At 39.4% G+C, this 72,089-nt stretch overlaps 5 protein-coding genes across 5 annotated transcripts; 4 read left to right on the top strand and 1 right to left on the bottom strand.

The window, feature by feature from the left end:
* The first annotated feature begins 30,456 nt into the window (after positions 1–30,456).
* Positions 30,457–32,229, top strand: LOC128197899 (uncharacterized). Its single transcript, XM_052880749.1, has one exon. It carries the CDS (start codon positions 30,457–30,459, stop codon positions 32,227–32,229), a length of 1,773 nt encoding a protein of 590 aa, XP_052736709.1.
* A 96-nt stretch (positions 32,230–32,325) lies between these two features.
* Positions 32,326–35,364, top strand: LOC128197898 (uncharacterized). The gene has a single exon (XM_052880748.1). It carries the CDS (start codon positions 32,326–32,328, stop codon positions 35,362–35,364), a length of 3,039 nt encoding a protein of 1,012 aa, XP_052736708.1.
* A 5,022-nt stretch (positions 35,365–40,386) lies between these two features.
* On the top strand, positions 40,387–42,576 carry LOC108322826 (E3 ubiquitin-protein ligase WAV3). Its single transcript, XM_017555087.2, has 2 exons — positions 40,387–40,642; positions 40,749–42,576. The coding sequence occupies exons 1-2, from the start codon at positions 40,451–40,453 to the stop codon at positions 42,489–42,491; spliced, it is 1,935 nt and encodes a 644-aa protein (XP_017410576.1). The 5' UTR covers positions 40,387–40,450; the 3' UTR covers positions 42,492–42,576.
* A 5,529-nt stretch (positions 42,577–48,105) lies between these two features.
* Positions 48,106–51,220, bottom strand: LOC108322822 (glutamyl-tRNA reductase 1, chloroplastic). Its single transcript, XM_017555083.2, has 3 exons — positions 50,736–51,220; positions 49,748–49,989; positions 48,106–49,569 (listed from the first exon to the last, which is right to left on the bottom strand). Exons 1-3 carry the CDS (start codon positions 50,980–50,982, stop codon positions 48,442–48,444), a joined length of 1,617 nt encoding a protein of 538 aa, XP_017410572.1. The 5' UTR covers positions 50,983–51,220; the 3' UTR covers positions 48,106–48,441.
* A 4,197-nt stretch (positions 51,221–55,417) lies between these two features.
* On the top strand, positions 55,418–57,417 carry LOC108322825 (uncharacterized). The gene is made up of 4 exons (XM_017555086.1): positions 55,418–56,068; positions 56,174–56,289; positions 56,470–56,727; positions 56,844–57,417. Exons 1-4 carry the CDS (start codon positions 55,418–55,420, stop codon positions 57,415–57,417), a joined length of 1,599 nt encoding a protein of 532 aa, XP_017410575.1.
* Positions 57,418–72,089: the final 14,672 nt, after the last annotated feature.

Raw genomic sequence — 72,089 nt, 5'->3', positions numbered from 1 at the left:
TCAGTTCACACGTCCTCAGAAGCAGCCGATTCATGATACAGTCATACATGAAGATGATGACATGGCTGAAGCGGAGGATGATCCTCTATCAAAGCTAATGACAAGATTACCCAGGTTGAAGAAAGCACCATTAGAACTATACTGGGATTTGAGAGTATTTGATCTTCCCCCCCTTGTGCCAGTATATATCACATTGCCTGATGCATTGGAGGTGATTGGGGGAGACAGGATGTTGAATATTTCCATCATTCAACTGTGGTGCATGTAAGATAGTTAATTTTGTCTTTCATATTACTTTTATTTAGATTCTTATAGTTTCTAACAACTTCACTTTGTTGTTTTAGGTACATGGACACAATCGTTGTAGACCAAGGTCGGTCTTCCATGTACGGATTTGTTGAACCTCAGACCATTCAACCTTCTGGTAACACACTTGAAAACAAACAACATTATTTGTAAACATGGATGGATGAGTCAAAAAGAGACGTATACCTTGTGCCATACATTGATGAGTAGGTGTTGTTATATGTAAAAATTCATTATTAAAGTTTCCTTAATTAGTTAAATAACTATTTGTCCTTCGTGATAGGTCGCACTGGCAGCTGATGGTCATCATTTCCAAACAATGTAAAATTATATGGTTTTGTTCATTGCATAGGAAGATGAAAATGACTTGAGAAAAATGCTTCAAGGGTAAGTGTTTCTCCAAAAATGACTTTGAATTTGATGTTCACCTTAAACTTTTATGATAAATATAGTTATATTAATTTTACTTTGTGTTTTCAATCTGTACAGAGTTATTGGTAAATCTCGAGGTCAACTCGTTCAAATTTTGTATCCAAAGGTTGTAAGTCATTTATAGTTCTAATTCATTTCCTATGTTATTGAATGATCTAAAATCTTAACTATTTAGTTTGTCATTTTAGTGTAACCAGCAGCTAGATTCATAGGAATGTGGCTTCTATGTCATGTATTGGATTAAGACCATCATTCAAGCTGTCATTACAGATGACTGGAATGAGGTAATGATGTATACCTTGAATACATTACAAATCAAATTCATCTTCAAACATATATGAAACCATAATGAATCTTTCTTCAATTTTGCAGCGCTTCAAGAGTACATCTCCTATACCAGAGGACACAATTAGGCAGATAAGGCAGGAGTGGACAACTTATCTTCTGCAAAGATGGAGTTAGGAATAATTTTATTTGTTGTTGAACATTGCTTAGTTTTAGTTTTAGTTTATATCTTGATAGTTTTAGTAGTGGATTTTTTTTACATTAAGTAGAACTTTTTTTACATTGAAACGGATATATATATATATATTATACTATATTGTTCTGGGACAATTTTCTGCTTTTCAGGTGTGGTTTTATTGCAAAAATAAATTAATTTTTAAAAAACAAATACCCAGTAGACGTCGGTTAGTGCACTAACGAACGTCTATAAACGTCTGGCAGTGCACAAACCGACGTCCAACCCCTAATCCCTAGTACAAAATCGTTCAGGCATATGGTTGTTTGTATTGCGATACGATAGTGTGTTGAGTCTCTGCGGAGACTGAGGTTCGAGTGTGATGGTTGTGATGGTAAAATTGTGAGAGCAAGCGTTTTGTCATTTCCTTAGAATTTTTGTCAAATCGATGGTGTTTGTATTGCGATACGATAATGTGTTGAGTCTCTGCGGAGACTGAGATTCGAGTGTCACCCTTTCCTCGTGCGCGGGGACTAGAGAGGGTTGGATGTCTCGCCCAATGACTTCGGCTCGTGTGAGTATAGTGCTCGGTGGGTGTGCCTAACCGGAGTTTTTACTCGTAATTCCTTGAGGAGTGGGGGAGATAGGTCTGAAGTTGCGATGGAAGACGACTCGAATCGCCTTGTTTTGCGAAACAGGTTTGGTACAACAAAATTCAAGGAAACAACAGAAGCTTGAGTAAACGATTGAGTCGTGAGTTTAATACTGTGATGTATTGTAATATTGTGACTTGATAGTCTGAGTAGTGATGATCTGAGTTATTAATATTGTGACTTTGATAGTCTAAGTGGTGATGATCTTAGTTATGAGTTGAATATTGCGTTGTAATGTAAGGTTGTGACTAGGAAAATCTAAGTTGTGATATTTTGATAATGAAATTATATGCTATGTTAGGTTCTTCGTTACTCACCCTGAAATGTTGTGGTTGTGGTTTCCACCTACGATGATCGTACTTGTACGAGAGTAAATGGCGTTGCAGATGAGCCAGAGATGAAGTAGCATGACGAGGGTTATGGGAAATACTATGGGGAATTTATCATATTTTAAAGTAATTTTATGTTTTTGAATAATGAATTTGATATTTGTAAGGTTTTAACCTTATGTTGTAAGACGCCTAGACTTTTGATGTATAGTTTCGCGATGTTAATCCAAAAAAAAAAAAACTGGCGTAAAATTTTGGATTTTGGGGTGTTACATGAAGAAGTTTGTTGAAATGGCAAACCCATGGTATCTTGAGCTAGTAATGGTCTTCTATTCAAATCTCAAGATAAGTGATGGAACACTTTGTTCCAGAGTGAAAGGTGTGGACATTAAGCTGACAAATGAGGTATGGACTCACATTGCTAATTTTTGGTTGGGAGGAGAAAAATGTCATCTAGGCATTGAAGGTTTCCACAAATTCACTGTCTATCAAGACAACTTAAGAAATCCTGATGAAGTGAGGGATTACTCTCACTACACGACTGGTGGTATGAAGAAGGATGACAGGTTGTGTGTTTTTGTCATCTCTTGGATACTTATGTCGAGAGGAAGCAACCACGCACAGACCACAACAAAGGACTTGTACCTTATGAAGGCAATCAAAGAAAACATTCAAGTTGATTGGCCTGTTGCCATATCCGAGAACATGCTCAAGGTAACCAGACTTGAGTCGGCAATGCTTCCATACTGTGTCTTCATCTCAAAAATATTGATTCACTTTGGAGTGGATTGTGTGAATGAATCTAGTGAGTCTTATGGCAGATCAAATATGATTGATAAATCTTCCTTACATCGCATGGGACCACAACATGGTTCTGATGGCTGGCTATTCAAGGATGAGTGATGAGTGCATATTTATGCCCACATTTATGTTTGAAAATTAAAATTTTGATGGGATAATTGTGTTTAAATGGTTGATTTTAAGTGAATTTGTGATGATTGGAATTATTGGGTTTGGGAAATAAAGAGACGTAAAAAGTAAATTTTAGCGCATAAATTATTCTTGGATGTTCTAATGTTTATTTGTGCAGCTGAGAATATAAGTTTTATTGGTCCAAATGGCAATTCAAGGCCCAAAATCAAGTTTTATTTGGAAAATAATGTACATATGGGCCAAACAGACAAGCTTTACCCTTGTACCCCCTAAAATCCCTACATACACTCCTATTTCTGAAACAGGCCAAAGACCAAGCCCAAACACTAAGCCATTTCTACTACACCTCCCTAAGTTTCCTATACACACCCCTCCTAAGCTAGACTCCACCAGATCATGCCACGTGTCCAAATCCTCTCCACACAGATCTAGCCAACCACATCTAGCCACCTTAGCCCTAACACATGTGCATCATCTTCTCCAAAGAGAAACCCTAATCCAAACCCTAGTCGCCACTGCCGTTCCGCCGTCAACGTCCGCCGCTGCCGCAACCTCCACGACCACCGTCAACGTCCGCCGCGCCGCTCCGTCACCGGACAGCTACCACCAAGGCGCGACTTTCTAGCACCATCCGCAACCTTGCCGCGCCGCTCCGCCTCCGTCGCGCATCATCACCCTCACCGCCAGCCAACTTCTTTTTCTTCCTCGCCGCGCCGCTCCGCCGCCAACCTCAGCGCCATCGCTCCGTCATCGGACGACCCAAAGCCGCCATCACTTCGCGATCCTCGCCGCTACCATGATCGTAACCAGTCTCGCCGCCGCCGCGCATTCCTCCTGCGAAATCATCCACGCTTCTCGCGCACCACCATCGCTGGAGTCCCGATTCATCTCCTTCGAAATTGTCACGCACAGCAACCACGCCAGCCGCCGAGAACCACCACCTGCACTCAGAAAAATCACACAGCAAAAACCCAGAAAACCCAATCGCGCCATTGTTTACCTCTTCCGTCGCGCCATCAACAAACTGTGAGATCAAGCTTCTCCATCTTTGTTTCCTTCACCGCGACAGAGAGCGTCTCTTCTTCCTCGCCATTGCCAAACCTCCATGGCAGCCATCACACGCCACCGCACCTTCCCACTCTGCAATCGGACCTCCACCTACAAATCCAAAAACAGAACAGCATCAAAGACGCAAGAGCAGGGGAGGCGGCGCGGGCAGAGGCGGAGGGGGAAGCCCTTTCCCCAATTCTGAACCCTAATTTTGGGAAGGAAGGAGCCTGACACGTGTCGAGCTCCCAATGGACGCGTCCTCCTCTGGTCAAAGTTGGTCAATAAGCCTTCTCTGTTCAAAGTCTGGTCAACTGAGGGGCTTTCTTGCAATTTCAGAAATTCAGAAAGGGGTTAAAGTGCAGATAAGAGAAGTTTCAGGGCATTTGGACAATTTTAGAAAGTTAGAAAAGTTAAAAGATAAAATTCAGTTGTTAAATTAATTTAATTAAAGAATAACAACAGAAAATATCTTCCAAATAATGTTATAATTATTCAAATCTTTTAGTTATTTGGAAGATATAATATATCAACAGAAAATATCTTATTAACAAACTATTCAAAGTCCAAGCCCAATCAAGCCTATATAAAGAGACCCAGGGACTTCACTTAGAAAATTCATTCTCTCATACTCCTCTCACTTTTCTTTCATCTTGTATTCAACTCCATTCATGGAGAGCTAAGCATCTAGGGCTATTCTGCTGTAATTCCCTGATGGATTCTGAGGTTACGTTAAGTTAATGCAATTGTTTATTTTGATTATTTATTTAAGTTGTTCTCTCTCTATGTCTTTCATCTCTCTATCTTGTTAAAAGCAAAGATTCTAGGTTTAAATTGAGAATCTACTTTGATTTAATTTAGGAACTTTCATATGATTAAATGATTTTTACTATCAATTGAGAATGTACTTTGATTGATTAGTAATAATTTCAACTATAATCAATTGAGAATTTACTTTGATTGATTAGCTTTTAATTTGGTTAGGAGATTTAAGAATAGACATGATTAAACACAATAGAATTTGATTGAGAATGTACTTTGGTTGAATTTATTGTGAATAATCTAGAAAGGTTTTGCATTTGATTGAGAATTTACTTTGGTTAAATGCATGATCGCCCTCAAATTAATTAAGAATGTACTTTAATTAATTTGAAACTTAAACAATAATCAATTGAACAATTATTCGTGAATAACCGATGATGAATCTATCTTGGAAAAGCAGTGGAATAAGCCTAATTCATCGTAACTATTTTTAAGTTTCTTATTTATTCTTTAAACACTCTTCAACCATTACTTTTATTCATAAGCATTGCATAGCATTCGTAAGAGTCACAGATATTCAAAAGCAATTTCGTGTTCGTTGGGAGACGACTCAGGGTTACTTCAACCTTGTCTACTTTCTTGAATACTACTTGGCAATACTGAAGTTGCCTTGAAAAGTAGTATTAATTTTATGGCTGGATATTCAAGGATGAGCTTGTTGATGAAGATGAAGACGTTGCAGGATCATCATCTGCTCCTTATCGACCACGTTCGAAATTTGAGAAATTCATAGTAAGAGAGATCAGATCTCTGAAGATCCTATGCCAAGAAACTAGGCAGGATATTTTGGAAATAAAGGAACATCTGAACCTAAATGATCATAGTGAAAAGGTTGAGGCTGAAGAACAATCGGGTGAGTAAGGAAGAAAGTGAGGCAGAAGAAATGAGTGAAGATGATAATGTTGTTGAGGGAAGTGCCAGTGACATGCTTCTCTGCAATTTTATGAAAAGAAAAAATAAGAAAAGGGTTTAAAAACATTTAGTTTCTTATTGTTTTGCTGATGGCATTGATTGCCATATCTTCTGTTTTGATCCCATTTGATTGTAACCAGTTTTTATATGAATGAAATTAGATTTCGGTTTAAATCAATCTGTGGGAATTATATCTGTGATTGATGACTTAATCTAATTGCTAAAATCGACTAACTTGTATGTATATATGCAATTGACCAATGTCACTGTTACATTCATATCATTGCATATTCATACCTTAACTGTGTTGATCACTATACCGCATTGATACTAAAATACTTGATCTAGTTAAGCTTGAAAGGTTATGCAGGAACAGTGCTTGCTGATTGAGCTAAGATGGAAATTCAACATTACTCTGCAGCACGAAATCGATTAAAATGAAGTTCTAATCGATTGGTTTTCGTAACTTGGTTTGAAGATTCCAAACTTCTGATATCTTATATCTTTAAACCTTGCCTGATTATTTGTTAACTGATTATTCAGCTTATATCTTTGTGTTGATCCGTTGTGAATATGTTTTGAGATTATAAGTGATAAATTTGTTTTGTTGATTCAACATGTATCAAATTAATCTGATGTGAAGTGATTCAAATTGATCTGATACATTGCTTGAATAGCATCTGTGATTTAATGTTTAAACACGCATACTGACAAGGGGAGCGTTGTATATGATTGATTAGTTCACATGTTTCCAAAGGGGGAAGAAAATAAATAAACTCATGTGAATATCATTAATAGGGGGAGCATCACATTAATTTTGTTATTCTGAATCATGCATCTCTATATGTTTGATTATTTGTGTTTCAATTACAGTATAATCTCAATACCTTTTTTGCTAATGCCCAAAGGGGAGAATAATTTGATGTAATTGGAGAGAATTGTAATTGTAGATAATTTGTGTTTAATCTGTGATTGTGACTGTACAACATGGTTTTATTAATCATGGTTGTGCATGATAACTCTCCAAATTTGCAATATTTTCTGTGTTTAGAAGCTTTTGTTAGTGCATTTTTCATTTTAATTGTTTAAAATTAGGTTAGTTTTAGAAATTAATTTCTTTAAATCTTTAGATTTGTAAAATTGTAGTTAAAAATAGGTTTTTAGGAGTATATTTTTAGTCTTTGTTAATAAAAAGGAAATTAGTATTTTTGGAAAATATTTTAATAAAAATTCTTTTCTTTATTTTTTTGATTAAATAGGTTTTTAATTTTTTCCCTCTTTGACTTTAATTGCTAATTTTTTTTTTTTGTTCATAGTTGAATTGAAATTTCAGAATTGGGCCTCTACATTAAAAAATTGGGCTAATCAAATTGCATTTGTTTTCTCTGCAGGGTTGAAACTGTGAGCAGTAGATTAGGCCAAAAGATTTGGATGAGCTGCACCTTGAAATGGACCGGTTTTTGGTTGTCTCCAACTTTAGTGATGCGGTGCGTTTTGGTAAGAAGTGGAAGCCAAGTTGCAGCCTTAGAGGTTCCTTGCTCGTGGACTTCATTTGGCAAAAGGAAACATTCTCTCGAGCTAGGGCTTGGGAAGAGCTGAAGAGAGGAGTTCATCATGCCTGAAGAAGAAGCATATGACCGAGGCTAAATCGCTGAGAAGCTAGAGTTGATTTGAGGGTAGAGATGAGACAGTGCAAGGAAGAGCGGTGATCGTCCGATGGGGAGAAGCTCAAAGCGTTGAAGGTTCTCGAGTTATCTTCCCTTTCCCCTTTCCCTCTTTCATTTTGTTTTCTTTCTTCGTCGACCCTATAAAAGGTTATGTATACCGACACTTTACACTACGCACTTTACTTTGACAGCTCTTAGTTTCTCAGTAGAGTAGGAGCAGCTGTGTTCTAGGGTTATCGCTTTCATAGATTAGGGTTTACGGACTTTCGATAGATTCGAGTTCTTGTGTTCGCAATCGTAAATTGTTCGGTATATTTTTGTGTATTCTTGTTTCTCGTTAATGATACTTCCGTTTTTTATGTTTCTATGTGTTGAATGTTCGATAATTTTGTTAATTTGATTTTTTTTTCAATGTTTTTATATTCTTGTGTGAGTATGTGATTGTTTCCCATTGAAAATGAATTGAACTCGTAAATCTACATAGTTATAATTCCTTTTTGGAATTAAACGACCCCGAGGAAAGCGTATTTCATCGAGATGTCTTCTCGAGTCAGATAGGAGTTCAATAAATAAAGAAAATTTTTGAATCATGTTGTTTTAGTTTCTATCATTTAGTGTTTGTAGATTTGGTTAAAAATCATTAGGTTGAATGTAATCTATTTTGTTTCGGTAAATCAATTGATGTTATTCATTTTAAGTTCTATATTAGAACTTTAGACCCCAAGGTGGGCATATTATGAACAGGATGTCTTCCTGGATAATAATTAATCAATTGATACACCATTCTAAGCAGGTTTAGTTCAGATTTGTGATTTTTATCCAATGACTTTGTTTTGTTTAGTAGTTTAGGTTATGCTTTTATTTCTGATCTTGGTTAGAAACACATATTAGAGTTGGATTCACTTAAGTTTGGTGACTTGATTGGAGATCACATATTTTGAGTTCTGAAAATGAGCTTTAAGACCCTATGATGGGCTTAATTTCACAGGATGTCTTCCTGAAAAGTGATCAAACATTCTTTACATTGATCTTTTGTGAATTTGATTATAGGTTCTGTTTTAGTCTATGCTTCTTGTTTTGATTCTTTGGTTTTTGGTATTACTGTGAATAATGATTAGATACATTAGCTTAGATGGTGCAATTTTCCATTCTTTGGTTATGTCATGCGTATATACCATTTCTTCTCATTTATTGTTCATGGTTTACATTAATTGTTATATCTAGTTGCTTTTAATTCTCTTGCATTTTTAACTGTTAGCATTCATAGGTTAGTTTTAACTCCATTCACTTCACATTTTAGTTTAGGTTTTGTTCTATTATACAGTCATTCTATACTTTAGCTTAGGTTTCAGGTTTTATTTCCTTGCATTCTATTTCTTTATTTTCTTATTCATTTTAAACAGATTTCAATTGCTTTATTCTTTTCTTTTTAAATTTCATTGTTTCATTTTTAATTTCCCCACCTTGCATTAGTAGTTAGTAGTTAGTTAATAAATAGTAACAAGAATTAACTTTACATTCTGAAACTTAATTGTACCGAGTCCGAGGATTGATACCTAGGTTGTCCCTTTACTACATTAGTGGAGAAACTTAGTTTGTTCTGATTTTAGGCGACAAAAATCAGTTTAACAGTGCATCATCAAAAAATAGGGAGATTGTTGAGATTTTTGATAGGGGAGCACAATTGTGTTGATTATTGCATACTACTGTGTTAGAAATATGTTTTTCGGAGATGAAAAACCACAAGCAACTAGCTTCAGCTATTTGAACTTTAAAGTGTGGCAAAACAACAAGTTTTAAGTCGATTACATTATTAGTTAAATCGATTAAAACTCGTATGTTTGCACAAATATTTTTCAAGTGATGTGATGAATGTTGAGAAGAAAAGTTTTCAAATATATGCTAAGTGTTTCTACTTAATCGATTGCATGCATCTTGTATTCGACTAAGTCTGTTAAAGTTTTGAAAACTGTTTAAATGCTTGACATAACTGTCACAACGGTCATATTTTTAAATATGTTGACCAAGCATTTATTACAAATCAATTACATTAATTGCGCTTTGAATTAACGCATTTGACTATTGTTAATCTGTTATAACAGTGAATTGTATTCGACTTGATTAATAGTGTAATCAATTAAAACGCATCTGATTTGTCTTATACTATATATAGATGCATGATTTCATTTCTGTAAGAAGAATTGATCTTGACACTTTCATATTTTTTTCAGTGTGTACTTTGAGATCTTACAAAAGAGAGAAAAGCTCCAAGAATCAAGAATTACTGTGGTGATAAAGTCTTGAGGATTTCTTATGAAGCAAGTGACTGATAAGAAAAGACTGATCGTTCTGCACAAGAAGGTGCTTTCTACATAATCAGGAAAAGCTTTGGCAAACGCTGAGTGTTGATGGTGTTCCCTGTGGTGTATACAGGAAGAAGAACGTGGTTCTTGACTTTGAGGGGTATCTCAAAGGGGTTGGTAGCAGAAGAGGATTGTTCTTGCTGCTTGTCTGTTTTGTGTATTGCCTATACTTAGAGTAGTGAGTTAAAGAGGTGATTTACATTTTGACGTGAGGTCGGTGTAAAGCCCTTGGTGTAAGAACTCAGATCTCGGGTTGAGTAAAAGGACACTGGATGTAGGCTTGGCCGAACCAGTATAAACTGCAATGTTTGAATTTTCTTATCCCTTCTCTCTGCATTAAGTCGATTATATTGACATTGCATTCGAATACGCTTATTGTTTCATTGCATACAAATTTACTTGCGATTCAATAAAAGTTTAAAGACTTCCTACACCCCTTTTGGTGTGAGAAATGAAGCACTTCTTTTTTAACAAATACCATATATTTGTAAAGCGTAAGGCAATCTGACCCATTAATACCTGTTAATATACATGCTAACTGCCCATAAATGACCATTAACTTCAATCGGTATACTTCATATAGTACATAAGTCCCCAAAGCCCAAGCAAGCTCTTTATTGAAAGAGGTGCGCAGGGATTATTATGAGCTTAAGAGAGGTAGCTCACGTTGTATTTAGGGAGTCTATTTTTTATGTGCTTTAAGTCTTCATTCCTCTCTACACCGAGCGGCGGACTATAGGAGTTCTCTATGGAATCTCCATCCGCTTGAAGTTTGGGTGAATTCTTTATCGAATCACCGAGTGAAATTCAATGGGAGTCCTCTGTGGAAGCTCCTTCCACCTTGGGTTGAGGTGAATTCGTTTAAGAATCACCGAGCAACACGATGTAGGAGTTCGCTTTTGAAGTTCCTCCGCCCTGGGTTGACGTGAATTCGTTTTATAATCACTGAGGGGCGCAATATAGGAGTTCACTTTTGAAGCCCCTTCCGCCCTAGGTTGAGGTAAATTTGTTTTAGAATCACTGAGCGGCCCGATGTAGGAGTTCGCTTTTGAAACTCCTTCCGCCCTGGGTTGAGGTGAATTCGTTTTAGAATCACCGGGCGGTGTAATGTAGGAGTTCTCTATGGAAGCTCCTTTCGCCCTGGGTTGAGGTGAATTCGTTTTAGAATCACCGAGCGGCGGAATGTAGGGAATTCTCTATGGAAGCTTCTTTCGCCCTGGGTTGAGGTGAATTCGTTTTAGAATCACCGAGCGGCGCAATGTAGGAAGTCTTTGTGGAAGCTCCTTCCGCCCTAGGTAGAGGTGAACTCGTTTTATAATCACCGAGCGGTGCAATGTAGGAGTTCTCTATGGAAGCTCCTTCCGTCCTGAGTTGAGGTGAATCCGTTTTAGAATCACCGAGCGACGCACTTTAGTTGGCCAAGTGGTTTGAGCGTAGAGTCCTATCATCTACACTAAAGAGAAAATAGCAATTCGAATTCGAATGGTCAGAAAAATGTACCCAATCAAATTAATATCAAAATAGTTTAGGTTCTGAAGCCGGATGGCCAAGCATGCGACTCCATTCGGTCTTTGGTTGAACGGTTGAAAGCCAGAAATGAGGAATCCGTATTAGGATGTGTCACGAATGAGTTGTAGGTGCTTTAGTACCTTGAGACCTGCAACATAGGTGAGGACATTGACTATGATAATATAAATAGGTACCACTCTGGATACGCTGAACGAGGGTAGAAGTGCCCAGTTGATGCTCGATCAAGAGTCAAACCATTGAAACCTGATAAAGCTGAACATAGGTGGTCCAACTGACCGAGCGAGAAGGGACTGAACCTTCCTATGCAGGATATTTTTACTTACAAAAATATGCGTTAAATAAAACAAGGTAAATGCTTCAATATTTTATAATTTATTTTTATAACGAAAAGCCATTAGAACCTTACAAGGCTGAACATAGGTGGGCCAACTGACCGAGCGGGAAGGGACTGAACCTTCCTGTGCAGAATATTTTTACTCACAAAAATATGCATTAAATAAAATAAGGTACATGCTTGAGTATTTAATAATTTATTTTTATAATTAAAAGTCATTAAAATCTGACAAGGTTGAACGTTGGTGGTCCAACTGACCAAGCGATAAAAGATTGAACCTTCCTCTATAGGATATTTTAACTCACAAAAATATACGTTAAACAAAATATTTTATAATTTATTTTAATAATGAAAAACTATTGGAACCTCACAAGGTTGAATGTTGGTGGTCCAACTGACCAAGCGGTAAGGGACTGAACCTTCCTGTGCAGGATATTTTCACTCACAAAAATATGCGTTAAACAAAATATTCAATATTTTATTTTGATAATGAGAAGCCATTAGAACTTGACAAGGTTGAACGTAGAACTTAACCTTCCTGTACATGATATTTTTACTCCCAAAAATATGCTTTAAACAAAATAAAGCAAACGATTCAATATTTTATAATTTTCAATTTATAATGAAAAATCATTAGAATCTGGCAAGGCTGAACGTAGGACTCAACCTTCTTGTGCATGATATTTTTACTCACAAAAATATGCGTTAAATAAAATAAAGTAAACGCTTCAATATTTTATAATTTATAATTTATAATGAAAGGCCATTAGAACCTAACAAGGCTAAACGTAGGACTAAACCTTCCTATGCATGATATTTTTACTTACAAAAATATGCTTTAAACAAAATAAAGCAAACACTTCAATATTTTATAGTTTACAATTTATAATTGAAAGTCATTAGAACCTGACAAGGCTGAACGTAGGACTCAACCTTCTTATGCATGATATTTTTTACTCACAAAAATATGTGTTAAACAAAATAAAATAAACACTTCAATATTTTATAATCTTTTTTTTGTGGAGACATTTAATTTTTTACCTCGTAAATTTGAAAGTTCTCAAAACAAAAGACATGTCTTTAGAAATTATTAAGGAAATTTTTGCTCTGCCTGCAAAACCTAGTATTGATCTGAAGTAGCGATGTCGAGACCGCACCTTCCCACTCTGCAATCGGACCTCCACCTACAAATCCAAAAACAGAACAGCATCAAAGACGCAAGAGCAGGGGAGGCGGCGCGGGCAGAGGCGGAGGGGGAAGCCCTTTCCCCAATTCTGAACCCTAATTTTGGGAAGGAAGGAGCCTGACACGTGTCGAGCTCCCAATGGACGCGTCCTCCTCTGGTCAAAGTTGGTCAATAAGCCTTCTCTGTTCAAAGTCTGGTCAACTGAGGGGCTTTCTTGCAATTTCAGAAATTCAGAAAGGGGTTAAATTGCAGATAAGAGAAGTTTCAGGGCATTTGGACAATTTTAGAAAGTTAGAAAAGTTAAAAGATAAAATTCAGTTGTTAAATTAATTTAATTAAAGAATAACAACAGAAAATATCTTCCAAATAATGTTATAATTATTCAAATCTTTTAGTTATTTGGAAGATATAATATATCAACAGAAAATATCTTATTAACAAACTATTCAAAGTCCAAGCCCAATCAAGCCGATATAAAGAGACCCAGGGACTTCACTTAGAAAATTCATTCTCTCATACTCCTCTCACTTTTCTTTCATCTTGTATTCAACTCCATTCATGGAGAGCTAAGCATCTAGGGCTATTCTGCTGTAATTCCCTGATGGATTCTGAGGTTACGTTAAGTTAATGCAATTGTTTATTTTGATTATTTATTTAAGTTGTTCTCTCTCTATGTCTTTCATCTCTCTATCTTGTTAAAAGCAAAGATTCTAGGTTTAAATTGAGAATCTACTTTGATTTAATTTAGGAACTTTCATATGATTAAATGATTTTTACTATCAATTGAGAATGTACTTTGATTGATTAGTAATAATTTCAACTATAATCAATTGAGAATTTACTTTGATTGATTAGCTTTTAATTTGGTTAGGAGATTTAAGAATAGACATGATTAAACACAATAGAATTTGATTGAGAATGTACTTTGGTTGAATTTATTGTAAATAATCTAGAAAGGTTTTGCATTTGATTGAGAATTTACTTTGGTTAAATGCATGATCGCCCTCAAATTAATTAAGAATGTACTTTAATTAATTTGAAACTTAAACAATAATCAATTGAACAATTATTCGTGAATAACCGATGATGAATCTATCTTGGAAAAGCAGTGGAATAAGCCTAATTCATCGTAACTGTTTTTAAGTTTCTTATTTATTCTTTAAACACTCTTCAACCATTACTTTTATTCATAAGCATTGCATAGCATTCGTAAGAGTCACAGATATTCAAAAGCAATTTCGTGTTCGTTGGGAGACGACTCAGGGTTACTTCAACCTTGTCTACTTTCTTGAATACTACTTGGCAATACTGAAGTTGCCTTGAAAAGTAGTATTAATTTTATGGCTGGATATTCAAGGATGAGCTTGTTGATGAAGATGAAGACGTTGCAGGATCATCATCTGCTCCTTATCGACCACGTTCGAAATTTGAGAAATTCATAGTAAGAGAGATCAGATCTCTGAAGATCCTATGCCAAGAAACTAGGCAGGATATTTTGGAAATAAAGGAACATCTGAACCTAAATGATCATAGTGAAAAGGTTGAGGCTGAAGAACAATCGGGTGAGTAAGGAAGAAAGTGAGGCAGAAGAAATGAGTGAAGATGATAATGTTGTTGAGGGAAGTGCCAGTGACATGCTTCTCTGCAATTTTATGAAAAGAAAAAATAAGAAAAGGGTTTAAAAACATTTAGTTTCTTATTGTTTTGCTGATGGCATTGATTGCCATATCTTCTGTTTTGATCCCATTTGATTGTAACCAGTTTTTATATGAATGAAATTAGATTTCGGTTTAAATCAATCTGTGGGAATTATATCTGTGATTGATGACTTAATCTAATTGCTAAAATCGACTAACTTGTATGTATATATGCAATTGACCAATGTCACTGTTACATTCATATCATTGCATATTCATACCTTAACTGTGTTGATCACTATACCGCATTGATACTAAAATACTTGATCTAGTTAAGCTTGAAAGGTTATGCAGGAACAGTGCTTGCTGATTGAGCTAAGATGGAAATTCAACATTACTCTGCAGCACGAAATCGATTAAAATGAAGTTCTAATCGATTGGTTTTCGTAACTTGGTTTGAAGATTCCAAACTTCTGATATCTTATATCTTTAAACCTTGCCTGATTATTTGTTAACTGATTATTCAGCTTATATCTTTGTGTTGATCCGTTGTGAATATGTTTTGAGATTATAAGTGATAAATTTGTTTTGTTGATTCAACATGTATCAAATTAATCTGATGTGAAGTGATTCAAATTGATCTGATACATTGCTTGAATAGCATCTGTGATTTAATGTTTAAACACGCATACTGACAAGGGGAGCGTTGTATATGATTGATTAGTTCACATGTTTCCAAAGGGGGAAGAAAATAAATAAACTCATGTGAATATCATTAATAGGGGGAGCATCACATTAATTTTGTTATTCTGAATCATGCATCTCTATATGTTTGATTATTTGTGTTTCAATTATAGTATAATCTCAATACCTTTTTTGCTAATGCCCAAAGGGGAGAATAATTTGATGTAATTGGAGAGAATTGTAATTGTAGATAATTTGTGTTTAATCTGTGATTGTGACTGTACAACATGGTTTTATTAATCATGGTTGTGCATGATAACTCTCCAAATTTGCAATATTTTCTGTGTTTAGAAGCTTTTGTTAGTGCATTTTTCATTTTAATTGTTTAAAATTAGGTTAGTTTTAGAAATTAATTTCTTTAAATCTTTAGATTTGTAAAATTGTAGTTAAAAATAGGTTTTTAGGAGTATATTTTTAGTCTTTGTTAATAAAAAGGAAATTAGTATTTTTGGAAAATATTTTAATAAAAATTCTTTTCTTTATTTTTTTGATTAAATAGGTTTTTAATTTTTTCCCTCTTTGACTTTAATTGCTAATTTTTTTTTTTTTGTTCATAGTTGAATTGAAATTTCAGAATTGGGCCTCTACATTAAAAAATTGGGCTAATCAAATTGCATTTGTTTTCTCTGCAGGGTTGAAACTGTGAGCAGTAGATTAGGCCAAAAGATTTGGATGAGCTGCACCTTGAAATGGACCGGTTTTTGGTTGTCTCCAACTTTAGTGATGCGGTGCGTTTTGGTAAGAAGTGGAAGCCAAGTTGCAGCCTTAGAGGTTCCTTGCTCGTGGACTTCATTTGGCAAAAGGAAACATTCTCTCGAGCTAGGGCTTGGGAAGAGCTGAAGAGAGGAGTTCATCATGCCTGAAGAAGAAGCATATGACCGAGGCTAAATCGCTGAGAAGCTAGAGTTGATTTGAGGGTAGAGATGAGACAGTGCAAGGAAGAGCGGTGATCGTCCGATGGGGAGAAGCTCAAAGCGTTGAAGGTTCTCGAGTTATCTTCCCTTTCCCCTTTCCCTCTTTCATTTTTTTTTCTTTCTTCGTCGACCCTATAAAAGGTTATGTATACCGACACTTTACACTACGCACTTTACTTTGACAGCTCTTAGTTTCTCAGTAGAGTAGGAGCAGCTGTGTTCTAGGGTTATCGCTTTCATAGATTAGGGTTTACGGACTTTCGATAGATTCGAGTTCTTGTGTTCGCAATCGTAAATTGTTCGGTATATTTTTGTGTATTCTTGTTTCTCGTTAATGATACTTCCGTTTTTTATGTTTCTATGTGTTGAATGTTCGATAATTTTGTTAATTTGATTTTTTTTTCAATGTTTTTATATTCTTGTGTGAGTATGTGATTGTTTCCCATTGAAAATGAATTGAACTCGTAAATCTACATAGTTATAATTCCTTTTTGGAATTAAACGACCCCGAGGAAAGCGTATTTCATCGAGATGTCTTCTCGAGTCAGATAGGAGTTCAATAAATAAAGAAAATTTTTGAATCATGTTGTTTTAGTTTCTATCATTTAGTGTTTGTAGATTTGGTTAAAAATCATTAGGTTGAATGTAATCTATTTTGTTTCGGTAAATCAATTGATGTTATTCATTTTAAGTTCTATATTAGAACTTTAGACCCCAAGGTGGGCATATTATGAACAGGATGTCTTCCTGGATAATAATTAATCAATTGATACACCATTCTAAGCAGGTTTAGTTCAGATTTGTGATTTTTATCCAATGACTTTGTTTTGTTTAGTAGTTTAGGTTATGCTTTTATTTCTGATCTTGGTTAGAAACACATATTAGAGTTGGATTCACTTAAGTTTGGTGACTTGATTGGAGATCACATATTTTGAGTTCTGAAAATGAGCTTTAAGACCCTATGATGGGCTTAATTTCACAGGATGTCTTCCTGAAAAGTGATCAAACATTCTTTACATTGATCTTTTGTGAATTTGATTATAGGTTCTGTTTTAGTCTATGCTTCTTGTTTTGATTCTTTGGTTTTTGGTATTACTGTGAATAATGATTAGATACATTAGCTTAGATGGTGCAATTTTCCATTCTTTGGTTATGTCATGCGTATATACCATTTCTTCTCATTTATTGTTCATGGTTTACATTAGTTGTTATATCTAGTTGCTTTTAATTCTCTTGCATTTTTAACTGTTAGCATTCATAGGTTAGTTTTAACTCCATTCACTTCACATTTTAGTTTAGGTTTTGTTCTATTATACAGTCATTCTATACTTTAGCTTAGGTTTCAGGTTTTATTTCCTTGCATTCTATTTCTTTATTTTCTTATTCATTTTAAACAGATTTCAATTGCTTTATTCTTTTCTTTTTAAATTTCATTGTTTCATTTTTAATTTCCCCACCTTGCATTAGTAGTTAGTAGTTAGTTAATAAATAGTAACAAGAATTAACTTTACATTCTGAAACTTAATTGTACCGAGTCCGAGGATTGATACCTAGGTTGTCCCTTTACTACATTAGTGGAGAAACTTAGTTTGTTCTGATTTTAGGCGACAAAAATCAGTTTAACAGTGCATCATCAAAAAATAGGGAGATTGTTGAGATTTTTGATAGGGGAGCACAATTGTGTTGATTATTGCATACTACTGTGTTAGAAATATGTTTTTCGGAGATGAAAAACCACAAGCAACTAGCTTCAGCTATTTGAACTTTAAAGTGTGGCAAAACAACAAGTTTTAAGTCGATTACATTATTAGTTAAATCGATTAAAACTCGTATGTTTGCACAAATATTTTTCAAGTGATGTGATGAATGTTGAGAAGAAAAGTTTTCAAATATATGCTAAGTGTTTCTACTTAATCGATTGCATGCATCTTGTATTCGACTAAGTCTGTTAAAGTTTTGAAAACTGTTTAAATGCTTGACATAACTGTCACAACGGTCATATTTTTAAATATGTTGACCAAGCATTTATTACAAATCAATTACATTAATTGCGCTTTGAATTAACGCATTTGACTATTGTTAATCTGTTATAACAGTGAATTGTATTCGACTTGATTAATAGTGTAATCAATTAAAACGCGTCTGATTTGTCTTATACTATATATAGATGCATGATTTCATTTCTGTAAGAAGAATTGATCTTGACACTTTCATATTTTTTTCAGTGTGTACTTTGAGATCTTACAAAAGAGAGAAAAGCTCCAAGAATCAAGAATTACTGTGGTGATAAAGTCTTGAGGATTTCTTATGAAGCAAGTGACTGATAAGAAAAGACTGATCGTTCTGCACAAGAAGGTGCTTTCTACATAATCAGGAAAAGCTTTGGCAAACGCTGAGTGTTGATGGTGTTCCCTGTGGTGTATACAGGAAGAAGAACGTGGTTCTTGACTTTGAGGGGTATCTCAAAGGGGTTGGTAGCAGAAGAGGATTGTTCTTGCTGCTTGTCTGTTTTGTGTATTGCCTATACTTAGAGTAGTGAGTTAAAGAGGTGATTTACATTTTGACGTGAGGTCGGTGTAAAGCCCTTGGTGTAAGAACTCAGATCTCGGGTTGAGTAAAAGGACACTGGATGTAGGCTTGGCCGAACCAGTATAAACTGCAATGTTTGAATTTTCTTATCCCTTCTCTCTGCATTAAGTCGATTATATTGACATTGCATTCGAATACGCTTATTGTTTCATTGCATACAAATTTACTTGCGATTCAATAAAAGTTTAAAGACTTCCTACACCCCTTTTGGTGTGAGAAATGAAGCACTTCTTTTTTAACAAATACCATATATTTGTAAAGCGTAAGGCAATCTGACCCATTAATACCTGTTAATATACATGCTAACTGCCCATAAATGACCATTAACTTCAATCGGTATACTTCATATAGTACATAAGTCCCCAAAGCCCAAGCAAGCTCTTTATTGAAAGAGGTGCGCAGGGATTATTATGAGCTTAAGAGAGGTAGCTCACGTTGTATTTAGGGAGTCTATTTTTTATGTGCTTTAAGTCTTCATTCCTCTCTACACCGAGCGGCGGACTATAGGAGTTCTCTATGGAATCTCCATCCGCTTGAAGTTTGGGTGAATTCTTTATCGAATCACTGAGTGAAATTCAATGGGAGTCCTCTGTGGAAGCTCCTTCCACCTTGGGTTGAGGTGAATTCGTTTAAGAATCACTGAGCAACACGATGTAGGAGTTCGCTTTTGAAGTTCCTCCGCCCTGGGTTGACGTGAATTCGTTTTATAATCACTGAGGGGCGCAATATAGGAGTTCACTTTTGAAGCCCCTTCCGCCCTAGGTTGAGGTAAATTTGTTTTAGAATCACTGAGCGGCCCGATGTAGGAGTTCGCTTTTGAAACTCCTTCCGCCCTGGGTTGAGGTGAATTCGTTTTAGAATCACCGGGCGGTGTAATGTAGGAGTTCTCTATGGAAGCTCCTTTCGCCCTGGGTTGAGGTGAATTCGTTTTAGAATCACCGAGCGGCGGAATGTAGGGAATTCTCTATGGAAGCTTCTTTCGCCCTGGGTTGAGGTGAATTCGTTTTAGAATCACCGAGCGGCGCAATGTAGGAAGTCTTTGTGGAAGCTCCTTCCGCCCTAGGTAGAGGTGAACTCGTTTTATAATCACCGAGCGGTGCAATGTAGGAGTTCTCTATGGAAGCTCCTTCCGTCCTGAGTTGAGGTGAATCCGTTTTAGAATCACCGAGCGACGCACTTTAGTTGGCCAAGTGGTTTGAGCGTAGAGTCCTATCATCTGCACTAAAGAGAAAATAGCAATTCGAATTCGAATGGTCAGAAAAATGTACCCAATCAAATTAATATCAAAATAGTTTAGGTTCTGAAGCCGGATGGCCAAGCATGCGACTCCATTCGGTCTTTGGTTGAACGGTTGAAAGCCAGAAATGAGGAATCCGTATTAGGATGTGTCACGAATGAGTTGTAGGTGCTTTAGTACCTTGAGACCTGCAACATAGGTGAGGACATTGACTATGATAATATAAATAGGTACCACTCTGGATACGCTGAACGAGGGTAGAAGTGCCCAGTTGATGCTCGATCAAGAGTCAAACCATTGAAACCTGATAAAGCTGAACATAGGTGGTCCAACTGACCGAGCGAGAAGGGACTGAACCTTCCTATGCAGGATATTTTTACTTACAAAAATATGCGTTAAATAAAACAAGGTAAATGCTTCAATATTTTATAATTTATTTTTATAACGAAAAGCCATTAGAACCTTACAAGGCTGAACATAGGTGGGCCAACTGACCGAGCGGGAAGGGACTGAACCTTCCTGTGCAGAATATTTTTACTCACAAAAATATGCATTAAATAAAATAAGGTACATGCTTGAGTATTTAATAATTTATTTTTATAATTAAAAGTCATTAAAATCTGACAAGGTTGAACGTTGGTGGTCCAACTGACCAAGCGATAAAAGATTGAACCTTCCTCTATAGGATATTTTAACTCACAAAAATATACGTTAAACAAAATATTTTATAATTTATTTTAATAATGAAAAACTATTGGAACCTCACAAGGTTGAATGTTGGTGGTCCAACTGACCAAGCGGTAAGGGACTGAACCTTCCTGTGCAGGATATTTTCACTCACAAAAATATGCGTTAAACAAAATATTCAATATTTTATTTTGATAATGAGAAGCCATTAGAACTTGACAAGGTTGAACGTAGAACTTAACCTTCCTGTACATGATATTTTTACTCCCAAAAATATGCTTTAAACAAAATAAAGCAAACGATTCAATATTTTATAATTTTCAATTTATAATGAAAAATCATTAGAATCTGGCAAGGCTGAACGTAGGACTCAACCTTCTTGTGCATGATATTTTTACTCACAAAAATATGCGTTAAATAAAATAAAGTAAACGCTTCAATATTTTATAATTTATAATTTATAATGAAAGGCCATTAGAACCTAACAAGGCTAAACGTAGGACTAAACCTTCCTATGCATGATATTTTTACTTACAAAAATATGCTTTAAACAAAATAAAGCAAACACTTCAATATTTTATAGTTTACAATTTATAATTGAAAGTCATTAGAACCTGACAAGGCTGAACGTAGGACTCAACCTTCTTATGCATGATATTTTTTACTCACAAAAATATGTGTTAAACAAAATAAAATAAACACTTCAATATTTTATAATCTTTTTTTTGTGGAGATATTTAATTTTTTACCTCGTAAATTTGAAAGTTCTCAAAACAAAAGACATGTCTTTAGAAATTATTAAGGAAATTTTTGCTCTGCCTGCAAAACCTAGTATTGATCTGAAGTAGCGATGTCGAGATCGAGCGTGCGTCTGGTTCTTCGTTGTTTCATGGGGATGTCGCTCACCCCACGGTGCACGCCAAATGTTTCGATTGAAAAGGTCCAAGGGTCGGTCGTCCTTCCTTGCTCTGCTCTCTTTCGATCGTGCAATCCTCTTCGAGAACGCAATCCACTCTGATGGGTTGTTGACCAGCAGAAGACACTTAAGTTAGATATGTTTCATAGAGAGGTCTCTATTTTATTAGGATAGATCAAGGTTATTTTACCTGGACCTCAATCGTATATTTATAGGGCTTGTGACAACAAACACATTGATTAACCATTAACGTAGTATATTTTTAGGCAATCAAACCCAATAATCAATTATTAATACCATATATTTGTAAAGTGTAAGACAATCTGGCCCATTAATACCTGCTAATAACTCCAATCGATATGCTTCATATAGTACAGTACTAAAGCTGAATGGCCAAACCACCTATAAAACTCTACACCTACCAACTCATACTTATTATTCTATATATTAAAGATTCAACTCTCTTATTAATTTAACTCTCTTATTAATCTAATATCTAAGAGGCTTTTGTAAATAGATATTTTTCCGCCTTTTAACCTCAAGAAACATAAATCAAGATTCTCTAACTCAATCACATATTTGTCATTTGTCTAAAGGCCATGTTCTAAATTACGATAAAACCAACGAATTTTTATCATTACTTTTAAATATTAGGATGTTGTCCAATAATATTTATTTAATTTAAATTTATTTATTTATTTATCAAGTTATTTAAATTGATATTTTAATTTCAACTATAATCTTTATAACTAGTAAAATAGATAAATATTTTTATTATATTGTAATAAAACGAGTTAAATTAATCTATTTTAATTATATTAAAATATATGAATTAAATTTTAAAAAAATATTTTTTAATAAATTAATTCATTAATACAAAATTAACATTAATAGTTGTGAATAAGTCAAAATATAAAATTTTAACTTAATAAAAATAAATTAAAGGCTTAACCTTTTTTGGCCCCTCGAAAAAGGATGATTGTTCAAAGTGGTCCTACATTTTAAAAACAGTTTACTAATGTCCCAATTTTTGTAAAAACGGTTCAAGTTAGACATTTTTGCTTACGGCGTCAAAAATCTAACAGTGTAAGTGCTCCCTGGCCAAAACATAATAACATGTCCAATTCTTTTCATTGAGTGAAACTCTGTGGTAAAATGACGTGTCAGTTTTGAAATTTTTTGAAAAAACGTTGATGAGGTGGAAATGTTTTAATAGAGGATTAAAAGAAAATGGGTTAGGGTTTGACATGTGGCAGCCCCTTTCTACCCAAATTAGGGTTTCTGAATTGCAAAGGGGAAAGTTGCTTGCCAGCACCGCGAAGGGATTTCTACGAATTGGTATAGGCGTTGCTTCTGGTGGCTTGAAGCTCACGGTGGTGGGATGAACTCTTGTAGTGGCCGCATCGAAGCCCATGGTGGCGCAAGAGGCGAACTGCACGAGACTTGGTTATGTTCTTTTGCAAGTGTGAGACGCGATTAGGATTTTGGTTTGGTGCTAAGGATTTCTGTTGGTCTTTGTGATTTGGTTTCCTCTACAGGTTAACGAAGATGGTGGAGGACGAGGTTGCACCATGGAGACAAACAGGGAGGTTGGCGGCGGTGGCGGCTTGCGATGAAATCGCGATTCTGGTTTGATGGAATTTGATGGCTGATGTAAAAGGAAATACTTTATTGGATTTTAATTTCCTTTTTTTAATCAAACTACAATCATTCTTCCTCTTGTTTGCTTCTTGCTTGTATTATTCAACATATGTAAACCACTGTTTCAAGTAAAGAAAGTGGTATCACTTTCATAAGTCACTGTCAACCATTGTTGTTTCGGATGTGTAGGGCTGTGCTGTTCCAAACCTCCAAATTCTCCTGTGATCCTGTCTTAGTGGCGGGACTCCTCTTCCAGCCTTGCTCTCTTCTCAATCCGGAGGGGTGGAGACCTGCAAAAGGTTCTCCGATGCCAAAGTCAGTTTCAGAGCAATGACTATTTTTAGGGATAACAGTAAATGTGCATTCAATGTAACACATCTACCACTCACCGTGGACCTGTATTTATAGTTTTTGCTATGGGCTTGGGATTAGTGAAAAGTTAATCACGGCCCAAAATAGCCCAATAGCTTCTAATTTCTACTTACCTCCAAACCAGGTTAATTTACCTAAACCATAATGATTAGTGATTTGGCCGGTCAATGAGATGCGGGCGTCCGCCCTTGTGGTATGGGCGTCCGCCCTACTCTATTCGATCCTTCACATTTATTTAAGAGGTAATCCTCCAAGCCTCCACTATCGGGGAAGGCGGACGGTCATTGGCCCCTTGGACGACTCGAGGCATTGAAGTGGGCGGACGACCCTTGACGTGGGCATCCTTCCGTACGGCGCCCGGCACGTACACGAGCCCTCCAAGTCATTTTCCAGACGTTTCGTCTCGTCATTTTCCTGAAGAACACTTTTTGTGAGTGTAGAGAGTGCGGGGCTGTCTTGCGGTGATAGAATTCCATGTGAGTTCTTCAAAGTTTCTCTTACAAGCAGAGGTTCTATCTGGTCACCGAAACGGGCGAACGGTCGTTGGCCCTTTGGGTGACGTGGGCACCGAAACGGGCGGACGGCCATCTACGTGGGCATCCTTCCGTACAGTGTCCGGCTCTCCCTGGTACACAAGCCCCCCAAGTCCTAGTGCACGTAGTGGACGTAGGATTTTGAATATGACGCGCCTTGGGCCCAGAACCCGCAATTGGGCCGTATCCAGTGAGCTTTTGAATTTTGTTTTTAGGCGGGAAAACACGCGTCACGCTCCCATTGATGGTAGGCGAAACGTCGCCAGATCCGGAGCGTTGGTCGTGCTAGATCTTGACGGCTAGGACGCGCCCAACGGTCGTTAACTTTTCCTATAAATAGCGGATGGGACGAGGTCATTTTCACTCATCTTCCTTATTCAAGATTTCAAATTCTTTCTTCCCTCAAGTAATAAATGGCAGTTGTGTCTATCGAGTCGAGTTCTGAGTCGTCGGGTGGAGTCCGGGAGGGGTCGGCGAGGGGCGGTGGTGATTCCCTTAGTTCGGTTTCTTCCCATTTCGTAGATGGGGCGGTCGAGTCATCCGGGGCGGACCCTGAAGTGCCGGTCTCGCCGGGCGACCGGGTCTTTTATGGCGTGCCCATATTCCTGCTCAAGGGCGGTATTCGTGTGGATGGGTCTCCTTTCGAGCCGGACGGCCAAGGGGTGATGGTGGCTGAATGGGCTCCCCACGATCCTAGCCGGTATGCTTCCCCCTACGCCTTTCGCAAGGAGCTAGAATGGAGGGTCCGCCGTACCCATATCGTTCGGGATATGGAAGACTCGAGGTTGATCCGGGCTGGAGTCAGTTTGTTAAATGAAAGGGTCTTTTTTGAAAAAAGGTCGAGTCCAGACGATTTCTTTTATATGTATGTGACCTTCTTCACCCATCTTTTTATCCGGGTGCCTTTTACCAAGTTTCAATGGCCATTCTTTGGGAGGTTAATGTGGCTCCCGCGCAACTGCATCCCAACTCTTGGGCGGCCGTGCAGGCTTTTTTGGCAATGTGTTTAGCCGTGGGCGTCACTCCCACTACTCCGGTTTTCTTTTATTATTTCGAGGTCCGCCCTTCTCCCACTGGTAGCTGGGTATCCTTTACATCAGTTCGGGACAGGACCCTGTTCCGCCCCTTCTCTGATTCTTTCAAAAATTTCAAGCATCATTATTTCAAAATAATCATTGACAAAGCCGGCCGCCACGAATTTTATGATGGCGAAGGGAAACCGCTGTTCCCGTTTTACTGGACGAGAGACCCCTGTCAAATAAGGGCGACTTCTGTAGGAGCCTTAACAGCACTCGACCTTGAGGCCGTTCGTACTATCAATGCCCTCCCCCGCCGGATCTCCGCCCGTCACTTGGTCGAATGCCTTGTCTTGAGGATTGTGGACAAAAGGCGTTCGGTATGGTGTTGTCTTTTTAGGTGTTTGTCTTTCGTATACTGACGTTAAATTTTCTGAATTGCTCTGTTTCTTGCAGAACTGATGACGACTCCGGGCCCCCGCAAATCCAACTTCATGGCTACCTGGAAGAAGTCTGGGGCCAGCTCGTCGATCGCCCGGCCGACGAATGTTCCCAACGTGCCCCGTCCTCCTCCTGCAGGGCGTCTTCCGAACTTACGCCTAGCTCCAAAGATGGGAGTCCCTCCTGCCGGGAAGCCTGGGGGTTTAGGCGGCAAGGTGCCGGGTTCGGATCCCGAACGAGAATTGGCGGCCGTCCAGGTTGACCCGTCATCTGAGGCGGCCACTGCCTCCGTTGATCCCTTGACACGTAAGAGGAAAGAGCCTGCTGCTGAGGGACGAAAAGACAAGGAGGGCTCTTCGTCTCGATCAGCTTCAAAGAAGGCCCGGAAGGGCAAAGGCAAAGAGAAAGATCGGGAGAGGGTCCCGACCATCCCCTTACCGGGCGGCGTCTTCAGCCCGGAATTCAGCATGAGCGACCGGGCGAAGTTCCACATGACCTCCTCTCAACGGGCGCTCATTGAGCCCCTTTCTGAACTGGAGTTAACTAATGCCATGCTAGAGATGTCAACCCGGACTTCCGCCCTGGCCTGGTATCTGAAGGAATTTGCCGACCGCCCTGGAGTGGCGGAGATCCGAGCCGAGCTTGACAGGGAGAGGAAAACCTCGGCCTCCCTTCAGCTAACCTTGGAGCAGATGATCCTTGCTCAAGATGACTATGATAAGAAGGTCGAGCAGCTGGAGGCCGATCTTGAGAAGTCCAAGAGCGAGGCCGCCGAAGGTTTGGAAGCTGCCCGGGGCGAACAAGAGCGTATGGCGGAGGAAGGTCGGCAGCTGAAGGCGGAGGTAGCCCGCCTAAAGGAAGCCGAGGCCGAGCGCACCAAAGCAAACGAGGTGCTTACTTCTGAAGTTGCGAAGGCCAAGGAGAAGATCGCTGAGTTGGAGTCGACTGTCATGTTTGAACATGAGGAAGGCTTCAACAAAGCCCTTCGCCAGGTGTCCCTTTTGGCGGGCATTCCAGACCCATATTCTCTTGGTGTAGATATCGAGAAGGACGTTTTTGACGGCGTCTTGGTGGATCTGAATGCCGCCGAGGAAAATGAGCCGACCGGGGAGGCCGATGCCGGGGAAGATAGTTAGGATTCTTTTCCTTTCATTTTTTGACGTGTATCGTATGTCCGTCCGTCCAACGTCTTGGGTTATCCAGAGGTTGGCCGGACGGTCTTTTTGTAAATCCGGGCGCGTTTTGGCGCATTCGATTAATACACAGTTATCTTTTTTAATTTCATTTCTCCTTATATGCACCTTTATTCTTACCAAGTTAACTGACTTTAATAATGGTCCGGCCGGGGTGGGGATTGCCCTTCCTTTTCCCGGGCGGATGTCAACGTTTAGCTTTTAGATGTTTAATTTTCGCTTCATTGCCCAACCAAGCTGAGAGTTGTTCTCGTTGTAACACTCTTTTTCACCAGCTTGGGTTTGGTAGGGCGGACTGTCCTTCGTTTCGTCGCCCAACCAAGCTGAGAGTTGTTCTCGTTGGAACACTCTTTTTCACCAGCTTGGGTTTGATAGGGCGGACGGTCCTTCGCTTCGTCGCCCAACCAAGCTGAGAGTTGTTCTCGTTGGAACACTCTTTTTCACCAGCTTGGGTTCGATAGGGCGGACGGTCCTTCGCTTCGTCGCCCAACCAAGCTGAGAGTTGTTCTCGTTGGAACACTCTTTTTCACCAGCTTGGGTTTGATAGGGCGGACGGTCCTTCGCTTCGTCGCCCAACCAAGCTGAGAGTTGTTCTCGTTGGAACACTCTTTTTCACCAGCTTGGGTTCGATAGGGCGGACGGTCCTTCGCTTCGTCGCCCAACCAAGCTGAGAGTTGTTCTCCTTGGAACACTCTTTTTCACCAGCTTAGGTTTGATAGGGCGGACGGTCCTTCGCTTCGTCGCCAAACCAAGCTGAGAGTTGTTCACGTTGGAACACTCTTTTTCACCAGCTGGGGTTTGATAGGGCGGACGGTCCTTCGCTTCGTCGCCCAACCAAGCTGAGAGTTGTTCTCGTTGGAACACTCTTTTTCACCAGCTTGGGTTTGATAGGGCGGACGGTCCTTCGCTTCGTCGCCCAACCAAGCTGAGAGTTGTTCTCGTTGGAACACTCTTTTTCACCAGCTTGGGTTCGATAGGGCGGACGGTCCTTCGCTTCGTCGCCCAACCAAGCTGAGAGTTGTTCTCGTTGGAACACTCTTTTTCACCAGCTTGGGTTTGATAGGGCGGACGGTCCTTCGCTTCGTCGCCCAACCAAGCTGAGAGTTGTTCTCGTTGGAACACTCTTTTTCACCAGCTTGGGTTCGATAGGGCGGACGGTCCTTCGCTTCGTCGCCCAACCAAGCTGAGAGTTGTTCTCCTTGGAACACTCTTTTTCACCAGCTTAGGTTTGATAGGGCGGACGGTCCTTCGCTTCGTCGCCAAACCAAGCTGAGAGTTGTTCACGTTGGAACACTCTTTTTCACCAGCTGGGGTTTGATAGGGCGGACGGTCCTTCGCTTCGTCGCCCAACCAAGCTGAGAGTTGTTCTCATTGGAACACTCTTTTTCACCAGCTTGGGTTTGATAGGGCGGACGGTCCTTCGCTTCGTCGCCCAACCAAGCTAAGAGTTGTTCTCGTTGGAACACTCTTTTTCACCAGCTGGGGTTTGATAGGGCGGACGGTCTTTCGCTTCGTCGCCCAACCAAGCTGAGAGTTGTTCTCGTTGGAACACTCTTTTTCACCAGCTTGTGTTTGATAGGGCGGACGATCCTTCTGTGGCTGAGTTGTCCTGCCAACTTGGTCTCTACAAAATAAAGTTACGTTTGTAGGGGAAGAGAAATATTCTGTCATTATTTGGAAAAAGCAGTACATGTGATCCAGTCATAGAAATTAACTAAAGTAAAACTTTCCATGCGCTCCAGCCTATACGCCCCGTTTCCTAGGGCTTCCATTATTCGGAACGGCCCTTCCAACTTGGCAGCAAGCTTTCCATGCGCTGGGTTTCGGCGGGCGTCGCCAGCTTTTCTCCACACTAAATCCCCCTCCTGGAAGCTTCTTGGCCGGACCTTGGAGTTGTATTTTCTTTTAACCATGCGCTTGCATGCTTCGGCCCTCAATGCCGCCCGGTCCCGCCGTTCATCTAGGGAGTCCAACTCGATCCTCAGCTCTTGGTCGTTGAGGTTCAGGTCTTCGACTTGCCGCCTCAGGGACGGTTCACCCAGTTCCACCGGTAACATGGCATCAGTACCATAAGTTAAGTTGAAAGGGGTTTCGCCTGTGGTTCCATGAGGTGTGCATCTATACGCCCATAGGACCTCGGGTAGCTCGTCCACCCATGCTCCCTTCTTTTCTCCCAAACGCCGCTTAAGCTCCGAGACTATGGTCTTATTCATCGCTTTCGCTTGTCCGTTCGTTTGTGGGTGTTCTACTGAGCTGGTGACGTGCTTAATCCCCAATCCTTTGAAGAATTCGGCTAGTTTCTTGTCAATAAACTGCCGGCCGTTATCTGTGATGATCAATCGAGGGAGGCCGAAGCGACATATCAATTTCCAGCAGAACTTCTGAACTTGGGCGGCCGTGATGGTTGCCAGGGGCTCGGCCTCTACCCATTTGGTGAAGTAATCCACCGCCACCAGGAGGAACTTCTTCTGTGCCTGTCCTACTGGGAACAGTCCTACGATGTCCATACCTCATTGGGCGAACGGCCACGGGGATGATATTGAATGGAGGGCGTGCGGCGGTAGGTGGGAGTTGTTGGAATGCTCTTGGCAGCGAACGCATCTTTGGACGAATGCCCTTGTGTCCGCTTCCACAGTAGGGCAGTAATATCCGGCTCTCAGTAGCCGGGCTTTTAGCGTCCGCCAACCTGTGTGAAGGCCGCAAATGCCATTATGGAGCTCGTCCATAACGTAATGTGCTTCTGCCTCTCCCAAGCATTTAAGGAGAGGGGAGGAGAATCCTCTGCGATACAGGTCGTCCCCCACCACAAGATACCGGGCGACCTTCTTGGCTTCGCCTGGTCCTACCGTTCGCCCTTCATCTTGGCGAGTCATGATTTCTCTGATTTCTGTTCGCCAATCTTTTCCAGGGAGAGCCGGACACTGTACGGAAGGATGCCCACGTAGATGGCTGTCCGCCCGTTTCGGTGCCCACGTCACCCAAAGGGCCAACGACCGCTCGCCCGTTTCGGTGACCAGATATAACCTCTGCTTGTAAGAGAAACTTTGAAGAACTCACATGGAATTCTATCACCGCAAGACAGCCCCGACCTCTCTACACTCACAAAAAGTGTTCTTCAGGAAAATGACGAGACGAAACGTCTGGAAAATGACTTGGAGGGCTCAGGTAAATTAACCTGGTTTGGAGGTAAGTAGAAATTAGAAGCTATTGGGCTATTTTGGGCCGTGATTAACTTTTCACTAATCCCAAGCCCATAGCAAAAACTATAAATACAGGTCCACGGTGAGTGGTAGATGGGTTACATTGAATGCACATTTACTGTTATCCCTAAAAATAGTCATTGCTCTGAAACTGACTTTGGCATCGGAGAACCTTTTGCAGGTCTCCACCCCTCCGGATTGAGAAGAGAGCAAGGCTGGAAGAGGAGTCCCGCCACTAAGACAGGATCGCAGGAGAATTTGGAGGTTTGGAACAGCACAGCCCTACACATCCGAAACATTTGGCGCCCACCGTGGGGCCGTGTGATTTCAAAAACCCAATGGTGACCACGAGAAAATTGAGCATGGACGACCCCGTTGAGATGATCCGCGCATTGCAGCAGAAAATGGACGAGATGCAGCAGCGCCACGAGGACGAGATGGCGGCGGTCAAGGCCGACTGCGAAGCCCGGATAGCCCGGGAGGTTGGACGGATAGACGGGGGAGAGCAAGTAAAGGATAAAGGAAAGGAGGTGGCGGGAGAGCGCCCGCCCCCAGATAGCGAGTGTGATAGAACTTGGAGGCCTACCGGATCTGAAGCAGAAGGAAGCAAGGCTAAATCGGTGCATGCGGAAAGCGCTGCCGAGGACGGGCGGATGGTAGTGAAGTCGGAGCCCTCGTCCGCCTTGTTGCTTCCATTCACCCAAAACATAATGAATGTCCAAATTTCGGAGCAATTTGTGGCTCCGCAATTCAAAATGTATAACGGGACAACGGACCCTGCGTCCCATATCCAGACGTTCTCGAACGCAATGGCATTCCGAACGGGCAATGATGCCATTTGGTGCCGAGCGTTCTCGCTCTCATTGGAGGACGAAGCATTGGAATGGTTCAATACCCTCCCCCCTAATTCAATAGAAAACTTTGCTGGGTTAAAGCAGCTGTTCATCAAACAATTCGCGGCCAGCAGTACCCAAGACTTGACCGTATTCGAATTAATGACCCTCAAGCAGGGGAAGGATGAAGCGCTGCGGACGTTTATGGACAGGTATCAGAAGACCGTCCGGCGCGTGAAATGCCTGACGCTAGAGCTCGCCCTTCACTATATCCTGGCGGCTCTAAAGCCGGGGCCGTTTAAGGATAGCGTCTGCAGGCAAGCGCCCAAAACAATGGAAGAGTTGAGGGAACGAGCGGCGGATGAGATAAGGGTGGAGGAGATGAAGCTCTCGTACAAAAGGGAGAATCAGGAGGCCAGGGGAGAAAGGACGGACGGTAACAAGCCCGGTCAGTCGACGGGGAAAACGTCCGGTCCTAGGCCCAGGGAGCAGAAAAAGGGACCCCATTTCCAACAGTATACCCCTCTGAACGCCCCAAGGGAGAAAATCCTCCGAGAGGCCCTAAGCGCAGAATTGATACCGGAGAAGGAAGGGCTCCCGACAGCGAAGAACGCTGACCGGAGCAAGCATTGCGCCTATCATAAAAATATGGGTCATAACACTAAGGAGTGTTGGACCCTCAGAGACAAAATAGAGGAACTCATCCGGGCTGGAAAGCTCAAGAAATACGTCCGTGACGAACGCCCGCTGCAATCAACCGATCGGCCTGCTCAGAGGCCGGCCTATCGTAAGGATAAGCCGCAGAGGTCAAGAGCGGAGCGGCCTCGTTCGGAGAGGCGACCTAGCCGAAGTCGCAGCCGCAGCCGAGAACGCCCCCTGAGGGGGCACATCAACACTATCTCGGGAGGATTTGCGGGAGGAGGATCATCTTTCTCCGCCCGTAAGCGCCATGTTCGGGCCCTCCAATCCGTACATTTGGTTGACAAGCCACGCCGCTCCATGCCGCCCATTACCTTCTCGGACGAAGACTTTCACGCCCCTGATCCCGACCAGGATGATCCGATGGTCATAACCGCAGAAATAGCGCGGTACGGAATCAGCAAAGTTCTGGTTGACCAGGGAAGTTCGGTCAACATCCTCTACTGGAAGACCTTCCTGCAGATGGATATCTCAGAGGACCTCATTGTCCCTTATGATGGGCAGATAGTAGGCTTTGCAGGAGAAAGGGTTGACACTAGGGGGTACGTAGAATTGAGAACAAGGTTGGGAACCGGACGCTCTAGCGAAGAGAAGAGGGTCTGATATCTGCTGATAGAGGCTAACACGTCGTACAACGTACTGCTCGGAAGGTCATGCCTAAACGCATTTGGGGCGATCATCTCTACCCCTCACCTCACGATGAAGTACCCCTCCGGAAAGGGAACTATCTGTACGGTCCGGGCGGACCAGAAGACGGCCCGGGAGTGCTACGCGGCGGGGTTGAAGCTGCACGTCCGACCAATGAAGAGGCGGGCGGCCGGCTCTGAGGTGGTCATGGCAGACCTCGACCCAAGGACGAATACCGAGGACCGTCTGAAGCCTATTGGAGAAACCCAACCTATCTTGATAGGAAGGGAACCCACTCAGACCACCCTCATCGCTAGGGAGCTGAATCCTGAGATGGAAAAGGAGCTGAGGGCACTCCTATGGAAGAACCGAGATCTGTTTGCGTGGACGGCAGCTGATATACCGGGCATCCATCCCGCAGTGATGTGCCATAAGCTCTCGCTTTTCCAGAACGCCCGCCCGGTCACCCAGAAAAAGCGAAGAATGGGCGAGGAGAAACGAAAAGCTGTGGAGGAGGAAGTAGAGAAGTTGAAGAAAGCTGGTTTTGTTCGGGAAGTCACGTACACCACGTGGCTAGCTAACGTGGTTATGGTGAAAAAGGCCACTGGAAAATGGCGCATGTGCACTGACTACACGAACCTGAACAAAGCCTGCCCGAAAGATTCGCACCCCCTACCCAGTATAGACGCCCTAGTGGACGACGCTTCTGGGCATCGAGTACTAAGTTTCTTGGATGCATATTCCGGATACAACCAGATACCCATGTATGGGCCGGACGTCGAGAAGACGGCATTCATAATGGAGAAGTCCAACTTCTGTTATGAGGTCATGCCATTCGGCCTGAAGAATGCGGGGACGACGTACCAACGCTTAATGGACAGGATCTTCCGGGAACAAATAGGCCGGTGCATGGACGTATATGTGGACGACATGGTAGTCCGGTCCGCGGATGGAGATGGACACCTTAAAGACCTTGAGGAGGTGTTTCGACAAGTGAGGAAGTTCGGCATGCGCCTAAACCCCGCCAAATGTACATTTGGGGTAGCTGTCGGAAAGTTCCTGGGCTTCATGTTGACATCCAGGGGGATCGAGGCCAACCCGGACAAGTGTGAAGCGATACTACAAATGCAAAGTCCGACCACCCTTAAGGAAATCCAAAGACTGGTCGGACGCCTCACCGCTTTGTCCCGATTTATCCCCAACCTGGCGGAAAGAATGAGGCCGGTCCTGCGAAAATTGAAGAAAGGGGCCCGCCCGGCCTGGGACGACGAATGCGAACGAGCGTTTCAGGACGTCAAAACCATCCTTGTCAACCCACCGGTCATGAACCGCCCGGTCCCAGGAGGAGATCTGCATATTTTCCTGGGAGTGTCAGAGACGGCCATTAGTGCTGTGCTAATGCAAGAACGGCCTCAGGCGAGGCTAATTTATTTTGTGAGTCGCACGCTCCTAGACGCCGAAACCCGATACCAGCGGGTAGAGAAGGTGGCCTTAGCTTTGTTGCACGCCTCCCAAAGGCTTCGCCTTTACTTCCAAAGCCATCAGGTGATAGTTAGGACCGACTTCCCTATCTCCAAAATCCTCAAGAAGCCGGACTTAGCCGGACGGATGGTGGCATGGGCGGTTGAGCTCTCGGAATTCGGCTTACGGTATGAGCCGAGAGGATCGGTCAAAGGCCAACACTTAGCAGATTTCGCGGCCGAGCTACCACCGTCTGGCCAGGACGAGTGGAACTTGTATGTGGATGGAGCGTCTGGTCGATCGATCAGCGGGGCCGACATCGTGCTCGAGGGCCCCAACGGATTCTTGCTGGAACATTCCCTGATCTTTAAGTTCAAGGTATCCAACAATCAGGCCGAGTATGAGGCCCTGGTGGCCGGCCTCGAGCTGGCAAAAGACATGGGGGCAAGGAGAATAACCTGCCTGACGGACTCAGAGCTGGTGGTGGGTCAAATGAATGGCAACTTCCAAGTCCGAGAGGAACGTTTATTGCGATATTTCCAACGAGCAACGGACCTCGCAAAAGCGTTCGATAAAGTTGACATACAACACATTCCCAGGGAACAAAACACGAGGGCAGACGTACTGTCTAAGCTTAGTTCGGGAAAGGAAAAGGGACAGTTAACTACTGTCGTGCGGCAGGTTCTACTTCAGCCTTCAGTAGAGTGTTCGGCGGTGTCCGACGGGGGAAAAGATTGGCGAACAGAAATCAGAGAAATCATGACTCGCCAAGATGAAGGGCGAACGGTAGGACCAGGCGAAGCCAAGAAGGTCGCCCGGTATCTTGTGGTGGGGGACGACCTGTATCGCAGAGGATTCTCCTCCCCTCTCCTTAAATGCTTGGGAGAGGCAGAAGCACATTACGTTATGGACGAGCTCCATAATGGCATTTGCGGCCTTCACACAGGTTGGCGGACGCTAAAAGCCCGGCTACTGAGAGCCGGATATTACTGCCCTACTGTGGAAGCGGACACAAGGGCATTCGTCCAAAGATGCGTTCGCTGCCAAGAGCATTCCAACAACTCCCACCTACCGCCGCACGCCCTCCATTCAATATCATCCCCGTGGCCGTTCGCCCAATGGGGTATGGACATCGTAGGACCGTTCCCAGTAGGACAGGCACAGAAGAAGTTCCTCCTGGTGGCGGTGGATTACTTCACCAAATGGGTAGAGGCCGAGCCCCTGGCAACCATCACGGCCGCCCAAGTTCAGAAGTTCTGCTGGAAATTGATATGTCGCTTCGACCTCCCTCGATTGATCATCACAGATAACGGCCGGCAGTTTATTGACAAGAAACTAGCCGAATTCTTCAAAGGATTGGGGATTAAGCACGTCACCAGCTCAGTAGAACACCCCCAAACGAACGGACAAGCGGAAGCGATGAATAAGACCATAGTCTCGGAGCTTAAGCGGCGTTTGGGAGAAAAGAAGGGAGCATGGGTGGACGAGCTACCCGAGGTCCTATGGGCGTATAGATGCACACCTCATGGAACCACAGGCGAAACCCCTTTCAACTTAACTTATGGTACTGATGCCATGTTACCGGTGGAACTGGGTGAACCGTCCCTGAGGCGGCAAGTCGAAGACCTAACCTCAACGACCAAGAGCTGAGGATCGAGTTGGACTCCCTAGATGAACGGCGGGATCGGGCGGCATTGAGGGCCGAAGCATGCAAGCGCATGGTTAAAAGAAAATACAACTCCAAGGTCCGGCCAAGAAGCTTCCAGGAGGGGGATTTAGTGTGGAGAAAAGCTGGCGACGCCCGCCGAAACCCAGCGCATGGAGAGCTTGCTGCCAAGTTGGAAGGGCCGTTCCGAATAATGGAAGCCCTAGGAAACGGGGCGTATAGGCTGGAGCGCATGGAAAGTTTTACTTTAGTTAATTTCTATGACTGGATCACATGTACTGCTTTTTCCAAATAATGACAGAATATTTCTCTTCCCCTACAAACGTAACTTTATTTTGTAGAGACCAAGTTGGCAGGACAACTCAGCCACAGAAGGATCGTCCGCCCTATCAAACCCAAGCTGGTGAAAAAGAGTGTTCCAACGAGAACAACTCTCAGCTTGGTTGGGCGACGAAGCGAAGGACCGTCCGCCCTATCAAACCCCAGCTGGTGAAAAAGAGTGTTCCAACGAGAACAACTCTCAGCTTGGTTGGGCGACGAAGCGAAGGACCGTCCGCCCTATCAAACCCAAGCTGGTGAAAAAGAGTGTTCCAACGAGAACAACTCTCAGCTTGGTTGGGCGACGAAGCGAAGGACCGTCCGCCCTATCAAACCCAAGCTGGTGAAAAAGAGTGTTCCAACGAGAACAACTCTCAGCTTGGTTGGGCGACGAAGCGAAGGACCGTCCGCCCTATCAAACCCAAGCTGGTGAAAAAGAGTGTTCCAACGAGAACAACTCTCAGCTTGGTTGGGCGACGAAACGAAGGACAGTCCGCCCTACCAAACCCAAGCTGGTGAAAAAGAGTGTTACAACGAGAACAACTCTCAGCTTGGTTGGGCAATGAAGCGAAAATTAAACATCTAAAAGCTAAACGTTGACATCCGCCCGGGAAAAGGAAGGGCAATCCCCACCCCGGCCGGACCATTATTAAAGTCAGTTAACTTGGTAAGAATAAAGGTGCATATAAGGAGAAATGAAATTAAAAAAGATAACTGTGTATTAATCGAATGCGCCAAAACGCGCCCGGATTTACAAAAAGACCGTTCGGCCAACCTCTGGATAACCCAAGACGTTGGACGGACGGACATACGATACACGTCAAAAAATGAAAGGAAAATAATCCTAACTATCTTCCCCGGCATCGGCCTCCCCGGTCGGCTCATTTTCCTCGGCGGCATTCAGATCCACCAAGACGCCGTCAAAAACGTCCTTCTCGATATCTACACCAAGAGAATATGGCTCTGGAATGCCCGCCAAAAGGGACACCTGGCGAAGGGCTTTGTTGAAGCCTTCCTCATGTTCAAACATGCCAATCGACTCCAACTCAGCAATCTTCTCCTTGGCCTTCGCAACTTCAGAAGTAAGCACCTCGTTTGCTTTGGTGCGCTCGGCCTCGGCTTCCTTTAGGCGGGCTACCTCCGCCTTCAGCTGCCGACCTTCCTCCGCCATACGCTCTTGTTCGCCCCGGGCGGCTTCCAAACCTTCGGCGGCCTCCCTCTTGGACTTCTCAAGATCGGCCTCCAGCTGCTAGACCTTCTTATCATAGTCATCTTGAGCAAGGATCATCTGCTCCAAGGTTAGCTGAAGGGAGGCCGAGTTTTTCCTCTCCCTGTCAAGCTCGGCTCGGATCTCCGCCACTCCAGGGCGGTCGGCAAATTCCTTCAGATACCAGGCCAGGGCGGAAGTCCGGGTTGACATCTCTAGCATGGCATTAGTTAACTCCAGTTCAGAAAGGGGCTCAATGAGCACCCGTTGAGAGGAGGTCATGTGGAACTTCGCCCGGTCGCTCATGCTGAATTCCGGGCTGAAGACGCCGCCCGGTAAGGGGATGGTCGGGACCCTCTCCCGATATTTCTCTTTGCCTTTGCCCTTCCGGGCCTTCTTTGAAGCTGATCGAGACGAAGAGCCCTCCTTGTCTTTTCGTCCCTCAGCAGCAGGCTCTTTCCTCTTACGTGTCAAGGGATCAACGGAGGCAGTGGCCGCCTCAGATGACGGGTCAACCTGGACGGCCGCCAATTCTCGTTCGGGATCCGAACCCGGCACCTTGCCGCCTGAACCCCCGGGCTTCCCGGCAGGAGGGACTCCCATCTTCGGAGCTAGGCGTAAGTTCGGAAGACGCCTTGCAGGAGGAGGACGGGGCACGTTGGGAACATTCGTCGGCCGGGCGGTCGACGAGCTGGCCCCAGACTTCTTCCAGGTAGCCATGAAGTTGGATTTGCGGGGGGCCGGAGTCGTCATCAGTTCTGCAAGAAACAGAGCAATTCAGAAAATTTAACGTCAGTATACGAAAGACAAACACCTAAAAAGACAACACCATACCGAACGCCTTTTGTCCACAATCCTCAAGACTAAGGCATTCGACCAAGTGACGGGCGGAGATCCGGCGGGGGAGGGCATTGATAGTACGAACGGCCTCAAGGTCGAGTGCTGTTAAGGCTCCTACAGAAGTCGCCCTTATTCGATAGGTGTCTCTCGTCCAGTAAAACGGGAACAGCGGTTTCCCTTCGCCATCATAAAATTCGTGGCGGCCGGCTTTGTCAATGATTATTTTGAAATAATGATGCTTGAAATTTTTGAAAGAATCAGAGAAGGGGCGGAACAGGGTCCTGTCCCGAACTGATGTAAAGGATACCCAGCTACCAGTGGGAGAAGGGCGGACCTCGAAATAATAAAAGAAAACCGGAGTAGTGGGAGTGACGCCCACGGCTAAACACATTGCCAAAAAAGCCTGCACGGCCGCCCAAGAGTTGGGATGCAGTTGCGCGGGAGCCACATTAACCTCCCGAAGAATGGCCATTTGAAACTTGGTAAAAGGCACCCGGATAAAAAGATGGGTGAAGAAGGTCACATACATATAAAAGAAATCGTCTGGACTCGACCTTTTTTCAAAAAAGACCCTTTCATTTAACAAACTGACTTCAGCCCGGATCAACCTCGAGTCTTCCATATCCCGAACGATATGGGTACGGCGGACCCTCCATTCTAACTCCTTGCGAAAGGCGTAGGGGGAAGCATACCGGCTAGGATCGTGGGGAGCCCATTCAGCCACCACCACCCCTTGGCTGTCCGACTCGAAAGGAGACTCATCCACACGAATACCGCCCTTGAGCAGGAATATGGGCACGCCATAAAAGACCCGGTCGCCCGGCGAGACCGGCACTTCAGGGTCCGCCCCGGATGACTCGACCGCCCCATCTACGAAATGGGAAGAAACCGAACTAAGGGAATCACCACCGCCCCTCGCCGACCCCTCCCGGACTCCACCCGACGACTCAGAACTCGACTCGATAGACACAAGTGCCATTTATTACCTGAGGGAAGAAAGAATTTGAAATCTTGAATAAGGAAGATGAGTGAAAATGACCTCGTCCCATCCGCTATTTATAGGAAAAGTTAACGACCGTTGGGCGCATCCTAGCCGTCAAGATCTAGCACGACCAACGCTCCGGATCTGGCGACGTTTCGCCTACCATCAATGGGAGCGTGACGCGTGTTTTCCCTCCTAAAAACAAAATTCAAAAGCTCACTGGATACGGCCCAATTGCGGGTTCTGGGCCCAAGGCGCGTCATATTCAAAATCCTACGTCCACTACGTGCACTAGGACTTGGGGGGCTTGTGTACCAGGGAGAGCCGGACACTGTACGGAAGGATGCCCACGTAGATGGCCGTCCGCCCGTTTCGGTGCCCACGTCACCCAAAGGGCCAACGACCGTTCGCCCGTTTCGGTGACCAGATAGAACCTCTGCTTGTAAGAGAAACTTTGAAGAACTCACATGGAATTCTATCACCGCAAGACAGCCCCGCACTCTCTACACTCACAAAAAGTGTTCTTCAGGAAAATGACGAGACGAAACGTCTGGAAAATGACTTGGAGGGCTCGTGTACCAGGAAGTGTCGGGCGCCGTACGGAAGGATGCCCACGTCAAGGGTCGTCCGCCCACTTCAATGCCTCGAGTCGTCCAAGGGGCCAATGACCGTCCGCCTTCCCCGATAGTGGAGGCTTGGAGGATTACCTCTTAAATAAATGTGAAGGATCGAATAGAGTAGGGCGGACGCCCATACCACAGGGGCGGACGCCCGCATCTCATTGACCGGCCAAATCACTAATCATTATGGTTCAGGTAAATTAACCTGGTTTGGAGGTAAGTAGAAATTAGAAGCTATTGGGCTATTTTGGGCCGTGATTAACTTTTCACTAATCCCAAGCCCATAGCAAAAACTATAAATACAGGTCCACGGTGAGTGGTAGATGGGTTACATTGAATGCACATTTACTGTTATCCCTAAAAATAGTCATTGCTCTGAAACTGACTTTGGCATCGGAGAACCTTTTGCAGGTCTCCACCCCTCCGGATTGAGAAGAGAGCAAGGCTGGAAGAGGAGTCCCGCCACTAAGACAGGATCACAGGAGAATTTGGAGGTTTGGAACAGCACAGCCCTACACATCCGAAACAATTACAAAAGCCCAAATTTGATTCATGCTATCTCGCTCCTGGGAAGAAGCCACGAACCTTAACCCCTTGTCTTTTAATCTTGTGTCAATTTCCACCTCATCAACTTTTTTTAAAAAAATTCAAAATTGACACTTTCATTTTATTACATAATGCGACGCAACGACAAGACCAAGTCATTATGTTTTACCTAGAGAAGCACCTGCACAATTAGATTTCTAACATCGTAAATAGAAAAGACAACCGTTTTTAATAAAATTAGGACATTAATTAACTCTTTTTAAAATATAAGATGGATAAAAAAGTATTAAACCTAAATTAAATTAATCTAATTACAAATGCGCAATTAATGAAATCAACCAATCATACACAGGAATGACTTATGTATATCCAAACCAAAGTTATGATTTATTTAAAATAGGCTCATGCTGATATTATTTTCTTTATAATAAAAGTGCACTAATAAAAAAACTATATATGCAAAGAATAGTTTGAAATATAAAAAGGCATAGATAGAGACGGAAGGCAAGTGAAGAAAGGCCAACCCAATAGCATAGTACCTTGGATCTCGCATAAACATGGGAACCGCTTGGAGAAGAGCCTTTTGCACTAGCGACCCAGAATCCACACTACACTCCAAACGCGCCACCCAAAGCTCCTCTCCTTCTCCTGGAACCTGCGCCAGATTCAGCTTCCTCTCCTCGCCGTCACTGCACCACCACCCTCCTTCTTCTCCCCTCTCCCTCTTCAAAAACACCTTCAAATTCAGAGTAAGCTACTTTCTTCTATTTCTCGTCCGCTGTTCTCCTTTTCCTATCTAACAATAATTTCTCCTATTCATTTCTAACAATAATTACTCTTACTTTGAGATTTCAGAGTAATTGCGGAATCTGTTCGAATAGCGTGAAGACGGGACAGGGAACTGCCATTTACACTGCTGAGTGCGGTCACGCGTTTCATTTTCCTTGCGTAGTTTCCCATGCACGCTCCCACGTCTGCCCCGTCTGTCATGCCACGTGGAACGACGTCCCGCTCCACCAAAACGACGCCGTCCTTCGCACCGTTCAAACCCCAAACCAGAAACCACTCGCTCCTCCTTTCTCCCAATCGGTAGCTTCCTACGACGACGACGAGCCTCTACCAACTTCTCTCACGTGCTCCACGCAAATCGTTCCAATTCCTGAAGCGGATGAAAGCTCGCACGAGGATGAGGATGAAAACGACGATGTATCAGTCTTCCCTGGCTTTTCCGTCCATCCATATCCTCAATCCTCGTTGCGACACAACGCTGAGTCGAAAACTGTTCGAGTCAAGCTCATGCACGAGTGCGCCATTATATCAGTTTCCCCAAACTTTGAAACTCGTGCTTTGGTTTTACGAGTCAAGGCTCCGGCGCCGTCGCCGCCGCTGCGGAGACGGCAGGCGATGGATCTGGTGGCGGTGCTTGACGTTGGCAACGGTATGAGCGGCGCGAAGCTTAACGTGTTAAAGCGCGTGATGCGACTGGTGGTATCCTCTGTCGGGGATGCTGACCGGCTTGCCGTCGTGGCTTCGTCGGCTGATTCGAAGCGGTTGTTACCTCTTCGCAGAATGACGGCTCAGGGACAACGCACGGCTCGGCGCGTGGTGGACGGGGTCGTGTGTGGCCAAGGATCCGGTGTTGGTGAAGAAGCGATCAAGAAAGCGGGGAAAATTCTCGAAGATCGCAGGGAGAGAAATCCTCTAGCGAGGATTTTAATTCTATCCAACGGTGATCACAACAGCATGAGCAATAATCAACGGAGAAGCTTGAGCTACGTGTCCTCTATCGGGTTCGATTGTGTTGAAGTTCCGGTTCACTCGTTTGGGTTCGACATAAAAACGACCGGTTTAACAACCGAACCGTTTGAGGATGATTTTACCCAATACATTAACAGAACATTAAGCGTGGCGGTGCAGGATTTAAGAATTCGGCTTGGCTTCTCTGCGCCGGCTGAAATTCGAGCCGTTTATTCATGCAGCGGGGGACCCACCGCGCTAAACGTAAACTCGGCTAGGCTTGGTGATTTATACGGCGAAGAAGAGAAGGAGTTGTTGGTGGAGGTCAGGGTGCCAACGTCATCATTGGGGAACCACCACGTGTTGACAGTGCAGTGTTTCAACAAAGACCCAGCATCTCAAAAATTCGTGTACAGTGCAGAACACCCATTTACGGTGGTGCCGCCCAAGAATTCTTTTCCCTGCGGCGGCAGGCTTGAGCGGTTGAGGAATGTGTTTATAACCAGCCGAGCCGTAGCCGAGTCAAGAAGGATGGCGAAACACAAAGAGTTTTTGAGCGCTCATCATTTGCTTGCTTCGGCTCGTGCGCTTCTAGTGCAGTTCAGCTCTGCCGAGGAGTACGTGCACAGCTTGGACGCTGAGCTTGCAGAGCTTCAGAGGAGAAGACAGCACCGGGAGACGGTGGGGACGGGGCGGAGTGGAGAGAGCGAGAGAGAGGTAAGGTTGGTGGATGACGGAGGCGAAGTGTTGACGCCGACATCGGCTTGGAGAGCCGCTGAGAAGCTGGCTAAAATGGCTAGGATGAAGAAATCGTTGAATAAAGTTGGCGACTTGCACGGCTTCGAAAATGCTAGGTTTTAATAAACAATGCTTAGCTGTTATTGGTGTTTTAAAAAGATAATGTTGGTTCCTGAAGATGTACAAAATAAAGTTAAGTTTGGGATAAGTGTAGTTATTACTATAATTATGTAACGTAGGGTGTTACCCTTTCCATGCATAGCAAAAGTGTAGTTATTACTAGTTTTGTGTAGTTTATAGCAAGAACATGTTACGAAACTCTGAAGCTAGCACACTCATATGGACACGTAAATGCTTTAGGACTTTGGAGAATAAACAATTTGTGTAATATGGGCTAATGATGAAGAATCAGAATAAGGAATTAGAGTAAAAAGCTTAAATATTTTTTGGTTGGATAATATTGTATAGGACAGCACACAAAATGGAGAGGGTCGGACGAATAATGATGAACAAATGATTACAGTGAATAATAATAATAATAATAATAATAATAATGGGATGCTTTTCCAGATTTTTTTTAGAAATTCCTTATCTCAACCGTTTTCGATAATCATTAGACATAATTGGGAAGTAGAATTCCACGTTTAACATTCTCCTCTTTTTTTATTTTTACTTTTCTATCATATACTCTGTTTAATATATTATTTATCATCGTTCTCTAATACATCTCATCCAAATATGTTGAAGAGAAAAACGATTGAAACACTAGCTGTTTTGTTCTGACGTACATAGCAGCAAAGTCCCTCACATTTCACATGGCATATAGATATATAGGTAAATTTGAGGAAGAATGGAAGGGTTATCATAAATGCGATTCTTGATTACTGATACCATATGTAGTGAGAATTCAATTCAAAATCGTTGTCTTCCAACAGCCTCTGTCATGTACGAAGCCTTGAGAAGTAGCTACCAACATACGTAATAATCTTTAACTCGTTCATGCCCATGGTATTGAATAATTAAATGTATGTATTATATAGATAGAAAGAAAAAGAGAGAGAGGAAAGTTATATTATTGGAAGGTGATAAGAAGTAGCTATGCATCATATTCAGAGATGTGGAACCCAACACAGCAGTGTCTCAGTTGTCCAATCCATCAAAATCTCTTAGCATAACCATGTGTTGATGCTATGAATATATGATTATTTTTTTCTAGGGCACGAAACTCACTCTTCTATGCTACCTTGCTGGCCATCCCTTGCAATCTAATTCCACTTATCATATAGTGTGTGGCTACCAGTTTCATGTGTGGTAAAAGATATCATTGTCTTAGTTTTGTGTGGATCTTTCTATTTATAAATAGTAGTAACAAATTATTAATATTTCAAATAAAAATGTCTTTCTATTTATAGATGAAGTAATTACCAATTATTATATTTCGAATAAAAAGATAATATTTACAAAATATTAAGATAATATTAAAATATGATTTTTTTTTTTGCTAAAATATCTCTTGTATTACAAGATCTTTAATTAAATCAAACTTTGTATAAAATTTAAGTTCAATTCTTAAACTTATAGATTTTGGATAAATTATTAGACGTTCTATCAATATTCGAATATCGGATCAAACTCTGGACGATCAAAACTGTACAATGTGACTGAGAGAAATTATTGTTTTAAAAATGTTTTACTTCAAGGATTTTTATAACTTTTTGTTCCAAAGATATTTGAGTCTATTGTTGTATTTCAATTTGTTAAAAAAAATCATTATATACTTTAGGGTTTTGACATCTTTTTATTTCAATTACTTAAATGAAAATGAAAACTGAAGCTGGTATAGTTTAGCAAGTTATAAAAATGTTTCTCTTAATCTATTTTGAAAGATTAGATAAATTTTGAAAATAAAATAAAAGGTTTTTTTTTTTCTTTTGTTCATTCTTTGTCACAACTAACTATTAGATATTATAATATATTATAATGATCTAACCAAATCATCACTTTCCCTTCAAAAAAATCTCTAGTTTTTTTTCTTTTGCTTTTAAGTAGTTGGGGGCAGTGTTCAATACGAAATCGAGTTATTAGAAACTTCTATTTAGAGACTGGTTGGTTTCATGTCACTATGATGAAGATGTAACTAATAACATATGTGGTTCTAAGATTCAGAATGGTAAATAGCAATAAATTAAAAAACTTGATGTAAATAAAACAAAATTTCCAAATTTTAGTAAATTGAAACTAAATTTCTTGTCACAAATTCCTCTTTAATATGTTTTTTTTTATTTTAAAAAAGTTGTAGTACCAAAAAAAATTGTTTGAATTTTTTTGATAAAAGAAAAAATAATTATATATATATATATATATATATATATATATATATATATATATATATATATATATATATATTGTTTCGGTTGAATTGGTCGAGAGTCGGTCGTCATTCCTTACTCTGCTCTCTTCTGATCGTCCAATCCTCAACGCAATCCACTCTGACGCTCAAGTCAGATATGATTGATAAAGAGGTCATCATTTTGTGTTAAAATAGAATGGCTCAATTTCTCACACCAAGACGGGGGGTGAATTGGTGAAACGTAAAAACAAAGTCTTTTAAAATCTTTTTCGCAAAAGGTGATGCCTTTAAAGCTTTCTTGAAACGCAAGGTAAAAGACTTTCAAATGCAGCAGAAACTTAATCGAATAAGTACAGAGTAAAGTCGATTAAAAATAAAAGAGTAAGGATCAGAAAATTCAAACATGGCTTTTTATACTGGTTCGGCCAACCTGCCTACATCCAGTGTCCTTCCAACCACGGGAAACAAATGCACTATAATGATTAAGGTTTGTACAACAAGGCTTTTATAGAGACCTCACGTCAAAAATATAAAACATTTCTAACCCTCTAATCAAATATAGGCAGAACAATAACTAGACCAGCAACAAGAATTCCCTCTCCCTCCTGTCTAAACTTTTTGAGACGTCTCTCAAAGTCAAGAACGTCGCACGCTCTTTTTCCTGTAGTCACAACAGGGAACCTCAATCCAATCTTCACAAGATTGTAGACCCTGATCTCGCAGTTACACCCAAATGTGCAGAATTGATCAACCCTTTGAATACATAGCAAACTTGCTCTTCAAGAAATCACAAGAAGATGATCACCACGATCACTTCTTGATTCTGGGTTGTCATCATCAAAAACTCAGATATTACTGAGATTGTGGGTTCAGCTAAACCAGTGCTCCCCCTATCAACAATCTCAACAATCTCCCCCTTTTTTGATGATGCACAACCATGATTAATAATCAACCATGTTGCACAACTCAATACATATTATCAATCAATTACCAATCAACATAATTCTTCCCCTTTGGGCATTAGCAAAAAAGGTAAGCACAATGGTATTGATATACAGATAATCAAGCATAAAGAGATGCATTAGATAATCATAAAAAAAACAAATAATGATGCTCCCCCTATCAAAGATATTCACATGATTTAATATATACTCTCCCCCTTAAATGTAGGCATGTGAAACATCTCAACGTATATGCAATGTTCACCTTGTCATTATGCATGTTTTAATCTCAAAACACAGATGCACAATACAATATTCACACTATATATCATAACATATATCAGCATATGTCAAAATTGTATCAGACAGAAACAGTACAAAAACATCAATGCAACAATGATATAATATCATTCATCAAATGCAATATAATCTCTTAATCAACTCAAGTCAACTATAGCAAAGAGATATATTGAAAGTAAACAGTTAATAGCATATATATCAATAGTTAATGATATCAGATATCCAAATATTGGAATCTTTAACCCTTGTTGATATACAATCGATTTGCCCTCCGTCATAATGGACTTCATATCTTCCCCGTGAATTGATTTGTTAGTTTTATCCATCCATAAGCATGTTTCACCAAAATCTTTCAAGATCTTTCTAGATCAAGTATTTTAGAATCAATATGATACAGGAATTAACACATGTATAATATAAATATGCAAATGTATGAGATTTCAAGGCACATGACTTTTCATATGTTTATCACGTTGTAACTAATTGTTTAATATACTATAGATATATACGTGTTCAATTATTTAAAATAAGTTAGTATGAGATTTATTTTAATTGAATTATCAATAATTTATAATTATATGATTCTAATTATATGAGATAGATGATCCCAAACGTTAACTAATCAAGCATAAATTAATTTCAAAACTTTCCTACTAAGCATATGTAAAATATGATCATTAAACAGCACCGACAAAACTTACAACCTGAAATCTATATTAGAAAGTTGAGACAAAGAGGGCGTGGAAGAAAATCAACAATCGAAATTTGAATTTAAAATTCACTAAAAAAAAAAGAAATCCTCACCAATGTCTAATTCTAAAGAGAAAACCCTAAAGAGTAAGTAAGAAATATCAAAATTTAAAAATCCTTAGATGAAAAGGCAAATATATATATATTTCTGGATTTTGTAAGATAAGGGGAACAATATAAGAGAATAGAATTATGTTTTTGACGAATACTGACAAAATCATTTAAAAAATTGTCTAATTTTAAGTACAATATAAAATGATACATAAGATCAAATCGTTTACTACACTAAACACAATTAAGATTAAATAAATAACTTAGACACTTCTTTCCATGTACGATGTATCAAAAATAGTATGCATCTTTCCTTTTCAAAAGGAGCTCTTTTCATGGAATAGATCAATCACACACTTTTTGACATAACTAAGTTTAACATTTTCATGGACTTAATTCTTCTACCAAGGAAATGATAGTGAGGCTTGGGCTATTGTTTCTTACACCCCCATCATATTTCTCATTGACCCCATGAAGAAGCTTTCCGGACCCGTAACATAAGGAGGAGATTGCTTTCCGGAAAATAAAATCCAGAATTGTTTGTTACGTTGCGGAAACTATTTTCCCGAAGTGATAGGTACGGGAAGAAATCTGATAGGGTAGAAAAAGTAATAGCCTCAGACTTGTACCTCTTTGGAACTAAAGATGATTAAGCTTTTTCTTCTTGCACCCCTATAATTTCTTGGGTTACTTTAATATGATCATTTTATTCTTTGTAAAAGTGATTTTCTGTTTTGTAAATTTTTCAGAATAAATTTTTTGAGAATTTTAAAACATGATTTTCATAATAGAATTTTCAAAATAGCATGTTCGGAATTTGCTTTCTAGAATGAATATAATACCTTTTAGAACAAGTGTTCCTGAGAATTTTTCTAAATATATTTTTCAAAAGGAATTTTTTTCGCAAAATTTTTTTCTCACTTTCTTTTTCTTTTGTTACATTCTCTCTCTCTTCTTTATCTTTTGTAGCAGTGACAATGGTCGTGTAATACAATGAGAGAGGATAGTTTAGTCTTTTTCATTTAATATGGGTGCATTTCGTAACAACAAGGGTGCAGGAAGCAAAAGACAACCTCTAATATTGGCAGGCCCAAGAGGTCTATGAGCTTCTGATTTGGTGAAATACTTGTGAGGAGAAAATAAGTTACATTAAGTTATAAGAATTTAAGAAATTTGTGACATATATTATACGTTCCAAACAATTTAGACTCGTTAATACAATAGAGATAAATATTTTCATCCAATCTTAATCTAGAAAACACACGAACTAGACCAAGCAGAGTTCAGAAAAAAACTAGCATAAAGAACAACAAAAATCAATATGGCTTGTGTAAAGACAGTAGAATAATAACAGAAGACTAATTTTAGGCTTAAAATTATTCGTGATAGATACAAAGCTCACCATAATAGTATAGTACATAACCCCTCTATTCTGTGTAATGAACAGATTTTGGGCACAGAGACAAAGGACTATGAAGAAAACCTTGTAAACACCGACCTCAACATTGAAACAGGAGTTGGGTCAAGAAGACACTCACTGAGACACTTTTAAGTTCTTGGGGACTTTTTGTTTTTCAACATCATGCAACATGGATTGCATGGTTCTTAATCCTAAAAATGGTAAATAAATGAGTGTTGTGAATGAAAAATAGGTACAAGATCTCACACACTATCTGTCTATCTATGGCTTTTGCTCCACCTTGGCTCGAATCTTCTGCTCCAAAACTGATACTTCAGTCTCAAGGTTGAACATTCTATTCAAAGCATGCATGTTCTCAAGGGTCTCATTTAGAGTTCTGCTGTCACTGCCATCACACCTCAAGTGCTGCATTGGCCCATGAAGCATCTTATTCACTATACCTCTGCTAAGATCATCCACTGCTCTTTGTGTCTTCTTGGGGATATCATCACCCATCTTACCAAGGCACTTTTCAAGCTCAGCCATCCTTATTCTCTCAGCATAAGCCCTCAACTTTTTAATGGTAGGAACAGTTTCCAATGAGTCCCTCCAAGCCTCAAATTGCTTAGATTCTTCACTGATGATTGCTTGAGCTTCCATGGCTTTTCTTAGCCTGTCCTCTTTATTAGCCGCCACAACCTCCTTAAGGTCATCAACATTGAACACTCTCACAGACTCAAGGTCTGAGACACATGAGCCAACATTCCTAGGAACTGAGATATCAACGAAAAAGCGACGGCCTCCTACCTCATCAGTGGCAGGAGGAAGATCCTTAACATCATCCTTCAAGAACAATGGAGTCTCTGATGCTGTGCTGGTGAAAGCTACATCTGCCTCACCAATACATGTCAGCATTTCTGAGAGTGGCTTGTAGATTATCTCGACATCCTTCAGTTCTTCTCGGATTGCTGCAACTCTCTCCTCACTTCTATTCACAACAACCATCTTTGTGCACCCTTTTGCCACCAAATGCTTGATCACGAGCTTTCCCATTTTCCCTGCTCCAATGATCAACATCCTCGCATTTGCATGAGAGGCTTCTGGCAGCTTCATCAAGGCCAGTTCAACAGCTGCTGAACTCACAGAAACAGCACCGGCAGCAATGTTTGTCTCAGTTCTAACCCTCTTTCCTACAGTGATTGCATGCTTGAATAGCCCACTAATGTTCCTACCAAATCCATTCACTCCTTGTCCAACCTTGACAACTTGCTTCACCTGGGCAAGAATTTGACCTTCTCCCAACACAAGCGAATCAAGACCCGCAGATACTTCGAAAATGTGCTGTGTGGCATCTTTGTTGTAAAGCAGAAACTGATGCTGGCTAAGATCTGCAACTGGGATCCCACTTGTCTGCAAAAGGACAGAACAAGAATGTCCAATAGAAGTCAATGATAGTGGAAAAGGAAGTGAAAAGAAGAACAAACATAAATGGCATGTTCCATACTGAGGGACTAAAGTGAAGTTTAGATTAAGAAGTAAAATGTTTGAAACATGCAATTCCATGGAATAAAGCTGAGAGAAGACCTACTTTGGACATCCATTCGGTGACTTCTTTGACTCCACGGTGCTTGGACAGAGCAACAACATATATCTCCATTCGATTGCAGGTGCTCAGAACAGCTGCTTCTTCAATATGATTCAGACTGCAAAGCTCTGCAATGGCTCTAGGCCACTCTGCTTCTGGTATGGCAAGCTTTTCACGCATTTCCACTGGTGTAGTATGCACACTCAGTCCAATGACCATGATGCTGCTCTTTTCCTTTGTATACCCTGTTCAAATTAATTGCGTAAATCACTTCAATTAATCACATAGACTGTTCTAAAGTTGCTAGTTTCACATGATCATAGTCACGAAAGACCAACGAGCCATTCTTCATTTTTCCTAAAACAAACCAATCTTCTTTCTTTATTTACTTGGAATTGGAATAATCCGGAGTTTCATAATTCATATGTCAAATGAAAGATTTACTGAACCAAAAGTCGAGAAATTGATTCTTCGAAGAAGTAGAGTAATAATTAAGGGACAATTTCATTTTCCTATGTGTTGGTTAATTCGACTAGTCAGAAATTGAACCTGTCATATTCTGACTCTTGTTTTTAGACTTTTTGTCACACTTAAGGGGTAAAAGATATGTTGCTTATATCATTCAAAAACTATATATTACTGTTGAAAACAAAATTCATTATTTTGGTTATTCCCATCATCCTATTGAACTCATCATATCAAGGTAGGAAGACAAACCAATGATAAATTAACCGAAAAAGGAACAAATTGTAGTTTAGAATAATAATGTTGGATAAGGGAAAAACATAGCACCCTTACCGTTTAACCACATAACAGAAACATGGTTTAATCTAGGAAAAGTAGAACAATCAAAGTTTATGTTTACAAGAGCATTCTTAAGAAAAACATATGACCATGATTTTCAGAATGAGTATATGCAGAGAAGTTGAGGTTTGAAATAGTGTGAAAATTGAGGTAAGAAGAAGAGTTAGTTAATCGGTTAGTAACTTACTGTCAGCCGCAGAGGTTTTAAGCTGCTCAAGAGCAGAGAGGGTGGAAGGTTTCTTAGTGGGATCAACAGAAACATCAGAAGCAGAAACCTCACAACGAATGGCCCCTCTGTGAGTCTGAAGAAGAGTCTTTCTGTTTCTGGCAAGTGAAAAATGGGTGGTGGAGATGGTGGTGGTGGCATTGGAGGAAGTGCATTTTAGCAGCAAAGCTTCCAACTTTGCACCGGAGAAACTGGTTGAAACAGCCATTGAAAAATGAAGTTAGGTGGAGTTAGTTGGTGCTGAAAGAAAAACCTCTCCTTTTTTGTGTGTATTATGGTTTTGGGTTTGGACTATGTGGAAATGATGCAAGAGATGTGGAAGAAGGAAAAGGATTTGGAAGGATTTGAAGGAGTGATTTCTCCGAGTTCTGATTGGCTCATACACCCCACGTTTTATCCACACTCCCTTCTAATCTCACCCTCTTTGGCTTATTTGGATTTTTAGTTCAAAGCTTTGATCTTTAGGTTTAACGGGGTGTTTCAAGTTCTCTCATTTTTCAACATTATAAGCACAGTAATTATGTTAAAATTTGTTTAAGTTGGATATAAAATTTGAATGAAACAGCTTAATAATGCATTGAAAAGAAATTCAGAAATTGATGAAAATAATTTGAAGAACAAAGGTATATAAAAACTGTGTGAAAGATTAAAAATGAAAAAAAAAAAACTATTTGATTTGAATGTTCTGTGACCCATTCTCCTCGTGCAAATCAAGGGTTGTGGTCTTTTAGTTTGTGTAAAGCGATGAAAAGGTTATTTGATTTGGTTTAGTTTAGTTTTTTAGATGTGGTTTAAGGATATTTTTGAAATTGACGTGAAATGAAAATTACGTAATACATGCATATTTGAGAGAGTTAAGAAAGTTGATGTTGGTAATAGTAATAATTGTGCATGAGTGTTTGAGAGGACAAGGGATATTCTGAAGAATGATTTGGAAAATGTTTGAAGAAAGAGAGAAGAGATAAGGGCAAGTGGATATGTGGTAGAAATGGGTTCCTTAGATTTCAGGCTTGTGTTTGCCACAACTTTCCACAGAAATTCGTGGCTAACAATGTCAATTATTTCTTCAGGTAAGATATATTACTAATGTTAAACAAAGAAATTTTACACATCAACAAATAATATTAAAATCTTATATTATAGTCTTTGTTAATTTCGTTTGTTATATGAAAATTAAGTTTATGTTTTCATTTATTAGAGGAATATTTTCATAATTTTATAAAATACAAAAACTAAATATTTTATAATTTAATTTATAAAAAAATTATAATAATTTGGAGACAAAATGTATTTAACTTTAATCTAATCAATATTAAATTAAAATTGACTAAAAATACTTAATTTTGAAAACATAAATGATAAAATGTTTGTATTATTATTTATGATGCACTAATACTTCAATTTGTATTATGTATATGATACGTATATGTATAAAATATTTTAAAGGTTTAATACCTATTTTTGGTCCCTCGGTTTGTAGGATGTGTTTAAAGTTCTCCTCTTTGTTTTCAAAAGTTCACTAACGTCCTATATTTTGCAAAAACGGTTGACGTTAGTCCTTTTTGCTTACGGTGTTAAAAAGGCTAACGGCAGACTTGTCCCCTTGGCAAAAACTTGATGACTTGTACAATTATTATTGACGTGACACTGTGAGGTCATTTGAGGTGTTAATTACATTTAGGGTTAAAATAACGTGGAAAATCTAAAACACCTTTCAGGCCGCCGTGAGGACACCATTAACACCATCTTCTTCCTCGCGATTCAGACACAACAAAACCCATAAAATTTTTAAATTTTTGAACTCCCAAACAATAACCCAATCGCGCCATTGCCATGAACCATAGCTCGTGAGCACTGCCGCCATGAACCCTAACTCGCGAGCGCCGCCGAGAAAGACCTCCATTGCGAAACTCCATCACGCTTAAAAACCCAGCATCGCGATCTTCGTCCTCTGCGAGAATCACCATGCCAACCACACTGCGAGGCCCTCCACCAATCTCCACTACCTGTAGATCAAACACAAAAATCCAGAAACAGAAACCCAAAATCGCATCTTCTTCCTTGCGAGTTCATCATTCTCGTGCAACCTGCAAATGCACGAAAGTCATTCTCTTCGCAAGTACCGCCATCAACCTGAATCCAAAATAGAACCAGAAACTCATTTACATCGCGAGGACCGAATCGTAGTGCCATGGCGTTCTCCTTTGCACAATAATCACGCCGTTGTTGTGAATACCTGAATCGTGCTTCCATGCCAATTCATGGTAGAACCTCCAGTTCTCATGACGACGCAGAGAAAGTCCTTTCCCATTATGCAATTATGAGACCCTAACTTTGGGTGGAAAGGGATTTGCCACGTGGCATCCTCTCATTGGCTTCAAATGACCTCATAGTGTCACGTCAACAATAACTATACAAGTCATCAAGTTTTTGCCAGGGGCAAGTCTGCCATTAGCCTTTTTAATGTTTTAAGCATAAAGGATGAACGTGAACCGTTTTTGCAAAATATAAGATGATACTAAACTTTTGAAAAAAAGGAGGACAAATTTTAACACAACCTACAAATCGAGGGACCAAAATAGATATTAAACCTATTTTAAAATATTTTATTGATATTTATTAATAAAGTATTTAGGCTTAATACCTCTTTTGGTCCCTATTTTGGTCAAGTTCGTTCATTTTGGTCCTTGTTTATTTTTTTTTGTTCAATGTGGTCCTAAAGAATGTAAAATCTGTTCAATTTGGTCCTTTTTGGAAACGCCGTTTAAATCGTTAACGGTAGACAGTCCAGATGTGCAAAACAGTGTTGAGATGGCATTTAACTACCCACGTGGATTCCCTTCAGGCAGTGAGTTGGATTTAATGATTTTGAAATTGCAATTACAGATATTAGGGTTTTTGTTTTCAAAGTTAAAATAAGGGTGGTGAGAGTGAAAGTTATTGCGTGGTTTGGTAGCAAAATCAGGAAGATTAGAAGAACATTAGTGATGTCCACTTGAAATTGGAAGCATTGATCTTTGGCAGTCAGGTATGTGTTCGTAATCTCGTAACTAAGCTCTGTGTTGTGACATTCCTCTGTAACATTTTATGCACACATCAAAATGTGAGTGTTAGATTTTTTCCAAAGTTAGATGTTTTTGAAAAATTGTGCAAACTGTTTAGGGCATTGTTGTGTAACATATTATAATTTGTTGTGTGTGGTTAATTGTTGGTTTATTATTTATTGTTCCCATATGGATTAGCAGTTATTTTACCGTAAATAGCAATTACTTTTTGCGTTTCCATAGTGGTCCCATGCCCATAAAGTTGATTTTGTAGGCTTGCGTTTGGAATGTCTGAGGAGAGATTTAATGTTGTGGTCCACCATGGTGGGACCCTGGTAAAGGATATACCTTTTGGATATGTTGGTGGGGAAGTCACTTATTGGAGTGTGGACCCTGACAAATGGAGTTATTTCGAAGTGGTAGATTCCATTAAAGAGTTGGGGTATATTAAAGTGTCTGAGTTATTTTATTGCATTCAAGATATTCTGTATAAGTTGAAAGATGACAAAGATGCAATGAACATGGTTCACACTGCCAAGTATTTAGGGGAAGTTCATTTGTTTGTGGTCCACGGTGTGGATGACGAGCCAGAGATTATTGTTCAAAGTCAATTAAATGAAGAAGTTCATTTGTTGTGTGTTGCAAGTTTAGAGAGTGAATGTAGCCATGTAGGTGGGAATGAGGTTGATAAAGTGGAGGGGCAGGATGAAGAAGTGGTTGTGCAGGATGATGAAGTGGTTGTGCAAGTGGAGGATGAAGTGGTCTTGTAGGTGGAGGATGAAGTCAATGTGGCGGTGGAGGATGAAGTGAATGTGGCGGTGGAGGATGAACAAGTGGCTGTGCAAGAGGATGAAGTGAATGTGGAGGTAGAGGATGAACAAGTGGTTGTGCAGGAGGATGTAGTGGCTGTGCAGGTGGAGGATGAAGTTAACGTGCAGGGGATGATGAAGTTAACGTGCAGGGGATGATGAAGTGAACATGTAGGGGGAGGATATTGTTGAACAGAACGTTGGGGTGGAGGAGGAGGAAGTTGTTATTGAACAACACGGTCAAGGGGAGGAAGAAGTTGTGATTGAAGAATTTAGTTCAAGTGAGGATGATGATGCAGGAGTGGTGAATGGTGAAGTTCCTCATGGAGTAGTTGATAAAGAAGAAGTGGATGAAGGACTAGTTGATGTTGATGTTAATATTGATGAAGGACTAGTACATAACAACATATAAGGCTCTGTCTCAATAGAAGTTAGTGAAAATGAAATGAACTGTGACTTAGACACACATGACAGTGCACATAGGTAGAGAAACCCAAATGAGAGGGGGTTGTATGATGATGAGTGGGACTTAGAATTATTGGACAGTCCAGAAGAAAGTGGAAGTGAGGATGGAGTTAATGAAAGACAAAGTTGTGGTCCATTTGGGACATATGTTAAGCAAAAAAGTATGTCAGAATACAAGTGGGAACAAAGTTTAGTGATAAAAATGAGTTTATGGAGGCTGTTAGAAGTTATGTCGTCCATGTGGGGAGGAATTTGAAGTTTGTTAAGAATGACAATAGAAGGGTACGAGTGACATGCTTGGGTGCACAAAAAAAAATGACTATGGATGGCTTATTGTGGATATTTAGAAGGATGTAGAACATGGAAATTGAGAAAAATATTGGATACCCATACTTGCAATAGGCAATTCAATATCAAAATGATGAATGCTAAGTGGTTGAGTGAGACATTGGATACCACAGTACTTGAAAATCCGAATTTGAAGGTAAATGAAATAGGGTCAAAAGCTTTGAGGAAATGGAATACAAATGTCACAATATCTAAAGCTCGTAGGGCAAAATTAATGGCATCATGCAAAGTTGAAGGTTCATTCAAAAATCAGTTTACACGAATATATGACTATGCACATGAATTATTGAGATGTAACCCGGGATCAACGGTCAAAGTTAAAGTGGATAGTGAAAATGGTCAGACCACATTTCAGAGGTTCTATGTTTGTTTGAAAGCTTGTAAGAATAGTTTCGTCTCTTGTAGACCCTTTATTGGTTTGGATGGATGTTTTCTTAAAGGAAAGTACAAGGGGGAATTATTAACAGTTGTTGGTAGAGATCCTAATGAGCAGATGTTACCTCTGGCATATGCAATTGTGGAAGTAGAGAACAAAGAAACTTGGTCTTGGTTTTTGGAATTGTTGATAGAAGACCTTGGGGGCATTGACGTATGTGATGCATGCACTTTTATGTCTGACCAACAAAAGGTAAATGTATTTCTTATAGCTTGCTGTATTGGTTTATTATATTAGTTATGTGCTTTTATGTCCCCATTTGATATTAAAAATGTTCAATTTGGTCCCTACACATAGGGTTTGTTGCCAGCTTTGTCTGAACTTTTACTTGGGGCAGAGCACAGATTTTGCATGAGACATTTATATGCGAATTTCAGAAAAAAGTTTAGAGGGCAAACCTTGAAGAATCTAATGTGAAAGGCTGCTACTAGTACCTACTCCTAAGCTTGGGAAAGAGAAATATTGAATATAAAAGACGTCAATGTAGAAGCTTACAAATACCTAATTGCTATTCCCCCAAGGTATTTCTTCTTCCTTACTGCAACCTCTTATATACTTTAAGCTACCTAACAATGTGTTATTCTTTGTAACAGGTATTGGTCTAGATCTAGATTTATAAGTCGAGCAATAACTGATACACTAGTAAACAACATGAGTGAAGCTTTGAATAGTGTTATTGTTGATGCTAGAGGAAAGCCCATTGTAACCATGCTAGAGGAAATTAGAGTTTACATCATGAAAAAATGGGCAACCAATAGAATTAAGATGTGTAATATAGACTTTGATATCTGCCCCAAGATTAGAAAGATACTTATAAAAGAATCAAATTTATCCAAAAATTGGATCCCTAGGTAAGCATTTCCTTTCCCAGTATTAATTCATGTCCCTTAGTCTGTCATAAAATTGTTGATATTCATCACTTCATATTTAACTTGTAATCTTTTAATGATGTATTACTTCATGGCAGTTGGTTTGGAGATAAAATGTTTGAAGTTAGACATTGTGCAGTGATTACAAACAAATTTGCAGTTAACCTGGACAATCAACATTGTTCCTATAGGAAATGGGAAATTGCTGGAATCCCTTGCTACCATGCTATTGCAGCAATTAGATTTTTAGATTTAGATCCAGAACAGTATGTGCCCATTTGGTTCAGAAGGTCCACATATGATGAAACATATGCTTCAATCATATTTCCAGTGAATGGGCACCTTTTATGGGAAAGAACATCATGCCCAGACATCCTCCCACCATTTCAAAGAAAATTACCAGGCAGACCAAAGAAAAATAAAAGGTTGGAGAGTTGGGAGCTAAGGAAGGATGAAACCCAAATGACCAAAGGTGGCCACCGCAAGAAGTGCAGCATTTGTCGTCTTGTTGGGCATAATAGAAATCAATGCCCTTTATGTCCTCAAGATCAACCAGACCTACCACAACCATCTGAAGCAGCACCACCCCAACCAACACAGGAATCCATTGAGCAACTAACTCAACCAATCAAAAGGGACAAGTTATTAATTAAGAGACCATCTCTTTTATAATGTTCAAAATTTGGTGCACTTGGCATAGTATATGTTTTGAAAGACTTTGATAATTATAAAAGCTGATGTCCTTTGTAATGTTTTGAAATACTTTATAATTTTTTCATATATTTGGCACTGGATCTGTTATGATGTGCTCTTATGTAACTTGATGGTGTAATCATGAACTGACTTTTGATTGTGAAAATACATTAATGTACCCATGAACTTAATGTTTTCACGTACCCCTGTTTTCATATTCATTTTTACCACTTCCATTTTATGCACACATCACTCAACATCATGAGGACCACATACGCACATATTTAACTGAAATAAGGACTAATTTGAACAAATTATGTACTAAAAAACAATACATTCATTCATTTAATACAAAACACAGTCGTCCAACCTTCACAATGGGACCACCTAATAACCTCAACCTTCAAAACACAAAAGTAAACCAGATTGGCACCACCTAAAAACACATAAAACACATCAACCTAAAAACACACACAACAAAGCTATGATCAGTACACTGAGAACACACACCACTACTACTAAGAATTGAATCCTTCTCTTCAAAGCTATCATTGTCTTCTCCATATCACAAATCTTCATCCTTTGACTACCAATGATAACATCCCTTTCATCAACCTTTTCTTCATTACACCACTTGAAATAGTTACAAGACATCACATTACCATCTGCACTTTGTTATTCATCAAACTTATTGTTAATTACAAACACAAAGAAAATAGGCTTTAATTACAAATGTTTTTATTCACATCACCTTGTAGTTACGACAACCCCAAAAATTTCTTCCAAGATTCTTTGATGTTCTAGCCATTTTTACTACCGTCAACTCACCACAATTGCAAATAGGGATTATCCATATCCCCATTGAACCACCACCATGTGAGGAATTACAACTTCGGTGGCCGAAGCTATTGCAACAAGAAGAAGAAGATTGAGAACGAGACATGGCTCATCAACCACCAAGATTGGGAAAAAACCTTAACCCTAATTTCACTCTCCACCCTCGTCAAAATTGGGTTTCATTGAATAAATAACATTTCTTTAAGAATCCACGTGGGCAGTTAAATGTCATCTCAACACTGTTTTACACATCTAGACTATCTACCGTTAACGATTTAAACGACGTTTTCAAAAAGGACCAAATTGAACAGATTTTACATTCTTTAGGACCACATTTAACAAAAAAAAATAAACAGAGACCAAAACGAACTAACTTGACCAAAATAGGGACCAAAAGTGGTATTCAGCCAAGTATTTGATATATAAATCAATAATATTTTTATGATAATAATGATTTATAAATTTTTATTTTTATGTTAAAAATATTCAAAATTTAATATAAATTTACATAATAGTAATTATATTTTTTTTAAAATTTATACATTTTTTAATATATATATATACATATATATATATATATATATATATATATATATATATATATATATATATATATATATATATATATATATATATATATATATATGATGTTCGATTATTTTCAAAATAAACCTATCAACATGTTATATACATTAGATATGTGTCATACCTTGTATCATCTATGCTCCACAGGTTATTATTAATGTGAATTATCCAATAACACTCAATTGAAAAAGGAATTAACCATTTGACTATTTATACTTTCTTTTTCCTATATTTGGTATTTTCAATTTTACTTAAAAAATCCAAACACGGTTTCTCTCATATTAACAGGAGATTGGATATTGTTATCTATATATATAAAATGGATTACAAAACGAATCCCCTTCTGATTTTATTTTATTAAATTTTAGTTTACTTTTATAAAAAAATATTTATTATTTTTTTGTTTGAAAAAATTATTTAAGTTTTATATTTTCAAAATTAATTGAATAGCATGTTGCACATATTTATTTTTTAAAGCTAAACTTTATTCATCCAAACGAAATTTGATGTTAACTATAAGCAAATTTGACAGGTTTTATTATTAATAATAAGCAAATTTGGCAGATTTATTTAACATATTAATAGTAATATTACATGTAACAATTATAAAATATGTTGCGAATCATAATATAAAATCATTAAAGGATTTGTACAAATATTATATCAATACAAATACAATCTAAGTTATTATAAAATATGTATGAATACAAATATTTACAAAAGGTAAGTTAAAATGAGATTTCTATTTTTGTTCAAACGTTAATCTAATATATGTATTTATATTTTTTATGTGCAGACAATCATCGTAATCCACACTATAAACAACATATAAAATAATGTTATTTGAAACAAAATTTTAACTCAAAAAAATACAAAAGTGTTTCTGATTAATAAGTTATTTCAACAAATTACTTTAACTATTTACTATTTTATCTTTCAATAGTTAACATTTTTTTTATTGAATTGTAGATGGAGATAAAGAAGATGATTCAAAAGAGCAAAATATTGTGGATTTATCCCTTAAAGATTCTAATATTGTAAATGGATAATAGGAACACAAAAATGATGAATATAAAAAATTTATTTGTATGTTTTTTGTGTTTATTTTTGGATGACATTTGGATTGTACTGTACATTTTAGTATTACATTGAAGGTTTAATCATTTCGGAGGTCCCTATTTGTGCGAATTTGTGTCAAGTTCTCGTATTTTGAAAGTGCTCAATTGGGTCCCTATTTATGTAAAATTGAGTCAATAAAGCCATTGTCATTAATTGTTGTGGACTGCGTTAAATTTCTGGTGACATGCTGAGATAGCATTTAATGACATTTCTTGTCTAGTGGCATGCTGAGATAGCATTTAATGACCATGTGGCACAGTGAAGTCTCGTTACCTGAACTTATTTTATTTTAAGTTTAAAAATGGTTGAAGAGAGTTTATCCACCCCTCACCTCCTCTCCCCTCACCTCCTCTTCTTACCACCCACCGACGCCCTCTCCCTCTTTTGTCGTGTCGCCGCCTTACACACTAGTACAGTCAGGAGAAATGACAGCGGTTGTTTTTCCTTATAGGCAGCGGTTCTCGAACCGAGGCATATTCAGGTGAGGCAAAAAGTGTAACACTTTTGGCCTTGGGTGTGAACTGAGGCATAAAGGGAGAGGATTTGGCATCGGTTCAACCATAACCGAAGTAGTATAGTTTTTGGTTTTTTTATTTTTTTTCGTAGGACTATATGCCTCGGTTCAGGGGAACCGAGGCCGTATTACCCACCTTACTGCCTCGGTTGTAGCTTGAACCGAGGCAGTAAAGTCCTTTTTTTTTCTCGCTGCAAAACTTTCTGCTTCTAGTGTGGTTATAACCAAGATCATAAGGTGCTTTTCTACCTCAGTTTTGACTTGAACTGAGGCATATATCCTTGTTTTTTTTTTTGAAAAATGAGGTCTGTTTCTGCACCATTTCCAGCAATAGAAACAGACCTGCATATATATTTACAGCTAGAACAGTCCAGAAGAATCCAGAAACGTATATTTTGAATGAAAATTATAATAAAACATAAATACATTCAATTGAATCATAAATCAACTTCTTAGAAGCATAAATCAATCCAATGTAATCATAAATCAAGTTTGAAGCATAAATCAATGTAATGTACAAAGTTAAACGAATAATAATGTAGAAAAGCATCAAACTACTTGGAAACATAAACTTAGAACTTACTATATCCTAATATCTACTACATAGTATTATATAAATGAATTACATATTTAGCCAATGCTTTCCTCACAAGTTGAAGTGACTTCTCTGGAATTGGAGCAGTCCTATTGAATCTCTGCATAAAATACAATTATTTCAATTAGTGTATTTGAAATCTAAACTATAGGGAAAATAAAATTCAAACCTAAATAATACTGTTTCCCATCCACTGGTGTAATGTGCACAAATAATGGTCATCATCCAAAACATGACGTAGTAACCACATTCATATGACCCCGTTTGTATATTACACTACAATATATCATCATAATTATAAAATGTTAAGTAACATCATTTGAATGGAACCAAATGTAACAAAGTATGAACTAAAATACCAAACCTTAAGGGCAACCCATGCAAGCTTTTTAGTTGTAGTAGTAGATCTCCCAGATAACATCATATGTGTTGCAAGGGAACTATTAAAAACAATTCTATTAGCATACATTTATATAACAAAAAAGTCGAAACATTGAGATTCTTACCAATCTACTACATGTCTAAGAGGGCTGGGAGGAGACTTCTGCAATGAACAAAACCAAACAGCAGTGTTCTCCGGTATGGAGATCACAAGTAGCTGCCAATGACACCTGAAATTGGTAATAACTTATGAATCATATACCAAAATTAATAAATGAATGTGTTGAAGTTAACAAACTTCACTTACCCATGTATATAAGGGAGAAAATATATCTCCTTCCCCATTCCAAAGCAGGTGGTGATGTATGTTTGGATATCATCAAATTTATTTCTTTCATGAGTCATAGAGGGGTCAATGAACCCATATACATCGTTGAACCTCTTCTTGTTACTAACATCAAACATATACCTAAAATGAAGAAATAATATGATATAGGTAAGTTGATAAAATAGATTTATATAAAAAAGTTTTCATAAACTTACATCATCCACAACTGAATGAGTGTAATATTAATTTCTTCTCTACCCGATGCAAGCTCCCTAACATCTTGATGATGCAAGTACAATGGGATCTGAGCTTCTCTTCCAAATGTAGTAGAATCCTAGTGTACATTCATCGGCGAATCTGAAATGATTTTAGCAAGCTCGTTTAACGCACCAAGAGGGTCATCCTCAAATAAATGAGTCTTCTTCGGTGTAGGACTTCCCTCTTGAACTATCTGCTGTTAAATGAAAAAATGGTTATGTAATAACGTCAATTAAAAGTAAATATTAAAATTGAGAAGTATATAGTACGAGTGTTTACCGGGGGATTGGATACATCACCAACCAAATGTCTAGGCCAGACGACAAAGGACTTAAATGCTTCTTCCACAGTGAAGAACTCATTTGTAGGCACATGAAGAACGACATCTGCTATGACAACTTCATCCACCGTGACCTTGAACTCATCTTCCGAAAGTTGTACACCATGCACTACAGTGGCTGTCTCATAAACTGTACCACGAGCCACTAGCATGGTCCCAGTTTCAGAAAGAATATATAACTGACATGGACGAGTTTCATCCATGTCGCCCCCTGGGGCACCGGCAGCTGAACAACTTCCTTTACCGCTTCTACCTGTCAAATTAAATGTTAGGTTATGCAAAAAGTAAATTAGTAACCAAAAATAAATAAGTTTACCTGTAAGGGGCACAACATGTTCCGCTACAAGAGATGGCGGAGGACGATTGCCATAATCCTCATAATGCTATTGGAACTGGCGCGCAACCATTTCAGCAACTTCATCATACAACTCTGCCCGAACCTTCTTTGTGATCTCCTACGTCATCTCTTTTCTTATGTCCTCCTTCATCTTTTCGTATGAATATGGACGCGAGGAAGACCCAAAAAACTGTTGTATGCCTATGCCAGTCCCAGCACCACGCACCTGTCTTGGGTGCTCAGGTCATCCAATAGCTATGGCAAGAATATCCTGACGACCTTCTTGTGTGAATTGACCTTGGGAGCTCTGCTCAACCAAGGAGTCCTGTCACATAACAAAAGTTCAAAATCATTAGAAAGATCTATGTAATATATATAACAAAATTAATGTAAAAGTATAAGAAATGACATCTTACAATTCTTTCAGATATTTCTCTGGCAGACTCGAAAGTGTAGGAGCCCGATGGTCTTATACGGGCTAACTTCCACTTCTCGTGCCGAGATGGTGGTGAAGGAGGAGGAGGAGGGTCACCACCCTCAGAAAGTGGAAGTCTACTATCTGACTTCTACTTCATTATTTTTTCTTCAACCTTCCTATATCCACCACGAGACAGTAGGTGTGGATTTTTATTCTGAGCGCTTATTCCCTGTGCTTTTGACCTATTTTTCCTGTGACAAAATGAAACAATTTTCATAGTAGAGAATTATGAATGATGAATTGAATGATTTTACTGCACTTACCTGCCACGCATCGGATGAACGAAGCTCTACAAACTGACACCATGTTTCTTCGTCAATTGCTGAATATTTGGAACATGGATTTTCATTACTTTTTGGTCCAAATATATATCTAGACATCAATTTTGTCTTAAACCCTCGAAATCTTTCTGCAATTGCAGATAAACACCTATTCCTTAAGCTCTCGACGTTTGGCATATCAAATGTTATCTACAACAAAGAAAGTAATAACCTTATATCAATACAGATTTATCAATATAATGAATATAGAATTTGGAGTAATATTGCTTAACTTACCAATAGATCTTGCCAGATGAGATTCCGATCAGCCTTAGAAACATGGTCAAAGGGTGAAGTAAGTATAGAGATACGATCACGTGCTAGTACTCCAAGGTAAGACCTAAATACATCTGCATTTGGGTCAGATGCAACTCTAGTGACCACGTCAATAATGGCAGGTGTCCTCTCACCTGCATTTCTTCTAAGTATAAGCTGTCGTAACCTCATTGCTCCTCTCGTCTATCTAGAAGTGGTGGGGACTTCATCGCCTGACGAATGAGGTGACTCAGCCATATATCTGTCACAATAAATAAGATGAAAGATAAATAAAACACTTATAAAATAACATATATTATTTAACAAAAGCCATAAATATTTACACAAACATGAAATTCATACATAATCATATGGATTGGTCATATATATATTCCCTCATTGTGATCTTCTCGTATTGCTTGTATATCATCAATTAGAGGGTCGTCATCCAAATTTATTGTCGTTTTAAATGGATGGTTGTCAGCGATATGAAGATTACTTAGATTCTCTTCTTTATCTTCAATTTTCCTTTTTCCTTGGAGAGCAACATACCAATGGTAACACGCAGGATCTTTGACATAAAAAACTTGACTTGCTTGATATGCCATGATGAACGGTTCGTCTCCATAACCAACCTTTCGAAAATCAACAAGTGTCATACCAGATTCATCTATTTTGACACCACTCTTATTGTCTACCCACTTACATTTGAAGAGTGCAACGAAAAACGTAGTGTAATCAACTTCCCATATCTCTTCAATTCTACCATAATATCTCATGGATCCAACTACAGGATTTTGATCTTTGGATGTGGAAAACTGTAGCGACTCAGCTTCTAGACTGATGCCATTATTTTGTACTGTGCTTTCATCATCCAAAGTCTTTGTATAGAATGTGCAATTATTAATTTCGTAGCCTGTAAAACATACAACATTAAACTTTAAGCCATTTGCTAACCACAACAAAGTCTCAAAGGACCGTGATTCTTTCGAAACTTTAGATTTGAACCAGGACAAGAATGTTCTGTTATGCTCCATCAACTGTCATTTCTCTGATTGTCGTGGATAGTTGTCCTTTACAATGGCTTTGTGTGCTTCCAAAAATGGGATCACTTCATCTGTGTTGTTTAATATGTACAGATGTGCTTGCATCAATTCTTCACGACTTTTCGTCACCACATTCACACCTCGGATGCTTTTACTTGTAGAATATCTATTCAACCATGATGTCCGAGGGACTCCTATCAGATTTGCTTTAGTCATATACTTAGAGCAAAACTCAATACTTTCTTCAGCAATATATCTTTCAATCATTGAACCTTCTGGACGATATTGATTTTTGACGTACCCTTTCAAAATATTCATATAACGCTGAATAGGGTACATCCATCTTAAGTATACTAGTCCATACAACTTTATTTCTCTGACCAAATGAACAAGTAAATGCACCACGATGTCAAAAAAGGATGGAGGGAAAAACATTTCTAGCTGACACAAGATGATGATAATTTCGCTTTGAAGTTCATCTAACTTTGTAGGATCGATGACTTTACTACAAATTGACGAGAAAAATGAGCACAATCGAGTTATGGTCAGCCTAACTTTTTTGGGCAAAATTCCACAAATTGTCATTGGTAACAACTGTTGCATTAAGACGTGGCAATTGTGAGACTTCAATCCAACAAGCTTTAAGTCCTGCATTGACACTAAGCTCTTTAATATTTGAAGAGTATCCTTGTGGTACCTTGATACTCTTTAAACAAAGACAAAAACTTATCTTCTCTTGTTTGGACATTGTGTAACATGCAGGGGGCAAATAAGTACGTTTACCAATCTCTCTTGGTGCCAACTCTTCTCGGATCTTCATGTCAACCAAATCCAAACGCGTATTCACTCCATCTTTTGTTTTTCCTTGGATGTTTAGTAGTGTACCAATCAAGCTATCACAAACATTTTTCTCAACATGCATGACATCTATGCAATGTCTAACATCTAACTTTGACCAATATGGAAAATCAAAGAATATTGATTTCTTCTTCCAAGGGGTCGTTATAGAAGACTTCTTTGACATTTTCCCAAATATATGATGTACTCTATTAACTTTCTCAGCAACTTCAAGTCCAGTAAGTGGAATGGGTGCATTGTCTTTCTCTTGTTCTCCATTGAATGCTTTCTTTAACCTTCGATATGGATGATTAGATTCTAAAAATCGCCGATGACGCATATACATTGTCTTCCTTCCGTGTTTTAATCGTTGAGCTGTAGTGTTTTCTTCACATATAGGACATGCTTTATGATCCTTCACATTGTACCCCGACAAATTACCGTAAGCTGGGAAGTCATTAATGGTGCAAAATAACATGGCATGCATCATGAAAGTTTCTGAAGCAAAGGCATCAAATATTTCAACCCCATCAACCCACAACAACTTCAAGTCTTCAACCAGTGGCCTTAGATAAACATCGATGTCATTTCCAGGCTGCTTTGGACCAGATATCAACATTGACAACATCATGTACTTTCTTTTCATGCACAATCCAGGAGATAAGTTGTAAATTATCAGTATAACGGGCCAACAACTGTGATTGGTACTTAAATTACCAAATGGATTCATTCCATCAGTAGCTAAGCCAAACCTAAGATTTCTACATTCTTCACCAAATTAGGGGAATTCTTGATCAATAATTTTCCATTGGTTTGAATCAGCTGGATGACGAAGCAGCCCATCAGTTGTTCTCTCATCTGCATGCCATCTTAGGTTTTTAGCGTCTTTGGGATTTGCGAACAAACGCTTAAGTCTGGCAACTAGTGGAAGGTACCAAACTACTTTCAAAGCAGAACCATTCTTTTATGTGTGACCACCATCTTCACCGTTGTTTTTTGACTTGTATCGTGATAACCCACATTTTGGACACTTTATCAAAACTTCATTCTCATTCCTATATAATATGCAATCATTCGGACATGCATGTATCCGTTTATATTCCATACCCATCGGACAAAGAATTTTTTTTGCATCATAATTACGATTGGGTAACGTATTTCCATCTGGCAGCATTTCATTCAACAACGACAACAATTCTGTAAAACTCTTATCACTCCATCCATTTCTCGCCTTTAAATTCATGAGCCTTAACACTGCTGACAATCGTGTGAACTTAGTTGAACCTACATACAAAGGAGTCTCCGCATCAGTGGACATCGTTTCATACATATGCGCTTGGGCAAAAGCTTCTACGCCAACATCGCAGATCATGTCCTCTAAGTTGTCTTCTTTTGCTTGATCTTCCATATCCATTGTGGAATCATAAACATTTTCAGTTGGAGAGACAGTTGGAAAGTCTGTTAATTCGCCGTGCCATATCCATGTTGTATAACTTCATATGAAACCATCACCGATAAGATGTTCCCTAATATCAGTTGCGTTCAACTTCCTCCCATTCAAACAGTTCACACAGGGACATCTGAACTTGACTTCATCATCACCACTTGTACTCGCATTACGTTGCGCAAACTCTATAAATTCTTCTACCCCTCTCTCGTACTCAGTGCTGATGCGTGGTAAATTAATCCACCCTCTATCCATACGCATGTTTACTGAAATTGTTTACACAATTTCAATAATCTTGAATGATCACTTTGATCGTGTTTGTATTCAAGGTGTGACCCTATCCCATTCAAGAAGATTCACTTTCTTTAGTTTATTAAACATATCAATTTTAAACAGCATATCTTACATTTCACGAAATTTTGCCAACATTTCGCATTGGTCTTCAGGTTACACGAAATGAAAGTGATTATAAATCACAATCAAATATGCACCCGAAGATCAATACAAAACACAACGACAAATTTTCGTGAAATTTAAGACATGTATATTAAAATTGATATGTTATAATAAACTATGAAAAAGTTATTACTCTTCTTAAACTGTCCAATCGGACAATTCAAGATTCAATACTTGTAAATTATTATTACCATCTCCTCTATTTTCATTTGTAAAAGGTACGTTTGTTAAAAAAATATGGAGATAGTAAATAATTTTTGTAGTGAATCTTAAACGGGAAACTAATGCTAATTCACAACAACAAACAGTATATTCAAGCATATCATAAGATTTTAAGAATATATATCTCTAATTAAATCAAGTTTATCAATAATAAACTTTTCTACACAAGCAATAATAATCTAGTCATTAAAATAACCCTGACATTTATCTCATACCACACGTGGAGCATTCATTGCTTTTTATCCTTAATTCTTCCTTATCTGTCACCACTTACTCACTGTTAGGTTTTCTTGCCTTATCTTAATGTTGTAATAAAAGACAAAATAAGAGAATTAACAAAATGTATAGAAATAATTTAGTGAGGCTTCATTTTTGCTTCCGCAATTTTCTATTTTTCCCTTGGTTTTGGTCACTTTTAAACAAACAATGAATTGATTTGGTTAACTACGTGCTCCTTTTTCATGCCAAATTTTCTTTATCAATACCACAAATGATTTGGATGAATGACCTATACACAAGCAATGAAGATGGAGATACTTTTAGGATCAAGTACCTGGGAGCGTGGCAGCAAGCTTGGCGAGACTGAAAGCCGCGACTGAAATGGAAGCACCAACGACGGAGATGGAAGTAGAGGTAGACACAAAAGCCACCAAAACTGAGACGCGGCGGAGATGGAAGCAAAGCGGAGGAAACACCAAAGCACTTGGCGGTGGTGACCACACGGAGAGGAGGAGACGACGACGATAAACGACGGTCACCGGCGATGGGAGCAAACGCGATGGAAGCAAACGGAGATGGAAGCAAACGGAGATGGCAGGGTTTCTGTAGCTCGAGGCGCGCTGAGAAGAACGAAGGTGGTTCTGTTCGCGGAAGAAATTTAAACATGTTACTGCCTCGGTTCTTCACTTAACCGAGGCATAACACCCTTACCAGCTCGGTCAAGAAGCCCACCGGTGCATAAACACCAGCTGAAACCAAGAACGTTAGAGGTTGGCAGTGGAGCAGACTTTTACGCCTCGGTTCTCATCAGAACCGAGTTAGTAGCATGGCAAGTCTTGTCTGGCAAGTGGGTGGCAGGTCTGAAGCAGAGACATATGCCTCGGTTCTGCTTAGAACCGAGTTTGAAGATGACTTTTACGCTTCGGTTGTCATCAGAACTGAGTTAGTAGCATGGCAAGTCTTGTCTGGCAGGTGGGTGGCAGGTCTGAAGGTGCCTTTAGGCATCGGTTTCGTGGAAACCGAGTTAGTAACATCTATCAGAGGTAGGTTTATGCTTCGGTTTGGTGTAGGACCGAGTTAGTATCATGCTTTAGGCATCGGGTTTGGAACAACCGAGGCATATATGTTAGCTTTATTTACGGTTCTGCCATCGCGCTTTTATACGCTTCGGGTTTGCCCCTTTTTTACTAGTGACACCACCTCCCACCTCTCCTCCACCCCTAGAATCGCCTTCCTCTTCCTCACCAACTCCAACGTCACCTTCTCCCCTTTCTAGGAAACCTTCTTCTCACCCTCCCACACCCACCTCTTCAACACCTACATCCACGCCTACCCCCAAATCCCACCGCCTAATAGTGTTTTATACCTTAATGTAGATGACATCATAAAAAAAAACCTAAGGGATAATTTGATCTCGATCACACGGTGAGTTAATTAGTTAATTAATATAATAGTGAAAATTTGCTTTTTACTTTTTCTGCTTATGGCTTTGGCTTTTGGGTTTATGAACTTTTAGTGTGTTTTTATTGATGAGAAAGAAGTCGAAAAAAGGAGCCAATTTTTCTTCTGTGATAATTTATCTCTCAGTGCTTAATTGGTTGATTTATCTTTGCACTGGATTATTGAATTCCTTTGGTGGTTTTGGCTTCTGGGTTTAACGGGTTTTGCTCTAGATCGCTATTGTGGTCACCCAATTCTTCACGCACGTGACATGTTTGTAAATTTGTCTTAATGACACTATCCTCTCTCCACTACCACCCTATTCCTTACACTGTAATAACCCAACGCCATACAACATCTTTCTCATTCTCTTTTTCTATCTCTTCCACCTTCAGATTCTCCTGCACTGTCTCATATTCCACTTCCGCCACTCACCACCCTCTCCCCCTCAACTTCTCCCCCTCCCAACTCCTCGACCTCCTCCGCCGCCAACATTGTGCAGTGTCTCTATGCTGGTTTTGATTCAACTCAGAAGACTCTGCTTCAGGTGCTGCCCACAGTGCTTCACAACTAAAAATTTATCGATTCCACAGAAAACCATAGATAGATGACCCCAAAATCGTAAAATCAAACTTCATCCACAACTAATTTCTCACTATAACCATATTTTCTCCCAATTTCAAACCAGAACAACGAACCCACGAAAAACCCTATTTTCCCCAAAATACCAAACTTAATCCTAATACGTTTGAATTTCATTTCCAGAAATAAATATATTGTTCTATTTTTATTAAGTTAACCACATTTAAAAGTTTTTTAAAATTTAAAATCAAATAAATTCACATAATGAGTTGTTACTGTGCCACATCGTTATTAAATGCTACCTCAGCATGCCACAATGCAAGAAATTTAACGTCGTCCACAATAATTAATGGCAAGGGCTTTATTGACTTAATTTTACATAAATAGGGACCCAATTGAACACTTTCAAAATACGAGGACCTATGTTGAATTGTCTTGAGTTTAACATAATTTTGAGAGTGAAATTTATTTAGAATTGAATTACAAAAAGTTTATAAATTTTTTTATTAAAAAAAATTGTAATTAAGTGAGTGAGTGAGTCAATCCGTATATCCACCAACCTGTGGTGGGTCGGGCCGGATCGGGTCGAGTGATGCATTTTGACATACATACATACATACATACATACATACATACATACATACATACATACATACATACATACATACATACATACACACATACATAGATAATAGATATATATATATATATATATATATATATATATATATATATATATATATATATATATATATATATATATATATATATGATTTCTCTTTTTTTCTCTCAACATTTGTTTGTCACTTTTACCTTTTAAATAAAAAATTAAACTAAAATAATTATTTTATTAATTTTATATTTTAAGTAAATATTTTTAAAATTTAACCTTTTTTTATTTGATTCTTTTTTAAACTTAACCATTTGTTTAGTTATAAAATTTTTACAAAATAAATAAAAATTATTTATAGTAAAATTATAAAAGGTATTTACCTTTACAATAAAATTATAAAAATTATTTTTTGTTATCATAAATATAACATGTGTTTTTACTGGCATATAATAGAAATTTTAAATTTTTCTAAAATTGGTATGGTTGATCATAATTTACTAATGCAAATGAGAATATTTCAATAAGATATTAGATCGATTGTATGAAAGAATGTAATTAAAAATATGGTGACAATTTTGTAAATATTAAGAAGTCTTTTATATTAGATATAGAAGGAATTGATTTAATATCTAGTTATTCGATTGGTTATAGAAGAAGTTGATCTAATATCTTAATTTAAAAAAAAATTAAAAACCTTTCTTAGATTGGTTATAGGAAGAACCAATCTAATAGTTATCTTTTTTTTATTCTCACTTTGAGCTTCATCTTCTTTCTTTTAGAGAATCCAAAATCCTCATCCATCTTCTCTCTTCATCTTCTTCTCTCTTTTCATATTGCGCTTCATTTTCTCTCTTCACTAGTATCTTCATTGTACTCCAGAAGAGACCAACGTTAATTTTTAACATTGACGCACTTGAACGCCAATAAGATTTTGCTGCTCACTCGCGTCAAAGTTCGTGACGCCACAAGCGCCTTCGCTCACCTCGTCTCCAACACTGTTGATAGGAAAGTAATTCATTTATTCTTGCAGAGGCTGTTAGTGGTAGTAAGGTGGGTCTTTGATTTTTTCTTCCCCTAAGCTTAGGTTTAAGGGTTCTAGTGGTAAGAAGGTTTATAATAATTTTTCATTCTCTTGAAAATATTTGTGCTATTTAAATGTTTTGAAATTCATGAGATTATTCCTCTCATGTGTGTATTTTCTCTCTTTTCTAAGTATGGTGTGCTCTCTAAATGAATGGATGAGGAAGAATGAATGATGGCAAATGACTAAAAGATATTGCTCTATGGAAATGAATGGTGGTTGTTTTATAATTGATCTAACTTATTAGATTAATATGTAATATGCTCTTAGAAAGTATTTTTTTCTTAGTGATTGTCATAGATATTATATTTTATTATATTTTGTATTCTCACATTCAAGTTTATTGTAATTTTCTTCTTTT

This window comes from Vigna angularis, chromosome 7, assembly GCF_016808095.1.
Source record: "Vigna angularis cultivar LongXiaoDou No.4 chromosome 7, ASM1680809v1, whole genome shotgun sequence".
NCBI lineage: Eukaryota > Viridiplantae > Streptophyta > Magnoliopsida > Fabales > Fabaceae > Vigna > Vigna angularis.
This window is presented reverse-complemented; position numbering and strand designations above follow the sequence as displayed.

What these genes read in the sequence shown, in the direction of transcription:
- LOC128197899 (XM_052880749.1), top strand. Translation starts at nt 30,457, where the DNA reads ATGGACGACCCCGTTGAGATGATCCGCGCATTGCAGCAGAAAATGGAC.
- LOC108322826 (XM_017555087.2), top strand. Translation starts at nt 40,451, where the DNA reads ATGGGAACCGCTTGGAGAAGAGCCTTTTGCACTAGCGACCCAGAATCC. An exon ending in AAAACACCTTCAAATTCAGA is followed by an intron (nt 40,643 to 40,748) that starts GTAAGCTACTTT and finishes TTGAGATTTCAG; the next exon opens with AGTAATTGCGGAATCTGTTC.
- LOC128197898 (XM_052880748.1), top strand. Translation starts at nt 32,326, where the DNA reads ATGAAGTACCCCTCCGGAAAGGGAACTATCTGTACGGTCCGGGCGGAC.
- LOC108322822 (XM_017555083.2), bottom strand. Translation starts at nt 50,982, where the DNA reads ATGGCTGTTTCAACCAGTTTCTCCGGTGCAAAGTTGGAAGCTTTGCTG. An exon ending in TAAAACCTCTGCGGCTGACA is followed by an intron (nt 49,990 to 50,735) that starts GTAAGTTACTAA and finishes TAATTTGAACAG; the next exon opens with GGTATACAAAGGAAAAGAGC. An exon ending in TCACCGAATGGATGTCCAAA is followed by an intron (nt 49,570 to 49,747) that starts GTAGGTCTTCTC and finishes GTCCTTTTGCAG; the next exon opens with ACAAGTGGGATCCCAGTTGC.
- LOC108322825 (XM_017555086.1), top strand. Translation starts at nt 55,418, where the DNA reads ATGGCTTATTGTGGATATTTAGAAGGATGTAGAACATGGAAATTGAGA. An exon ending in CAAACCTTGAAGAATCTAAT is followed by an intron (nt 56,290 to 56,469) that starts GTGAAAGGCTGC and finishes TCTTTGTAACAG; the next exon opens with GTATTGGTCTAGATCTAGAT. An exon ending in TCCAAAAATTGGATCCCTAG is followed by an intron (nt 56,728 to 56,843) that starts GTAAGCATTTCC and finishes ACTTCATGGCAG; the next exon opens with TTGGTTTGGAGATAAAATGT.